Below are 62,149 nucleotides of genomic sequence, written 5' to 3' on the forward strand. Positions count from 1 at the left end.
AGGAATAAACAGCATCTACCTTATTGTGATCATATTGGCCATATGCAGACACTGCAGTGTGTTATCATCAACGGGAAAGCATTTAGAAGCAGGATGGTGAACAAAACACATTGCTTTATGAAAGAAACCAGAAGGCCTAGACGAGGCTGAGAGGAGCTGGCCTGTATAATGGAATTGGGTCGAAACTCCTCAATCCTTGTCAAGACAGACTGTTCCTTCACAGGTGGGAGCATAGCACCATCTCTCACCAGTGGGTAGTATCACTATTGCAGCCCAATACTATTCAGTTCCATGCTGCCACCTTGACTCAAAGCATTTTGTAAGGGCTAGAAAAGGTAGAGGATCTCATGAACACTTCTCCCAGCCTCAGGATTTTCCAGGGTAGTCTCTCTCCATGGGCAGTCCTGTCTTTGCCATACCGACATGATCAGCACAGCTTGCTTTGGCTTGGACAGGTTAGCTGCAGCAGCTCTTGATATGAATAATCCCGCCAGTGAAACTACAAGATGATTTATAAAGAACACTTGAGGGAAACTCTTGATTTTGTGGGGACATCTTGCAAAATCTGCAGTGACAAACAGAGACACATAACTGGTTTCCTAATAGAATTTCCTCTAGTTTCATATGCAAATAGGGTTTTCATATAAGTACAAAATGGGAGCTGTCTGGCCATAAATTTCTTTCATTTTACCATCAGTTTCTTGGCTACTTGGAACACAATGAATAAGAAATGTAAGAGCAAGACCTTAGAGTAAAAGTTGAAGTGTAAGAAATAGAAAAATTTTGTGCCAAGGATATAGACTTGGTATTTCTGGCAAATGTCCACATTTAAGTGGACTTTTCACATGATATGGATAAATGTTGTGAGTTGTTGACAAAATTCAATTTTTCTGTTTTGTCCACAACATGAAAAATCCCTTTTCTATTTCTGCAGTAAGTCCAAACACCAAGGCTTGCAAATGCTATTTAACTGCAATCAAACATAAGTTGAGTAAAGTTTACTGGTTTGTTTTTCTTTTTTGTGCAAAGAGCAACTCCTTTAAGTGCACATAACACAGTGAACACAACTTCTTGGCTGCTTCCATGTGGAAGACTCTTGCTATACATTTCTCTTTAATATTGACCAGTGTTGAAACAAGGAGATTATAAACCTTTATTCTCTAAACTGCTTCCTGCTCTTACAACAGGTAGAAGTTAGATGCATAAGGGATAAGAGAGCACTTTATATGACTATTTCAGTCTTAGATAATGTTTGCTGGATTGCCAGAAGAGGATCTTTCTGATGAGGTTACACATGAAGATTTTTCTGCTACAGAAAATCAACGCGTACTGGTTGCTCACAGCTTTTGGGCAGAAGTAAAAGCTTTTTGTTGAAGAAGTTTCTGTCAAAATGTCTCTATATTTATTTCTCTAAACAAAAAATAAGAAATTTCATCTCTTAACTCTGAAGCTAGAACAGGAAGGAAGCTCTTCCTTCAGCTGAAAGGAAGGGAGAGAGAACTTCCCCATATAAAATTAAAAGCGGGAGTGAATAAAGACAGTAGCTATCAGCAAAATTCGGCACGTATCTTTCATGTCTAAAACCACTTCCGTTCTTTAAGAAAACTGGAAGTGGATTTTGGACATAATCTGACAATTAAAGCAACTATTTTCTAATGCTTCTATGTCACAGGGCAGGAGTTTTTATTATAATTTCTTTGGCAGTTGTTCCATTCTCAATTACATGGGAGTGTGTACACTTCAGTGACAAAAGATCCTGTATCTGTTTGCATATGTGAGAACTGAAGCCTGACTTAGACACCACAATAGTTGTCATGTGTAGCAAGAACAGAGATTAGCTGTGATTTCTATAGAGTAAATCTGTTGTTAACACATGACCTGTAAGAAAAGTAGGGAGCCTCTGCAACTTACTTACGTGATAGCATCTCTCTTATTAATCCACTGTACCCTTTTAACATAAACATTTCAGGTAGATGGGGAATTGTGGTCTATTTTTTTTTGTCATTAATGTTACCATAAATTATGGGATGGATTTGATCTTATCAAGGTCTCAAGTCATGGAAATTAACACCTGCAAGAAACCATTGCAATAAATGACTAAACTACTAATAGGAAAGCATAGATGCCATGAGATGGCAACAAAGGGCTGTGGCAAAATTTATTAAATGATTTTATTGAAACAGTGAGATCTGAGTGCCCTATAGTTCCACAGTACTATGACAACTTTAGGGATCATTTGTTCATTTGAAGCTTCCACATTTCTAACATGAGAAAACATTTCAGTTATATTGTTAATATTTTGGAGATATGCTGGCTAAAATAAAGGGGTTTCTCTTATACCCTTGTACTCTGGGGGCTTATGCAGCTCTTACCTAAACCCTAGATACTTGGGACCTTGAGGATGCTTGTCCTAGTTGCTTCTCTGTATGGTTCCAGCAGGATATAGATACCAGTTTCAGTTGCAGTGTGTTGCCTCTGCTGGTGGCTAGAAGCAATGCCTAAACATTAGTCTCAGGCCTTTTTCCTTAGATAAAGGTTTTGTTTCATTTTTGTTTGATGTGGTGAAGATTCTTAGATGGAAATATCTTCCTAGGAGATCTCAGAGGGACAAATTTCTGCTGGGAAAAAGTTTTCATTAGTAAGTGCCTGGGTTTTTCAGTACTACCAATGATCACTTAGAGAAATTATGCATAGAAATATCTAAACTTTTACTCCCTCTTGGAGCCATTGACACTTAGCACAGTAAGAGCTGGAGAGGAATCTATCACAAAAAAAATTATATGCAAACGCTGTCAGTGGCTGCCTTAAGTGTACTTAGCTGCTTAGCACTGTTGGGTTAGGTGACTCGTTATGACTGAAGGAAATGGTGGATAATGGCAGAATGTGAGATCCCATCAATCATAGTTTGGATGAGGCTGAAAAATCTGCATTTACTTAATCTGAAAATACAAAATGTTTTTACCTCTCTTTCAGTTTTATATCCTTCTACCATAGGACTGACAAAAATCAAAAGTGCATCTTTGTTTCCCAATTCTCTTAATTGCATCAGATTGCATTTAATGTCCAAATTAATATCCCAATGAGACACAATTTGTCTGAGAAATACTTTATATAGGATGAACAAGGCACATAGTCTGACTACAGTTACTACTATATTCCATGGGAATGACAACACCAGTTCAGACTCTTCACTCACACTTCAGACCTAACCAAGCCATAACAAAGCAACTGTCCTCTTGCAGAACACAAAACAACAAAGTTTTCGGAAAAAGTCTCAGTTTCATGTGTCCTTATTTGTTCAGCCAGGCACAATACTCCTTCCCAGACTGAAGAAATAGATAGTAAGTGGCAATTATTGTATTTTCATTTTGGAAAGGTTCATCTGGTTTAATCTCTTATGTATGGATATATGTACCTGCCCCCAATATTCCAGACAAAGCTTAATGGAATAATGATACCACCTTAGCTATTAATAGAATGACTTCAGCTGATTAGTCAAGCTTAACCTACTTTTTTCTGACAAGGTCTTCAAGTTTACTTCTGTTTAAACAAGAACAGAAAGCTTTCACTGATGTTTATTAAGTATAAACCCTTATTTTTCTGTAATGGCAGTGAAAAGAAATAAATAGTTCAGAGGTGACAAATGAACATTTTAAAGTGTCCTTTGCAGAATAAGTGACCCCTGTCTGGTTGGTTTCCTCAGATGTAGTGAAAATATCCAATGTACTTAATAACAGGAAGCAATCCAGCATCAAATTTCTTGATTGCGAGTGAGCAAGATATACTATTTTATGCATTTATAATAATGGCCAGTCTTCGCGAACGAAGATCTGGGGAAAGGTCTTTTTACCTTTCCAGCCTGCGCAATGGATTTTTTAGGTGAGACACTTCCTGCGCTGAACTGAGCCCACCCTTTAATCCTAAGGTTCATCTGCCGGGGCCAAGCAAGCTTGGACAATGGCAGTGAGGTCCTCAGGACGTAGGTTTGTTTAGAGTGACCTTCTCATAGATGGATGGCCTCACAGGGCTTACGGGTTCCATCTGCCCGGGAGACCGAGGAATCGAACCTGGGTTGCAGCAGTGAGAGTCCTGCATCCTAACCACTAGGCCACCAGGGGTCTCTTTTATGCATTTATAGGTAAAAGATTGGGTATTATTCAGTCTTAAAGATGTAATAATGGAAGGATCTGCATTACTATCAGGAAGTTATGAGTTGCAATTCTGTATAGTAAACTTAATTAAATTGATCCTGAAGAAACCTAAACTCTAAATGTTAGTCCAGGTCAGAAGCACACAAGGCTTGTAAGAAAGCAACCCTCTTTTACTTACTAAATTAAATGTACTGGCCAGACACTTTGTTTTCTACCAGTTTTCCTAAGACTCTTTCTCAGCTATATCCTTCTCCCTCAGACAGTGACAGCTAAGGAGACAATTAAGCCCTTAATGGAGGAATGTCACTGAGGCACGAGAGGACAGGAGCCCTTTCATTTGGTAATGCATAACAGTGGCCGGCAGAACACAGTTCCCCTGGAGCTATGGCTCTTAAAAAACTGCAGATGAGTTCCTGTGCAGCTCCTACAGCTGTTCTTCATCTCTCTTGGTCTCATCACTCAATTAGTGAGATTTTGTGGTGAGTATCATGATGTGTTACATCGCTCCATGCTTTACCATATGTGTTTTAGCTTGCACCCATGCACATATCCTCAGTGCCAGTCCCCTGGTTGTGTGGGCTGTGTAGGTTGTGCAGGCATGTCAGGGTTGGGTGGATAGGGCAGATAGCTGGCTGATGCACATCAGTGCCTAACATCAATGTGGAAACAGAGCACATCCTGGACCCACAGACTGGAAGGGAAAATAGCTCTGATAACTTACATACTGCTCGAGCATCCTTGACTGCAACAAAAACATTACTTATCAATCTGAAAAGACTCCATAATGACCCAGTTCTCTTTCAGCCACAGCTCTGAACTGTCAGACTGATGCTTATCTGTCCTGACTTGTAATAACAACCAGCCTGGTGGGGTGGCATTGAGGAGCATGGGGGGACCAGCTTTCAGGTCTGGTGGTATGGGGAGGAGGGCAGAGGAGATGTCTGTGCAATCAACCACAGGAGACTCAGCTCCTGGGAGAAGCTTGCTGGAGGCAGTTTCTAACATCTGGTTTGAGAAACAGCTGTGATTTGCTGATCTACATAATTGAGATGCCTCCCTGGAATTAACTGTCTCCAGAGGAAACTCAGCATCTGAGCAAATAAGATAAGCAGGAAGGATGTGGTATTGAGATACATGGAAGTCGGGTCTCCCATTTCTTTGTCTGTGTGCTAAACATCTTTCTTGGGTACCTTGCTTCTTCACAGGGGATTTATAACAGGCAATGCCAGTGCTGCAGCCTCCTGGGATCACCGTGTGGAAGTCAGTAGCTCCTGACTAATCCTGTGTCTCTGGTTACGGTATTCGAGCTGACAGACATGCAACCATCTCTCTGTCAGTGCAGAGTTCTTGCCCAGGAAGCATTTGAAATCCTGTCCTGTTTCTGTCTTCGAAACCCAAAATCTCCCTTTGGACTCTATTCCAGTCCCACAGTGCCAAGATATTATATTTAGGCTAATTTTTTGTTACTTTGACCTCTTTGCACTACCCCTCACTGTTCTGTTCTCTCCTCAGTTGCCAGCCCCTGTGGTGACGATGCAGTATTTCTCTCCACACTCCTGTATCAAATGCTCAATTTCCCTTGGTAAGCCTGTTCAGCCTGTTTGTCCTGTCCTATAATCAATATCTATTTTCTATGAAACTCTGTGGCAAATATTTTTATATGTATTCCTAATAAATGGCTCTCCCATCCCAAATGTTGCTTTGACTAGAGAGGTGGAAAGGAGAGACAAAGGAGGCAGCAATCAGGAGAAAAGCAAGAAATGATAATGGAAATATTTTACATTCCACCAACTGCATGAAACTGCGCCTATCATTTCACAATTAAAAATGGGATTCAGCTGCTTTTCCCCAGAGTGTCGTGAAATGACAGGCATAGTTTTTGCAGTTTAGAGAAAGCTAAGACATTTCTAAAATATATAGCAAAGGGAGCTAAACTTTTTGCCAAGATAATTTCCTGAGGCAGTTAATTTCTTACTAAAAAGCAAACACATCCCTTCTAATTATCTTGAGTCCATGCCTCTCACATAGATGAAAACTGGTTTTTAACCGTATGTGCTGAAGTTATAACTTTTCAGAAAAATGCAATCATTTAAAATAATATAATTGAAAACAAATGCAAACAAAGCACAACTCACAAACAAGCAGAGGAGAAAAGTGCCAGGTTATTATCTCAGCCAGAAGTAAATTTTCCAGGTTAATCATCTCTCTCAAACACACCCAGTTTTGCTATCTGACCAGCTACCACATTTTACGCTCACATGGACATACTTAGTGTTTCATGTTTTCTACTGCTTGCTCCCTCAGTCACACACGATGTTTATGAATGTGGTTTCCTCTTCTTGCCAGTGCATGAGGCTGAGCCAGACCTTGGGCTCTCACTTGTGCTCTACATGGGGTCCCAACACTTCAAGAGATTTGAGGTGATGCACCTTCAACTTCTGCTAGGGCCGGGGCAGACAGCTGCAGGAGACAATCCTCAGAACTTGTTAACTCTGGGGTCAGACTTGTGCTTGAGTATGAATTGGATTGTCCACACTACCTTCAAGAATCTTCAAGCTCTGGCTGATGTCTGAAGCGAGGTAGTAGGCTGAGAACCAGAAAAGCCTAGGAACAAGGGAGGAACTGGCCTTTTCCTTCAGCCAGTGTAGAAGCCAGGGTTTTGAGGCACAATTAACAAATTAAAGTCCTAATTTTGGTGTGCCAGAATAAATGCAGCCAAAGACAATCTGTTTCCAGATTCACAAATTTGAGGTGGTTAGCAAATAAGAAAATGAGAGTCTTTGTTATCATGCCTGGCTAACAATCTACCTCCCTAATTTAATATACCCACTTTGAGAAAACAGAACCTAATTCTCACACACTTCAAAATTTCTGGTCTCGTGTGGGAATTTTTAATTGCCAGGTAGAAAAAAGTCATATGTCAAGCTATGCCTCATAAAGTCATGAGCTTTTATATTCCACAAATGGAAGGTGCAGAAGACAAATGACACAAAGCTATGATATGCAAATCTTCCTTATTGTGACTATGCATAAAGACAATAATAATGCCAAGCTGTTGAAGTATGTTATTGCAGCTTGTACAAAGGGAAATATTCCTTATTTCTCAACTAGCATTCCTAAATACCTTATTATTTAAATGGGGTTATTTTATTGGCAGACACATAACTTCTTTACAGACACCTCTCAAGACAATGCTGACTTACATTAATATGCAAAGATGAATCTATTTCTCACTAATTTTGTATTGCTACATAAAGAAGAACAGGAAAATCACAGCTTAGTATTTAACAAAAAGCCTAACATTTAAACTGGGATCACCTCTCTGCTGTGACAGACATAGGCATTTTAGACTCTGGCATTTAGGGGGAAAGTGCACAGTTAATTGCTACCAGCACTCTGACATGTCTTAGGTCTAAAGCTAAGAGCTTTCATACTGAAACTTGCAGGAGCTCTGGCTTAAAACTGCAGAAAAATATTACTGCTATGAACTAGATCCTTAGGGTTATACCAGCTGTGCTTCTGGCCCAAGTATGAGTCTTTTTTTAATTTAAAACCCAGCCAATACTTATGTAAATTATGTGGGCTGATCTCAGTTTTGTTTTGGGAAATGGACAAACTGTGGTGAAACAGCTTTTCTCCGGTGGCTGAAGCGTGCAGGGCCCTATAGCCTGTCCTAAGTTTTTCCCCTACAAGTAATGCTTTTAAGTGCTTTTAACTTCAGCAGACCTTCCATAGAGAAAGCCGCGAAGAATATCTCCTGCTGATATCTATAGCTAATTGAGCATTCACTCATTTAATTTCTGTGAGGTTGCTATTACTAGCCCTTTCTGAATAGCTCTGCTGGTGGTCATTTAGGTATATGTATTTGCTGCAAGCTGAGCTGCATTCTTTTTGGACTCCTGTTGACTCAGTAGAGTCTGTACATTTAGTTGAAGTCTTTTTCCTGCAGAGTGAAGTCAATATGAATATTGCCAGGGGCTCAGATGGGCTTTAATGGGCCCTAGCCCAGGACAAGAGTTTACAGTGTTGGGAGCCAGAAAAAAGTGAGTGAGATCATCTGGTCCAATCTCCAGTCAATCACAGGATATGCAAGTTTTATCCAGATATGCCAATATTGAAATAACTTTTTTCTTTTTTGCCTTAGGAATCAGAAAGCATGCGCCATGGAAAGGGGAAATAGAGGTCCCTTCCCCCTGGCTGCTGGGACCTGCTTAGGAGAGATTTCCCAGATGATTCTAGCTCCATTGCCAGGCATTGAGTCACAGCTGACTGTGCAGCATAGCACCTACTTCCTTCCCAAACCCTGAAGGAAGCCCAGAATTGTCAAACTGTGGCATGAAATTTAATCGATGTTGTTTCCCATCAAACTCATGAACAAAGGTGGTAAGCAAAGTCAGGCTGACACACTTTAGAGCCAGAAAAGACCGCAAATACCAGACAGCCTAATCCTCTCATGATGTGTGTGCATGTATAGTACAATATCAAAAAGAAATATAGTTGTACTAGGTTAAATCAAAAATAGATCCAGACCAGTAGTACTTCTAAAAGGAGCAGGTGCTTACAAGAAATACAAACAGCAGGACAATATAAAATCATCTGTCTCATAATCAATAGTTTAGGAATTTTTTGAACTGGAGGTTGGACCTGGATGAGTATACTGCAATAAACTGGTGGAACTGTGTAATAACTTTTTTTAATCCCTGGATCAATCCTCCTTTTTCTTTCAATGTATTTAATGTTGTTATAAGAACTGTGTGAGGGTAAATCCACTTCCTTCTCATAAGCTGTCTCAATATTTTCCTCACAGCTATGAGGAAATGTCTCATTCAAGGCTGGATTTTTCCAACTCTAACTTCCCGGTGCTAGATCTTATCATGCCTTTGTCAGCACGCTTGAAACTGAGGATGTAAAACAGATTTTTTCCCCTTCCCTTCCTCTCTTGTACTGTATCCATTTTTAAGTAACAGCCATGCAGATTTTTAAAATCCTGATCCACGGGACCATTTGATCACATGATTTACTTAAGTATGTAAGTAATCCCATTGACTTCCACGGGACTACTCTCAGGTTAAAAGTTAAATGCGTGGTTAAGTGCTTCGCTTGAATAGTATTTAAGTTCTTTCTAATATCTTATTTACTTTCTTTCCTTGCTCATGATACTTGATCCGTACAATGTGTTGGAAGCATAGCATTTCAAGTAAATTGTTCAGCATGGGATCACATAGGTTACAACATAGCAATTTCCATTGCAGCTTTTGTCTGGCACAGAAGAAATTCTGACTGATGGATACCAAGGGCTTTTTTGATGTCATTTTCTCTGAGGAACTAATGCTCTTCATTCCGGCTAATTCCCTCTGCTGCCTAGTTTATTTGTTCAGCAGTGCCCTAAACAAGAAAGGTTTCCTTCAAACAATAGGCTGCTTTGCACTCTCTGTGTGTGTGGTTTACTGAATCCAGACCTAGGGAAAATGTACTGGTTTTCAGCTGGTATGAATCAGAGCTGTCTGCAGAGACAAGGGAGCTTCGCTTATTTACATCAGCTAATGATCTGACCTGTTGTCTACTTTGTTGATATATAAATGCATGTATGTGTGCAGCTAAACATGTAAGACCTGGGCAGAGGAACAGGCTTTCCACCATCTGCTCTTGGGATATGAGATATAATGTTAGAGGCACAAGGGCAAAAGGTTGAAATGAAAGCTCATTTCTTCCTGAGGTCAGATATGGAAATACATAATGTGGCATTGTCTCTCAGTATCAATAGCAAATTACTTTTGAATAATGTTTGCAATTTAATTACATCTGTACCAGGGACTTTTGAAAGCTCTCTAGCACTTATGGTGTTTCAAATGAACCTGCATTATTCATGAATTTTTAGTATTAGTCACTGGGCCATTCCTGTGTCCTACATATACGTGACCAGGGATTCTGGCTCCTTTTGCAAATGACGCAAAGAGTTTCAGATCAGCCAAGCTAGGAAGTGAAGTACTGCCCAGCTCATGGTTCCAATTATTTTCTGAAGGCTTCTATATCTGGTCTGTTCACCAGATGCAGAGACAAACCCCTTCTGTAAGGTGCTCAGAATATACAGTGAGACTACTCCTTAGCATACAGTACTACCCCAATACTCCAGAGTTTTGTCAATGTTCCAGAATAAAACCTTTTTTCATTAAGTTTTCTATTACTAATTTGCATATACAGACTATATTGTACACAACAGAGATCCAATTCTTAAAGAAACTAAACAAAATTCAACTTGAATGAACAAATCATTACATTTTTCTGCCTAATTTCCAATTGGAGATGAGGTAAATATTTTTACATCTTCAAATTTTATAAAAAGCTCAATATAGAAGTAAAAAGATAGCCTTGATTTGCATAGGAGGCAACTTAGTTTTCCACAGCTCAGGAAAGGCAGGGCTCCACTGCCCTAAGAGCAAAGAGGTCATTGCTTCAACAATTTCTGGAATAACATTTTGATGCAATTGCTGAGTCAGACACGCAAAGCCATAAAACCCTCCTAATAATGAAAGACAGTGAAGCATCTCACTTTAGCATTTTTATGAGAAAAAAAATTACCTCCCAGCTAAATGCATAAATAAGAGCCTACCCCAAATATCCTTCCAGCAGGTGAATTTTCATGGACTTCTTGGTCTGGAGACAGCCTTCTGTCCATTGTGCTAAATATCCACAATGAGCCTATCTTCTAGGATTTTTTTTTTACATAATTTGTCTGCAGAAACAGAATGAAAAACATCAGCATAAGGAATCACTACAAACCACTGCCCAGAAAGTAGGATGTGTGATACTATGCTGGACACTAATTACTGTGTAGCTGACCCATAGCCTAAGTGAAAAACTAGCATGAATTGAACTTAATCCTAAGTAAATTATTGTGCTCCCTAGGGGTTTGCTGTCATCTTTTACAAGTTTAATATTTTGAATAAGTTTTCAAAAAACCGATGTTTTAGATGTGGTAGCTGCCATCTCAGCTGACTGCAGATTGGGCTAGAAAATGGTATGAAGGATTTTTTACAGCTTGAAATAATTTCTATATCAGTTGTGCTTTAAGTATGAATGATCAGACCCTGCCAACTTCCATGCATGATAGATGTTGCACAAATCCATATTTAGCAGGCTATCCAAGTATCCCATTTTGGTCTGTATCATACACATTACAGAATCACAGAATGGTTGGGGTTGGAAGGGGTCTTCAAAGATTATCTAGTTGAACCCCTCTGCCACAATAAGGTGTCCCTAGAGCCTTCTCCAGGATGAACAATCCAACTCTCTCAGCCTGTCCTCATAGGAGAGGTGTTCCACTCCTCTAATAATTTTTGTGGTCCTCCTCTGGATCTGCTCTAACAGGTCCGTGACTTTTTTTTGTACTTTTTGTACTGGAGTGCCCAAATCTGAATAAACATGAAAATCACAGAACTGTTGTGGATGGCAGGGACCTCTTCATATCATCTAGTCAATCCCCCCTGCTCAAAAAGTGTCAGCTAGACCAGGTTTCTCAGGACCACGTCCAGTCAGGTTTTGCATAGTTCCACATATGTAGACTCCACAACCTCTCTGGGCAACTAATGTCTGACCCTACTCACAGTAACAAAGCATTTTCCTGTGTTCAGATGGAATCTCATGTATTTCGTGCCCACTGCCTCTTGTCACTGGGAACAACTAAAAAGAGCCTTCTACCCTCATGTTCATTCCCTCCTATCATATATACATACACATTGATAAGATTTTACTGAGCCTTCTCTTCTCCAGGCTCATGAGTCCCATTTCTTTTGACCTCTCATATAAAAGCTGCTCCAGCCCCTTAGGTATCTTTATAGCCCTGTGCTAGACTTACTGCATCATGTCCATGTCTCTTTTACTGGGGAGCCCAAAACTGGACCCAGAACTTTAGGTGTGGCTTCACCAGTGCTGAGTCGCAAGGAACGATCACTTCACTTGACCCGATGTCATGCGTCTAAATGCAGCTCAGGATGCCAGTGGCAAACACAAACAAACGAAGTGTTGCTGAAAACTGCATATCACATCTATGAGGTTCATTTGTCCCAGCTTTAGAGGAGTACACTTAGGTTAGTCTGCCGTGTTCACTTTCTTGTCAGGGGAGAAAAACAGGGTCTTCCAAAGTGCCATTCATCTAACCCTGGGGTCAAGGTTTACAGTAGGACAGTTAAATTTCAGCTTAGTCTGCAGCTCTTCTTTGGCTACAAAGAAAATCTAGACCACCTGCTAGCTGGGGTACACATACTTACTGTGCACACTCAAATCTGGACTGATGAGCTCCACAATTCTTTTCTTAGTGCTTAGTATTTCACAGTACCTGAAAATGTATTAAGCAATTTGTAGTGTGGGCAAATCCCCTAGTCTTTCCCAGAATGGCTTCATATCAGAGCAGAAGGAAATAAGAGAAAGAAGAAAGGATTTCAAGGGTTATATAGTTGTCCGGTTCCACCACATGTGCATCTTCATGGGCTTTGTACATTATCGTTGTTTGCAATAATTAATTAGCTGTTGGTAGAGGATATGGATATGGATTCAGATTAATATATTTCCAATTGGAAACATTGTTCTTGTCAGAGCCTCCTCTGACATTTTGTACTTTACGGTGTTTCCTATCTCACCTTCATTTTCCTTTCTGTCTTTTTTGTCTCATTTGCTCTGAACTCAGTTTTTCTTTTTTTATTCTCCTCTCATTTTTCAGATCTCTGTAACTAATGTTGTTTTTTCACAGTGCTTTAAAAGCTTTGAGTATGAGGCAGATGCATGGGACAGGGTACCAGTTATATAAAAGGACAGCTGTAAAAACATGTGCAATGGCAATTAAGCAAGAACTCTAAGAAGCATGAAGTCATTAATTCTAATTGCAACATAGGTCTTCTTAGAAATTGTCCTTAATATTTGAAATGGAGAAAAAGTCAGATTCAGGCAGCATTTCAGCTTTATTTTCTCCACTTCTGTGCTTCTACAAGCAAGGGGACAGCATGTGTCTGATTATCAGCTATATTGAGGAAGCTTTATGTTCAGACCTACTTCTTTGGGCTTGCTGTCCCATGGGCACTGGAGCAGGCTCCACTTTAAACACAGCAGAAACAAGAGGTCAAGTTACCAGTGAGAGGATTATTCCCCAACAAAGCAATTTCCAGTTTCTTCATTGAATATTATAAAGGCCCTATCCTGAATGCCATCAATTCCTTTTCACAAAAGCAGCAGATTAAGGAAGTTAGCAGCATCTTCAAGAGTAGTTCAGAACCTCACAAAATGATAATTCAGACATCTCAATTTCATTAAACTCCAGAGTTGTTTCCAATAATCAGCCACTCTTTTAACTAGGTGATACAGAGCTGAATGACGAAGATATGCTTAAGAAAACCAGATGAACACACACAAGAAACCCTGTTCCTTTCAGTCGCAGGCTGAAAGCTGATATATTACATGTCTGCATGCAATAAAATTTTTTTGTTTTAATGTTCCTAGGGAAGCTTGAAACTAAATCCTTCCAAAACATCTGGTTCAAAACTTCAGCATTTTAATATTAAATGCTTCCTGAAATATGTTTGTGTAACTGTACCACGCAGGTTTGCTTCATAGCTTTATAATAAATTGTTTCTAACTCATTTTGTTATCCTTGCATTGACTTTGATATCTCCTGCTCATAACATAACATAATGTAACATCAGTAATAGTGCTACTCCAATAGTTAGCTGATATCCTAAGCACGAATTCTGAAGACAATTGCATAATTTTAGGTTTCAGCTTTGTATTGTCTTTAATTCAACTCTAAGGTTTTAATTCTCTGTTCCCTAAAACCAATTAAATTTCTTTATGTTACAATTTTGTTTCCCCACATATAGTGCTCAGTATCACAATAGGTCCCTTCTGCTATGCCTCTGGATAAGGTGTGAAAAAAATTTGCATGGCCCTGTGAACAACAGTTGTCACATTACTGCTGGGACCAGTATTTAGAACTTCATGTCAAAGCCCTGGAGAGCTTGGAAAAAAAAATGTCGGCAGTGAAGTGAAAGATTTTTTTCCACATCCAATATTTATGCTTAGTGTCCATGGATAGACAAGCAAAAAGAAATCAGAAAAGGCTCATACATTTTAAAGCCTGTTAAGCCTTGTGAAGATGGTCTCACTGACTCCAAATGCTGTAGCTTAATAGTTCCTAAAGCCACATTAAATCCTAGTGTGATGCTCTAAGTTACACAGGCTGATTTCTGCCTTCTGCTGCCTTCATGTCTGTGCTGAGCACAGTGCAGAGTCCTGACTGGGCACTGTCTGACCCTCCTCCAGACAGAGTAATTGTGTCAGCCTGACTGAGCTTCAGGGCTCATGAACTTTGGGATCCTGTCATGCTAACGCAGCTGTGCTACTCTGGGGGCCTGAGCTGGTATTTTTGCAAGATGTGTAAGTTAGACTAACTGTAACTATTCAACTTAATGCAGCCTCAGCTCCTTCATCTGAGGCCTTCCAGCATAACTGAGAGCATCTCTCCCTCCAGGCTAAGGAGGGAGCCTTGGTTCCTAACTTCATCTAGTCAGGTAGAGCTCAAAGGCAGACTGCGTTTGAAATACAGTAGAAAGCAGAAACCACTCAGGGGCTCCTGAAGTACTGGAAAGGATTAAAACCAACCCCAACCAAAACAAGAAACCTTTACAAACAAAAGTTCAATTCTATAGCCTTAAACCCCATACTAAGTGCTAGCAAAGCTTTGTGCATGCTTTAGATTAGCCATGTAATTACACCATAACCCCCCACTAGGATTTAATTTCAATTGAAAGCAGTGGAACTAATAGTGCACTTCCAAATAAAGCTAATTATGATTTTGTAGAACTGGGGACTATTTAATACAACTATCAAGAGATTTAATGTCAATATGTAGCACTTTACATGACTCATAGAGTCCATAAATATGTACAGGTATTTTCAGCCTGATCACTACATGACTGGCCTAGCTCAGAAAGAAATGTGTAGGAAATGTGTAGCATAGTAGGAAACAACTCTTCCAAACAGCAAATAATTGTGTAAATATATAACTGGAACAAAATCCTACAGCCAATGTATAACACAGGAAATTCCATTTCAGCATATTTCTTGATGCTTAATCCTGCCAGGTGGAATGGATCAACAAAGAGGGAGAAGTCACAGTACATGGTGAAAAAATGTTACACATTCATGGAGGTCATCCAACAGGACCTAAGGAAAATCCACAAAGCAGCTACAACTCTCATCGCTCAAGTTCAGCTAGGTTCAAGCTCAATGTCTATATATCTTGTTACAGTTATTTACTTTTCAATTTATCAGTATCTTGCAAAAAGCTTTTTTTAATTGAAATGCTTTTCCAAGCTATTTCCCCATTTTTTTCAATATATACATATTAATTTTAATTAAAATACAGTAATAGTGAAATAACAGTTGGGGTGGGACATAAGACACTTTCTATAATTTGCTCACAAGACCTTCTTCAGACCGTCTCCAGCATGATTCAATATTAGAAGAGTACCTTATTAATTTCAACAGCATCAGTGGGCACTGAATAATCTGCCTGTATTACAGTGTGAAAATTGAACATCAGCCCCATGTCATGACGTGGCATACTATAGCTGATGGAAGCACCCAAATTCAGAGGAAAATAAAATATTAGGAGGAAGTTGTTCAACATGGAAGCTGAGATGTAAAATGGAGATCTCCACAATAGGTCACTGCAAATCGGATTTCAAATGTTAAAAGAAAAGAGAGTGGATAATTGATATGAAACATGAAGGTATTATCTGTGAGATTTTTGTTTAATTAAATTCAAAATGGAAATGAGAGAGGAAAAGATTTTCAGAGTAAGCATAACTAACAATTGCCTTTCAGGAACAGTGTTTGGTTCTTAAGTGCACTTCAAAGATTAAGTTAAGCTCAAGATTAACTTTAACAGACATATTGGCTCAATCAGTTTTGTCCTCAGGTTCCTTTGACCTCCTCTTTCTGTCATTAGACATTTATGAAATAAACATGACAGCAAAGAACTAGGATTTTATGGTTTTGGAAAAAGAAATAGATATATACAGTAATGCCTATTTTCATGTGGTTACATAATGGTTATAGTAAGTGTGAGGAGTAACATCCACGACGATGCAAGACACTTTGCAATGTTCAAAATCAAGTGAATTGAGAAAAGGAGCCCAACACACACCAGGACTCCATGTCTCAGCATTAGCTTAAGGAGTGGCTTTGCAAGGTGCAAGCATGTGCTTGAACAGAGACCCCCACAGAGACCTTGAGAAGGTGGACAACTCTGAAAATAAGCAGTGGGATCTGTGCCAGAGGCATCCTCCAGCCTCTCCCCGCTGGGGCAGGAGTGCTGCTCTCTCAGCCTGCAGGGCTGAAGCTGCCTGCTTTCTCACAGTTTCCTGTGAACTATGAGTGATGTGTTGAAACTGCCCTTTTTGCTCTGGATTGAGTAAAGTTTTCTCTATATAGGGTCAGGTTGAGAAAGTCCAGCAGTAACTTTTGCTAGTAAATGAATAAAATGAAAATAATGAATAAATTAATAAAAAGATAAATGTCAAAAATGAGTGGACAAACCCTTGCACTGAAAGATTAAAATCTTTGTTAGGATTCATTAAACGTGTAAGCTAATAACACACATTTCACAAATGTTTGTAATAGATGGTCTTCCTTCGTGCAAACGTGCTTTCTGTTTTCACTGTCCCCTGAGCCAGGCATGAGGCTCAGAGAGAGAGAGAAACTGCCCCTTCCACTTCACCCCAAGACCTAGCAATGCTTAACAGTCTGGTCAAGAGATTGTAAAGTCTGCAAGGGTGTCTGCATGGTATTTCCATAAAACAGAACTTGAAAGGTTTTGGGTAGTGATGAGTCTTGGTCAAGGAGTTAGCAGCATTTCAATGAGACAGCAGTTCATATAGATTACAACAAAACACATATTCCCTTCCATTCATCATTTTCAGAAAATAAGAATGGATCTATCTTAATTTTTAATGCAAATTGAGAACTTGCAGTTCCCATTAGAGCTAACAGGTTCCTCACTCTTCCTGATAGCATGTTTAAAAATAAACCCCTCAACTCCCTTGTCTAAGCAGCATTAATCATGCTTGATCTTAACCACCAATCATCAATTGCCTTTCATGAATCATGAGGTAAACAAAAAAGAATGCTTTCAAACTGCTGTTACAGACATCCACTTTCCCCATCTCCTCTTTGACTACAAGGGAGTAATATTGATGAATATCACAATGTGAGATATGACTTGCTAACAATATTTGCCCATATTTTATATCAAGAATCTACTAGTATTTAAATATCTCATTTCAAAGTATACAAAACTCTGTACAGGTCAGATGTATTCTGTACAGATCTCAGACATATTTTGCAGACATGAATACCTTAGGAAAATAACATTAACAGGCCAAACCCCCAAAACATTGGCAAGTATAATGATGTACAAAATGCCAAAAATTTCTTATCTCATTTCAGAATCTACTCATATGCCAGACTGCATCTGGATTCCTGATTTTTTTTTTCAACTCCTGTACCTTCAGAAGATATACAAAAAAGGCTCTTACATAATTCAGTGGTTTTTATAGCAAACTAAAACCATGCGGAAGAGATTAAACGTTGGAAGCTATTTTTAACCAAACTAATGGTATCAATTTCACTAATATCATAAGCTGCAAGTGTCTCCTAAGGTAAAATGTAAGACGATGGAAGAGCTAGTAAGACAAAAGGCCACTGACTACAGAAAAATAGCAGTTCCAAATTACATTAAATTAGGCAATTCTGCCCAACACTCCCCCTGGTGGTTTTGCCCACAGAGATGAGCATGAAGTCCCACACACGCAAAATCCTCCAGCCTAACGACAAAACGTCCCGTTAATAGGATTAAGTACCTCTCATCAGATAAGTAGAACATGGCAAAATCCCTGACACTCCCAGAAATTAGATCAGAGCACAGCCCAACCCCTTCCTGACGCAGGGAGCAATTTTGCAGAAGAGGTGTTTCAGTATTAATGGTAAATATACTGGGTTTTTTACTTTTCTTTGGTAATGGGGTTTTGTATTTCTTTGCAAAGTTACTTGGTCTTTCGCTATAAATGTAAAGGTACAATATGCAAGTAACTATAGAAGTAAATCCAGGCTAGAAACAAATCCAGGCTTTTAATTTACATATGCACTTGTGGCTGATAATTGCATCTCCAGTAAGGCTACATTGGCTAACAAGAAGGCACTTAAATACTGTGTTCATTTAATCAGATGAGAACTATGAGGTGTAGTTGCATGATTTCTAAAAAATAAACCTTTCTCCTCTGCTTTTAGGAGGGAAATAAAGCAAATGACATTTCTTTCCCTTATTTTGTTAGAATTTCTTTCAGCTGCTGATCTGTTTGTTTACAAAACTGATCTAATTGCCAATTTCTTGGCACACCTATTATTACATCTCAAATAATATGTCTTGTTTTGAAGGACAATGAAAGGAATCGCATATTTGGACACAAGGAAGGAAATAACATTCCAGAAATTTCCCTTTTTAAAATTGACAATACTGTTTAGCATGGATGCATTTATGCTATAAACTAAGGACACAGTGTGAAATCAGTAACTAGTGTTTTCCACAAGTTAGAAAAGGGACAGACTGAGCTGCATAAGCTTTTGGTTTTATATATATATGTCCTGATTCTGTTAACCACCGTGCAAACCCACTGGAATTCATCTAATTAATCTAAATAGATAATTATAAATGAGGTCAAGCTTCTTACTCGTGTTTTCACTAAGAGTAGCATTTAGATGTATGCTATAAATCTTAGAAACCATAGTTAAAGACAAAAATAATGGGAACTTGTATAACACTTAGCAAACATTGCATGTAGGCATTTGAACATCATGACAATATTTACATTTAACTGCACTGACCTGCTTTTTTAATAGAAAGAACATGAAGTCCTCTTGGATATTTATAATATATATGCTATGGCTGAATGGTCATCAGTGTGCACCAACAAAGCAGGAGGAAATGAATCTCCGGGAAAACCTGAAGCGTACGTATGCTTTTCTTTCTGGGGTGTGCTGGAGGGCCCTGGGCCCTGGTCCTCAGTTGGCTAGTGCATTTTGACTTCCACACTCACTGGCATCAAGATGTTCTACTTTGATGCATGGAGCTTAGAAACCATAAAAAACCTGACTGCGTGCACCCCTCCCCACACAATGGGAGATAAGAACAAGCAGGATGAGAAAGTAAAGGGATTAACAGATAAGCAGCTCCTTGCAAAAAAAAAAAAAAGTATTTACAGGATATTTATAGTTTATTTGGTCTCTCATAGATCATTAGAATATAAACTGAACTAAAAATTCAACAGATTTTGAACTATTTTTTTTGTTTAAATGATCCTTGAAAATGTTCACAATTATACACTTTGCTGAAAGGTGGCTTTTACAAATAATTTAAATAAAATTACTTATTTTGGAAAATAGCAGTTATTCTGCATATACACATCCCTAAGCATCACTTTATTTTGTTGATAGAAGCCCCAAGAGGATCAGCCATTAAATATTTTTTTGTTTCAGTCTATATTAGTCATATTTCTGTAACAAACAAACAAAAAAAGTTAGGTGTGAGGAAAAAAGATACAAAGGAAGAAATTACTGACATGTGCTTTTGGCATTCTCAGGGTGATGGGATTTTTACTTATTTTATGTAGCTCCAGTGATATTCAGGGTATTTCCACAAAGGGAACAAATACAGATAAAGGATAGGCAATCATGGACAGCTTCAAGGTGCAACATGTGGGCCAGCCCAGGCTTTCACCAAAAATGATCATTGCTTCACCGGAAGTCTAGAAAACAGGTTGAAGGCACCTGTAATCTACATTTTCAAGATGTAAAGGGAAGCTATCACAGGCTGCTATCAGATCAGAGATAAATATATAGATTATGTCATTAGAAAACTGATGGGTAATCCTTGGAGATACCCAAAACCCAGGATGAGGTTTTGGAGCAACTAGAGCAAACTGCTCTAGTTGATGCTGCTTTAAGCAGGGGGGCTGGACTCAATGACCTCCAAAGTTGCCTGCCAGCCTCAACTGTTCTGGGATTCAGTAATCAGCAGTGGCACAGTCAAATATATAGTTTGAGTTACATACTTGCAAAGGCTCTGGGCCATATTCTTATCTGATGGAAAATGTCTTGGCTCAGTGTTATTCAGCATTCACCATGTCAAGATTTGGCTCTGCCACTGTAGGGAAACATAGAGCTGTTTCATTCTCCTTCATCAGCAGTGCATGACAATTTGCAATAGTGTTAAAATCTGATTAAGTCACTGTATAATTTGGCTTTTTTTAGAATTATCTGAAGTTGGAGAGAAGTATGTAGATGAAGAGGTAAAGAAAGCTTTGATTGGTATTAAGCAGATGAAAATTATGATGGAAAGAAATGAAGATAAGCACATAGATCTGATGAAAACCTTGAAGAAGAGCAGTGAAGAAAAACAGGTAATATAAGTGCATCTGGGGCTTTTTTTTGTTGTGTTTTTGTTATCTTGCAGCTATTTTTAATCAAAGATGAGGCAGGTTGTACAAGGATTTAGCCTCCCTCCTGGAAGTAGTACAGCATGCCATTGTGCTCAGGCCAATAAGCAACAGACACGGGATCCCTTGTTCTCTCCCTTTTCTGGAGAGAATGTAAATCACATTGTATGTACACTTTAAGCAGCATACATCTCTTACGTGATCATAGGATTGATAGAAAACCTGCTTCTGCCCCTTTGTCTTACTATCAGAAGAAAATCGCACTCACTGCTCATTTCTAAAAATGCACCACTTCACTGAATTCACACCAAGGCAACTGCAGGCAACTGTGTGACAGTGTTTTGTGTGGAAGGTCAGCAGCTCCGCCTGTCTTGTCTCTGAATACCTGAGGTCACAAGATGTTTCCCAGCTTGCTTGGCAAACTTCAGACCTTGAGGAAAAAATCAAAGCCACAAATGATAACATGCTCTAGAGAAAGTACAGTGAATCAGGGAAATTTCCAATGTCGTAGTGCAATGCCTAGGCTCAGAGCCATGTGCTCAGATGATCTGAATAAACAGAGATTACTGTATAGAAAAAAAAATACAAAGATCCTAGCTTTTGGTTTCAATGAAGTTGAAGGAAAATTCCCTCTTGGCCTGACACCTGATAGTTAGTTTAAACTATTCATATTAGCAAGCCAAAAAGTACCTGACAGCTTTCTAGCATCTTTAGGAACACCACTGCACTCTCACAATCAACACTCTTGTTAGCTCTTATTTGATGATTTCATTTATACAGAGCTTACGTTGACAGTGAGAGTTCATAAAACACTGAATAAATGTATTAGAAAGACCAGAAAATAACTAAACATAGATTACGAAGATCGCAGTTGCTGTCTCCAACAAGAACATTCTGATAGAAGTTTTCTTTTCTATGAGCCTCTTCCCTACTGAAATGCTGCCAAAATGAATAAGCCCAACCAATTAAAAGGTTTCTCTCATACTTAGGAACAACTTGGAACACTGTTTGGAAACCTAAACTATTAAAATATGTTGCAATTGCAGAGAGAAATTAATGATGTGCAATCTACTTCAATAGGAAGAACTTTTCTGTCTTTCCATTGCCAAGTCTATTCCAAAAATGCTGTTTCTGATCTGCTCAGCTTTGTTCTCCACCTGATGAAGAAGGATCCAGTAAATAGAAGCAGCATTGTAAAATGCATCTTGTTTCCCTTCATTATGGAAGGAGTGCCTCACACAAGAGCAGGAAGAAAATCCCTTGCTACAGTGTTTTGATTAGTATACCCCCAAACAGCAGAAATGCTATACTTTCATATATTTCTGCATTAGAGAAAGACTTTATGTATGGCAAGGACCTAGCCTCACGGAATATTAATCCCTTAAAGAATAGAGAAAGGCACTATTAGTGGAACAGATGAATACCGTTCAGATGACATGAAAAAAATCATACAAGTTGAGCACACGACCATGTGGGAGGTTGAATTCTTCTTGCACAGAAAGTTGTGTGGCTTTTTTCATTACATTAAAGATCCTGGTAGACTGTAGAGATCCATTTGTTTCTGTAGGCTGTGCCCCCTGAGAGAACAACATCAGAAAAATCCTATAAGAAAAAGGTTTTCAATTTTCAGTTCCCTCCATAAGTGATTGCAGCTGAGAAAACAACTTACCCTAATGGTTAGGCATTAGCAAAGAAAAGGACCCCAAAATAGTCAAAATGAGTGATCAACACTGGGATAAGTACTTAGAACACTAATCTGAAAATTACCCTCAACTGAATCTTTCTCTTACTTAGCAAGCCTTGCGACTTATGGATGAAGTAAAGGCAAGATTGGAAGAAGAAGAAAGACAATGTCAAGTAGCCTTGAAAAATTTATGGGATGAATGTGAATCTTGTTTAGAAAGTACCTGCATGAGATACTATACAACTTGCAAGCGTGGTGTGTCAACCTTTAAAAGAAAGGTAGGAAGAAACTTTGTATCCAGAGAATACTTTTGAATTCACCTAAGAGTTTTAGATATAGCACATTTTATTTTCTCAATACCTAAATCTGTAGTTATATCAGGTTACTAAAATTAATTTGATTTGGAGGGTATGGAAATGTGAAGTTATATGACAGAGATTATATGTGATTGGACGTTGAGCCAAAATGAGTTCAGTTGCACCCTGGCGAGATTCCATGGACACTGATTATTCCCCTGACTCCAACCGACTCATCACAGATATACAATGTTTCCTCTCACAGTAGGACTTACATTAGGATAGTCAATAACTATTTGTAAAAACTACCAAGTAGATTCTTTATGGTCCATCTGAAAATCATCCAAGATAAAAGTGTAGATATAGTTAGCAAAATTCCATTGGAAAAAAAAATCGCCTACTTATACAATATCATTCTTTCCTATACTTATTTTAAATCAACTCTTGAAGTAACAAAAAAGCTTTAAAATGTTTAACTGTTTTTTTTTAATAAAGGAACCTGTCACTAAGGGAGATTCCCCTAATTCTACCAGAAATAAAATATGCTTTCCTGGCTGGTAAATTATTATTATTACAGATTTAATAAAATTGTAATCACTTTTTTCTTTTTGTTTGGGCACACACTTTAAGTGTAGCTTAACAAACAATACTGCAATTACTGCTACTGAAATGTTAGCCAGATTACCTGGCTTTCACACCCCATGTGTTGAAATATAATAACTTAAAAATTAAACATACTGTGTTTCAGACAAGCTTTGGAGCAGAAGTGTATACATTTGTGTATATTCTTAAACTAATTCAGGTTAAAATGCAGGAGATACTAAATTTAAGACTATTGGTGATACTTTTAGCTTTTTAGATACTACTCATGGATACCTCAAATGTATCTCTTGGACTTTCAAGAAGTCGTGGATGCTGAAATTATTGCAGCAAAAGTTATATACCACCCTGTCACTGTCTTTGACCCTCTTGGTAACTTCCTCAGTGAGCTATATGCCTTATTTGAAGCATTCAAAGTAAGAAAATGTGATATGACCTAAATAATTAAAACAAAAAAAGGACAAAGAGGATAGCTGTGGGTGAGGACACACAGGCAGAGGGGGCAACACTGGCTTAGGCTGTTCCTGCAGTGCCGTTTCACAGTTCACCTTCACTCTGAGCTGCACTAGCGGTCAGATCGAGATGATGATATGATTTTTTTTTTTAAATGTATATGTATATCTGTCTATATCTATGTGTATGCGTTTAGCAGGGTGCTTCTCAATGCTTAACTGTTTCCTAATGCCGTGGAACGTGACTCCAAAAAACACTCCATTGGCTCAGGGAAAAGTAGAGGGGGGAACCAGTGGCTGAGAGCAGAGCGGGGTGGCTTAAAGCAGAGCGGGGAACCAGTGGCTGAGACCAGTGGCTGAGGAACTGGGAACCCTGTATAGCAGAGTTGACACTCGGACTCTTCCATCACCAAATCATGGACTGAGAGTCACTGCTCTCTTGATTTTGCTGGGTTTCAGTTTGCAGAAGGGCGTGAGGACTTGCCCATTGGCGAGAGTGGGTAGGCTTTTTACAAATCATGGCAAGAACAATCACCTTCTGTTCCCTACACTGCACATAAGTACACAGAAATGCATCTCACATCTTTCCAAATTGTTTGTTGGAAGAAATGCGAATGCTGATACTTTGAGCCTGCACAGATTAAAGGGCAACTGGTAACCTTTTTACTCCAGATCTGATTTGGAGTAAAATTAATGCTAATGATTTAGATTGAATGTACTTCCACTCTTTAGGGTCTAGTGTCTTAAATTACTTCAGAGAATATGCTTTGTTTGTAGTTATTAAGAGGTAATTGTTTCTATGGGTGTTCGAAAAAGAAAAATTAGAGCTTGAGAGATGACAAACTGGTAACTTGTCAGGCAGCTGATCTGTCTCCTTCTCATACACAGGTTGAAGATTTTTTGAGGAAAATACCTCCACTCATTTTCACTTTTCATGAGGATCAAGGAAAAGACATCCAGTTTAATGAAAAGTCTGAGAAAGAAGATACCCAGCTAGTAAAAATGGAAGATTTATTTAGCCAACTATTATCAGATGTGGGCTCGATATTTGACAGAAGTTTCATTTTTTTCAAGCACATGCAAAAAGAATTTGACCAGTCTTTTCAGACATATTTCATGTCTGATCTGGACTTGAATGAGTCCCCCAGTATGCCAGCTTTACCTGAGGACACCACCAGAAATGACAGCTCACAGAAAGGCTGGGCTATGCCTGGCTTTTTACAGATAGTTTTTGATTTCAGTAGGACCGTGTTTGAAGGTGTCAGTGAGGTGATTACCGATGTATTTGATGAATACAGAGACTATAGAAGAGATTTGCCAGAACAAACCAAAGGCAAGTGTTAGAAAATGAAAACCAACTGCACTGTCAATGACATCAAACATTTTGAGATTGCTAAACTATGGTTAATGATTCAGTTTCCATTATGTTAGTGTGAGATACTGTAAGGAAGCCCTGGAGGTTTTCTTGGTTAAAGAGACATGGGGCAAAGATAATTTTTATCAGTTAAATGAACAAGTCACCCAGAAATCTCAGAGAAATATTGCAGGGAGACTTGTGGATCCTACACAGCCTGATTTTCACGGCACTTCTCAAACCATTTGCGGGAGTTCCTCAGGAGCCCCTGCATTCAGGACAGATGCAGGTTTTCATAAGGCTGACTGACACATTCAATCTCAGCATTTGTCAGGATATGATTTGTATCATCTCTTATTGACAGGTCAACAATTCTAAAAAATTAGATTAATACCATGAGATGACAAGACATATCCCTGCCCTTGCCAAATGATGTTAAGTTCAGCTTGACAGCTGCAAGTTCCAGTCTATTGCAGCAATGTAATGTGCCAATCAAATACCAGTCAAATAAAGACCAGCCATCAGGTTTTTCAGTGACCAGAAAATTCTGGGCATACCACTGGTGATAACTCTCAGTGAAGGGAAAGAAACATGGCCAAGTTTTAGAATACAAATAAGCTTTATATTTTACTTGTGAAAAAGTAAAACAAGCATCATTTAAATACATGCTGGTGCCTGTCTATAAGGAGATCGCAGTGAGCACATGCCATAACCCTGAGTGGCAGGTGACATAACCATTATATGATCATCAGGAAACATGAAGCTAAGTGATTATTCAACAGAGTTTCAAAAATTTTTTTCTGTATCAGGAGCCATGTCACCTCAGAAATAAGTTTTGGTACTGTGCTCTCATCTAGCTGTATGTGATTATGAAACATCTTGACTTCTAAGGGTCAAAAAGATCTTACCAGAACACAGATGTTGTAGAAACAAATAATGTGTAATAATATTAGCAATTTTTGCTTATTAGTGGGGAATACACTACAATGTCTTTATTAGGGAATATACTACAGTGGCACGAATTCCTTGAAAAAACTCAGACTAGGTAATGAATGTGTATTTTTCAAGACTCTAAGCTTAATGGCAGTCTAAAAATACTATGACTTCATTGCAGATCCTGACAAAAGTGGCATGTTCTCAAAAATTGTGCCAGGGCACCAGAGACCTCAGTGCAGGGAGCTTCGGGAGAACTCCTCTGGATGCCCACAGTTTCATGAGAGATGTCAGAAATGTCAAGACAATCTTTTGCACGGTAAAGAGCTATTTTTCTTGTTTTTCTTCTGTAATGCATTGATTACTGGTTTGTAGATTTTGAGGCTGTCATTTTCTACTGCACTGTCTTCATATTTTTGGAATTAATATTCAATCACTGAGTTTTTACTGTAACTACGGGTACAATCACCATTCCTCAGTCCAGATGATTTCAATTAGCTTTCCCCACTGTCTCCACAGAGTGTCACTATAACTCAGTTGTTAACATACCGCTGGTGGTCCAAAGACAAGTTCCACAGCCTATAACAAAACACCGATATTTTGTTAGAGCTGACCATCCTGCAAAGACACAAGATGTCAGGCAGCAATCGATCCTGCCTGGGTGGAGCACTGCTGAGCAGAAAGTGAGGAGAAGCTCAAACTCCTGACACTTGCTTCTCCTGCTGACAATCAGGTGTAACATCAGATAACACTCAGCTCCTCACAAGGAAAGCAAGAGCCTGTAGTTATTCTTTGTTGAACGATGTCAGCAAACAGGGCTGACAAAAAGGGGATTTCATGTTAGTATGTAAGGAGATGGCAGAGCCCTGGTATGTGCCCTTCATGGGCACCTGAAAAAAATTCAGACTGCATCATCTAGAACTCCCACTGCAGCATAACACATCTGTATTTCTATAATTATTTAGGTCTTAAAAGCCAGAGAACATGCTTAAACTCAAATGTCTTCAGAATATCTCCAGTGTGGCAAATATTAATGATACACTGACGCATTTTGAAAATAATATCAGACCATTAAAAATATCTTTTTTTATCTACACCCGTGTATTACAGATACCAGTTTGTATCTGTGATTACTGTATTATCAGCCTGAAGGTGTCCCTTGACAATATTATTGCACAGAAAACAAATGGAATTTTTCTGGAGTAATTTTTGTATAGGTTTAATAAAATGTTCTTGTTTAATATCCATATTCTAGTAAAAAAAACCCCAGGAATCTTCAGTTCTGAATTCATTGAAGATGATGTCTAGTTATTGTTAGATAAATATTAGGTCTTAACATTCAACAGTAATACTAACATACATTACAGGCTTTCTTGTAATAACCTGTGACATAAAATCATAGAATAGTTTGGCTGGGTAGGGACCTTTACAGGTCATCTAGTCTGAGCATCCTGCAATGAGCAGGAACATACTTATCTGGATCACGTTGCTCAGGGCCCCATCCAATCTGTCCTTGAATGTTTCCAGGGATGGGACATCTATCACCTCTCTTGGCAATTTGTTTCCATGTTTTACCACCCTCATTGTAAAAAACGCCTTCCTTATATCTAGTCTAAATACACCCTCTTTCAGTTCAAAGTCATTACCCCTTGTCCTCAGGCCCTGATAAGAAGTTTGTCCTTATTCAGGTACTGAAGGCCACAAATTTTCTTCAAAGGCCACAGTAAGTCTCCCTGGAATTTTCTCTTCTCTAAGCTGAATAACCTCAAGTCTCTCAGTCTCTCCTCTTAAGAGAGGTGCTCCAGCCCTATGATCATCTTTGTGTCCCTCCTCTGGACTTGCTCCAACAGGTCCATATCTTTCTGTGCTGAGGACTCCAGACTTGCATGCAGTACTCCAGGGGTCTCATGAGAGTGGAGTGATCTGCTGACCATGATTCTTTTGATGCAGCCCAGGATACAGTTGGGTTTCTGGGAAGAAGCGTGCATTGCTGGCTCATATCCAGCCTCTCATCCACCAGCACCCCCAAGTCCTTCTTGGCAGGGCTGCTCTCAATCCCCTCATCCCCCAGTCTGCGTTGATACTGGGGGTTGCATCAACCCAGTTGCGGCACCGTACACTTGGTCATGTTGAACCCCATGAGGTTCCCATGGGCCCACTTCTCCAGCTCCTCCAGGTCCTTCGGGATGGTGTCCCATCCTTCAGGCATGTCAACAGCACCATTCAGCTTGGTGTCATCCGTAAACTTGCTGTGGGTGCACTCAATCCCATTGTCGATGTCATTTATGAAGACACTAAACAGTACTGGTCCCAACACAGACCCCCAAGGGGCATAACTAGTCACTGATCTCTATCTGGACACTGTGCTGTTGACCACTCCCCTCTGGATCTGATTAACTAGACAATTCTTCATCCACCAAACAGTCCACCCATCAAATACATCTTTCTCCAATTTAGGGAGAAGAATATTGTGGGGGACCACATAAAAGGCTTTACAGAAGTCCAGATAAATGACATCTCTAACCCTTTCCTTGTCCACTGATGTAGTCACTCCATCATAGAAGGCCACCAGGTTGGTCATGCAGGACTTGCACTTGGTGAAGTTGTGCTGGCTGTCCCAAATCACCTCCCTGTTCTCCATGTGCCTTAGTAGAGCTTCTAGGAGAATCTCTCCTATGATCTTTCCAGGCACAGAGGTGAGGCTGACAGGGCGGCAGTCCCCAAGGTACTCCTTACTACCCTTTTTTAAAATAGTGCAATATTTCCCTTTTGCAAGTCACTAGAGACTTCACCTGTCTGCCATGACTTCTCATATATCATGGAGAGTGGTTTGGCTACTACATTGGTCCATTCCCTCAGGACTCATCAAGTCCCACAGACTTACATGCATATATTGAGGTACCTCCTATGGTCTCAAAATTGATCTTCTCTTCCAGAGGGAGGAACTTTGCTCCCCCAATCCCTGCTTTGCAGTTTATATACCTGGGATAGATTGATAATGGAATATGAGCAATTAAAAACCCCCATAATGTATAAGGAGATTATGATGTTGCTGTATGCAAAATCTACCAAATCTATTTAGCATAAGAGAAAATCTATAGCCATGAAATACAATATAAACCTTAAACTACTTGGTAAGTCATTGTAATATAATAAATAGGATAATAAATCCTTTTAGTCATTGTGAGCCTAAACTAAATCTACCAAAAGAGGTAAGGAAAAATTATTCTTTTTTTTTCAGCATTATTTAAAGACCAACCCAAACCATGCCCCCTTGTTGGACTTTTTTACAGTTTTCATTACTTCAGATAGAAGAGACAAAGTACAAAACATAATACTGTATTTTCTAACAGATTGCCCAAACGTTCCTGAGCTGCACATAAAGTTTGATGAAGCCTTTAAGCTGGTTAATCTCTCAGGGGAGCAGTATGAGCAGATTCTCCAGGTGGTTCGGCATCACACAGAAGACACTTCCTACTTGTTGACCAAAATGAAAGAAAGATTTGGGTGGGTGTCTGAGTTATCCAACATGACCATCGGACCAGAAAGCATTTTCAATATAGTTAAGGTAAGGGTTGTCTTCTGAAGGGAGTTATTGCTGCCTTTGACCTGCACTTTGCTCATATTTATGTTCTTGGGGGTTTTGGATGTTTGTACATGTGTAATGTCTAGTTGTACAACACAACATTCCTATTTATTTTGAATTTGTGTATGCTCGATAATCTTTTGATGAGCTGAAACTCCTGAGGTTAGAAACTATTTTCTTCTAAATCCTTTCAGCCTGATGCATGGCTGACAGGCTAAGCTGAATCACTGTCTGATAAGAGTAAATTGACACTAGTAGCTTTGACTGGCCTCAGATTACCTTCACAGATAAATTGCACTGCACCAGTCAGTAACACATCTTTATTGGATCAATGAATATCTAGCTATCTGTCTGTGTTTGTACCTATATATTCCAAAGTTCAAAGAAGGCAAATGTTAGACAGATTCTTGCAGTGGAAGCTGCATATGTTTGACAGCATCTGTCAATATTCCAATAAATACATCATGATTAATTGTATCTCACACAGCAGAATACATCCTAGGTAAATTCAATCAATTTTCCTGGGCAAGGGACAAATTCTCCTTTCCTACACAGAAATACAATGTACTACTATTACTGCAAAAACTATACAAAATGATGGTGCAAACTACAAAAAATAAAGCACAAAGTAGGTACAAGGGGACAGGCACACTTTCCCAACTCAGTCTGAACTATCTGTTTGAGGAAAATAAAGCTACAGAACTAAGCCTAGTTTAGAAAAACACAAAGGAATAAATAACTTCAACCACACAAAAGTTGTACTGAAATTAGTGGGACAACTTACAAGTTTTCATTAGGAGAAATTCTTTATAGATGGAGTTCATGGTATAAATATTAACATGCAGTGCTTTAACACAGTCTTGCATTGCCATGTCAGCTCTTTCCACCACCTACAATAAGCTTTGGCATTAATTCAGACACCCACTGTCTTTTCAGAAGAAAGCAATTTAAAGAAAGTAGAGAGGTCTAAATTATTCCTCTATTTAATTTTCCCTTATTAAAGACAGTGGGCACAGTAGGTATAAACAAAACTGAAAGTACTCAGTAGTTTGTAGAGTCTAAAGTACTGATTTCTTCTAGGTGGTACCTGGGGATCCCTCCAGTAAAAATGAAACTGTGGTAGATGTGAATATTCTGACTTCTCCTACTTTCACCATTAAAGTTCCTCCCAATTTAGACCCAGAGAGTGCTGAATTCATTGAATATGTAGCTGGGAAAGCACTGCAACTGTATAAGCAGAATTTTTAAGTGGTAAGTTCCTTCTTTCTCCTTTCATGGAAAACACAATTCTTCCTAACAGGTGTTTACATTGCAATAAACTTTACTTGGAACAGAATTCAGTCATGGTATATACAAGACTGCCTCCTCAGAAACGACATATTGATTAAGACAAACAGAAGCGTTATGGAAAACAGAAACAAACACTCAATGTTCTAGCCTGCAAACACAGACACAATGATATTAAATGATTTGACTTATTTAACTGTGAAACCCTAGATCTTTAAGTAACATCTGGGATGAGGTAACATGATGATAAATATTTCTTTAGAAAAGAATTGCCTCACAATCACAGTCCACTGTCTTGGCATCAAAACCCACGTCTTTGTGTTTATTCATCATGAACGAACTGGAATTGCCACTATTCATTATGTTTTTTATTTTCAGTGGTGTTTAAGAGCATGCTTGTATTATTTTTCATGATAAAGGACTGCAAAGTGAGAATTACCCCCAGGACTTGAAAGATCTGTCTTATCATAACATTTCTCCATTAGCATCACTGCTCAGATTAACAGAGTAAACAGAATCTGCAGTTCAACTTGCAGGAACATGCACAGAAAGATCCTTCTCACAGGCTTCTAACCATTTTTGTAGAAGTCTCCCTTCATGTTTAAGGGATTTCCAGATGAGGAAGGAAGAACCAGGCAGGCAGGCAGGCAGGGATTAAAAAATGGTACATAATCTCTAACCCGACAGGGAATCTCCAGGAAAGATGGGGTGGGTTTAGGTGGCATCATGCTGCTGTGCGGCTTGTAAGCCACCCTTCCCTGGGTTTTCCTTCCCAGGGGGCCCTGGGATGCACAGGTTTAGTGACCTCTTACAAGTGGCTTTACCAGGGGACAGAGCTGCAAGATGCATGAGACCTTTAGGCAAATCACTACGTTGTCCCCCCAGTCCTCTGAATAGGACTAGATTTGGACACAGCTCCCTTTTAGATCATTGGGTGTCTGATATCCTCAACTCAGCAATTGAAGCATGACCTGAACACACAGGGAAGTCTGAGGAGGCGTGTAAAAAGCATTCAACATTAACAAAGTAGATGAAGAAAATTTCAGTATTCAAAAGAATAACTGTGGTTATTCTTTTGAGGTTAGACATACAATTTTTAAACAGATGAAAGAAATCATTCCCACCAGAGAGGCTGAGGTGGGCTGCAGAATTTAGGCATAATATAATAAGCCTCAGCATGAACTTTGTTTAGGTAAATATTGGTGAAATGATGAGTATATTATATTTAAAATACAAACATGTCTAATATTTACAAACATATCAAATAAAATGTTCAAACAGTTTCTGTAAAAACTTTCTTCGAAATTCCCTGTAATTGATATGCACTTATTGACAATATACACTCTTTCGGATCATGGAATACTAATCTTCAAGGCCTAATAATGAGAATAATTATTTCCTTAGTCTGATTATGATTTTTAGCCTGAATTTTAGTCTGATTTTTCTGAGCAACATATCTTGTGTAGCCATTTCATACCTGAGAAAAGTAAGTGGCATTGATTTCCAAATCACACTACCATTTTACGTTGAGTTTGCACAAGATTACACATTTACATGAAAATGTGATGATAAAAAAAAGAGGTAAAAGTCTATAAGAAAGTGGAAAGATCTATAAGAACGAAAAAAGAGGAAAAAATCCATTTCTCTTTCGTTTTTATGTTATTTATGTTTCTATAGTAGGGCACTGATACATTCCACATATACTAATTTTTCTAACATATTTTTCTCAGTCCAAAACCAAAATGTATAATTTCTTTTTTTTTTTTGTTGTTTTCCTCCTAGGAAAGAAGATGTGTGAAATCTTTCTTCCTTGACCACTATGGCTGAAATACCCCTACGCTCAACATACAGCTAATTGTTAAATTACTATGGTTAAAATAGTTGCATATAAATAAAATTTTGCTTAGTAAATACTGTGACATATGAGCTATCAACCAAAGACTGTAGAAATCTTTTAAATTAAAACCAAAACAAATCCATCTTAATATTCATTTATTTAAATAAAATGTTATTTATGTTGTAAATTAGGTAATCTTTGATAACGAGCTATGGCTCTGGTTATCCAAATATTTAAGAAAATAATCAGCCGTAAGCATACAAGTAATTTCTATTTGCATGCTTAAATTCAAGCGCATTCTTAATCATTTTCAGGATTGGTCCCTACAGATGTTGCACATTCAGCTAAGTTTGAATCAACCAGATTTCCATATGAATGTAGCATATTATTTTGTGATGAAAATGTTCCATTTCTTCTTTCAGTTGCTTTTGATGTTTATTGTGTACATTAAATGACTTTTCTGAATATGCAGTACTGAGTAAGTTTTCTGCCTTTGGCATTTCTTACTTGTAGTTTGCCTCTGGAGTTTATTTTTTAATTAACTAACAGCCTTTATCAGTAAAGAAGTTCATTTTTTCCAGAATTATACACATTAGCTTTCAATGGTATTTGTAAATTATAATAAAGGTTAAGAACTGATATATCACTCAGGTAGAAGCAGAGCTCTAGGTGATTTAGTTTCATTTGCTGTGCTCAGTATTTCTAAGCATTGTTTGCACACAGATATATGCACCTTTTTCAACTGTATCCCTGCCAAATAAATCGTATTAATTTCAAAGTGTACAAAACCATCTATATTAGATATGAATATAGAAAAATATCCACACCCTAGTTATACTTTATGTTTTCCTGTACTTCTGTACATACAAGTAAGTATACAAATTTATACAAGAAAAAGGCCATTTAATTGTTTTAAATTGTGGGAAAGATGATTTTCTGCCTGCTGCAAGGAAAAGTAGCATTTTCTAATCCACAGTCCTCTGTTCTCCCTAACTTCCATCTTATATACCTGTATTACAGGCTCCTAATCGTGAGAGATTAGCAGTCATAACTCCTGTAATCACACCAGTGGTCAGAAAGCCAGGCTTTATCTGAGAGATAAGCGACTCTTACAAAATGCTTGACTTCTAAGAGATACTAAAAAAGAAATATTCAGAGAAGAGTCAGTTTGTTCTGACTAGCAGAGATTATACCTAGGAAATTTTCAGGGGACACCACATTGGGAACAGCTGCAATCAGACACAAGTCAGGATGCAAAATGACACTGAGACACAGGAGAAGCTGAGATCAACAAGATGAGACTCAATAAAAGTGAGTGCTGAGTATTACCCTCAGTGAGAAAGCAAATGTGTCAGTACAATACGCAGCAGAATGACAAGGTATGGCATGAAAGGATCTTGGTTTCAAAGAATTGCAGAATCAATAAGGTGGGAAAAGACCTCTGAGATCATCGAGTCCAACCCATGACCAAACACCACCATGTCAACTAGACCATGGTCATGTACAGTCTTTCCTTAAATACCTCCAGAGATGGTGACCACCATCTCTCTGGAAAGTCCTTTCCAAAGTCTAATCAGCCTTTCTGTGAAGAAATTCTTCCTGATGTCCAACCTAACCTCCCGTGGCACAGCTTAAAACCATGCCCTCTTGCTCTACTTGCCTGGGAGAAGAGGCTGACCCCCACCTTGATACAACCTCCTTTCAGGTAGCTGTAGAATGATAAGGTCACTCCTGAGCCTCCTCCAGGCTAAACACCGCCTCTCTCAGCCAGTCCTTGTAGGACTTGTGCTTGAGACCCTTCACCAGCTTCATTACCCTTATCTGCACTCACTCCAGCACCTCCATGTCCTTTAGAAGCTCAGGTCAAGGTAACACTGCTGAAATGTGGAGGATGAGCTGTGCCTGGGGCATAGCACTGCAGGGGCACCACACCAAGGACACAGGAGGCTGGCACCAGGTTGCACCCAGGGCTTTGGTGGTTCGGGATATCCCCCCAGCTGGGGGGGATCCAGTGCCAGATGTGTGTGGCCTGCCAGGCCCAGCTGAAGGCTTTGGTCTTGTTTAGCTCTGAAACTCGATGCCTGAGGCTGCAGAGAGAGGGAGGCAGATGAAAAATGCCATCAGCACTTTCCAGCACGCAATGAGCCCAGAGAGCAGCTACTTTGCCACCGGGGCAGGTCAAAGTAAAGTCATAGAATCACAGAATCAATTAGGTTGGAAAAGACCTCTGAGATCATCGAGTGCAACCCATGACCAAACACCACCGTGTCAACTAGACCATGGCACTAAGTGCCGCGTCCAGTCTTCCCTTGCTGCACCACCTCCCTGGGCAGCCCATTCTGATTTCTCCTCACCCGTTCTGTGAAGAAATTCTACCTCATGTCCAATCTAAACAAGTTGGTATAGTTTGGAGCGCTGACCCGGGCAAGGTGCTCGGGACAGACCCTCCCTCAGGGGGAACGGAGACCGCGCCCGTGGGGTCTGCGGCGCTGAGGAACCCCGGGCGCGCGGAAGGAAGGAGAAATGGAGGAGAGAGAGCAGGATGCAGCGGGGCCGCTCCGCCCCTCGGCGCCGCTTGGCGGGAAAGCCAGGCTTTGGCGGGCTCGGAGGAGCAGCGGCGGGCGGGAGCAGGACCAGGACCGCTGTGCAACCGGAGCCCAGCCCGTCCCGCAGAGAGCCTCTCGCCTGACATGCCCGCCGAGGGGGAGCCGCTGAGCCCGCCGGGGCTCGGCGAGTCGCAGTACCTGCAACAGGTACGGCACATCCTACAGCACGGCCACCGGAGGGAGGATCGCACCGGCACTGGCACCCTCTCTGTGTTCGGCATGCAGGCGCGGTACAGCCTGAGAGGTGGGCACCGCCGGCACCCGCGGCCCCTGCCCCGGCTCCCTGCCCCGGCTCCCTGCCCCTGCTCCCTCTCCCTGCCCTTTGCTCCCCGTCTCCGGCCTCCTGCCCCTTCTCCCTGGCCCCGGCCCCCTGCCCCTGCTCCCTGGCCCCGGCCCCCTGCCCCTGCTTCCTGGCCCCTCTCCTTATCCCCTGCTCCCAGGCCCTGGCCCCCTGGCCCCGGCCCGCCGGGATGGGTGTTGGGAGGTGTCACACGCCATCTTGTACCCCGGGACTGACCCGCTCCCGCCCGCCGAGAGATCGGAGTACGAGAATTACACATCCTCTCCCAACTCCTTGCTGCATATCCAAACCTCTGAATATCAAATGGTGGCGTTGAGAAAAGCCTAAGTCTCTTCACCCTTCGCGAATGCCTGGTCTCCTCTGACACTTTAAAACTCTCTTCCAGATCAGTTTCCACTGCTGACAACGAAGAGGGTGTTCTGGAGGGGAGTGCTGGAGGAGCTGCTATGGTTCATCAAGGTTCGGTGTTTGGATGTCTCTATGCCTGCTGTGCCTGAGAGTAGGATAAATGGAACGAACTAGTGTGGATTAAGGGATTTGGGGTAACTACAGATGCTTCTCTTCCTATGAGAGAAGTGCAACCACCTAATATTTTGACCACACATGGAAGGCCATTATCTTCAAGACATTCAGCCTTTTAGTGCAGACTGTTGCTAACAGTGCACTCAGAAGAGTTTTTCTTCTATTTCTTTTTGAGGGATATAGTCTGAAATAGTGAGGGCTTTTGCTGATTTGACTATACTCCAGAGTTATAAAGCCTAATACAGTGTCTTTTCTTAGTGTTTGAATAAGAAATAATAATATGAAATAGACAGTAGGCAATTTAGTGATCTGCTTTTTAATATTGAAATAGCTTTTATTGATTTGAACAGAAACAAGCAGTGCAGAACCACAAGTGAAGTGAGATTGATGTAAACACTAGGCTTTTTAGTAGCAAAAAAATGAGATCTAATAGAGCTGATAGCTGTAGGTAGAATAATAAAATTGAACTATAGATAATACATTACAATGTAAGTGTTCCTTTATATGTTGTGACATTGTGCAGGTATGGGAAAGTCTATCTAACCATTTGCTACATAGCAGGACTCAAATACACATTCAGTTTTTAAAAGCTTTGGGTGTTTTTTTTCAAATGTAAAAGACTAGACACTCCCCAAACCGGCATAACTTCTGTGTTGAATTTTTGAATGTGCCAATTTGGACTTGTTGCAGGATTCAGCAACATTTCTCTGGGTCATTTTCCCATTTTTGTCATTTTAACAAAAGGATTTTTAATACCTTAAGCTCATTATAGGTGGTTTGGCAAAGACAGTGCCTTTGTTAGTCTGTTTTCATCCATCTGTAAAGTAACATCTTGTTCTCTGCAAATGTGCTTATGAAATGACATACCACAGTTGACCTTGAGGCTGTACTGTTTGTGCATTCACAAAGTTAGGAGAATCCTGTGTTAAACAACAGTAGTGTGGCTGTTCCTCAAACTTCATCCCAGTATGTTGCTCTCAAGTTTTATTCTGTCCATGTGCAAGAACCTCATCCAGTACATTAATTAGACTGTTCATCCTTTGTAAGTAGAGAAATACTGTAGACTAGAAAAGCTTAATGCAGCTGTTTCAGGTAATGTCCTCAGTGTTGAAATTAGGAGGCAGAATTCCTACTGTCTGTGTTTTGTAGGGTTCTACAAATGCCAAAGAGCTCTCTGCAAAAGGTGTGAAGATTTGGGATGCTAATGGGTCACGTGAGTTCCTGGATAAGCAGGGTTTCAGCACCAGAGAGGAGGGGGATTTGGGACCGGTATATGGTTTCCAGTGGAGGCACTTTGGAGCAGAATACAAAGATATGCACACAGGTAATCACATACAGATACAGTCTTGTTCGCTTAGTGAGACAACTGTGATACAGCACTTCAAAACTCTGAGTTTTGTTAAGGGACCAAGTGTGAACTGATAGCCAGAATAAATAGTGTTTGAGAGAGTTAATTTAACTTTTTTTTTTTCTTACCTAATCTAATTATCCTGAAAGATGTAGCTTTGTATATTGTAGTTTGACATTTGTAGAACTGATGGATCATAAGGAATACACTGTTATTCTTTTATCTAGACCAGATATGGTCACTGATAGCTGGAAGGATGTGTGCCTGTTGCAGTCCAGAAGCCCAAGCTAGCTCCATTTGATAGCAGTGGAACGCAGGCTGCCATCTCTGTGTATCAATGTGGGGTCCCAATTTCTCTGATACTGTTGTTCTGGAAAGAACTGGCAGTGCACTACATTCATTGGAGACAGGGGAAGAGAAAGATTTTTCTATTCTGCATCTGGAACAAAGTAGGATGTATCCATAGCTGATGATGCTGTGGACAGAACAGCTGTAACAAGTTATGATGTGATGCAGTACCTGTTGGTATTATTTTCTGTGGAACGGGTTCATTAAACTTACTCTGAAGTGTGTTGCTGGCTCTTTTCTAAGTCACTGAAGGAGAAGATGTAGAAAACATTTTGAGGACCTATCTGGTGTGATTTTAAACTCGGACTAACATGGTTAGTTATCTTGGTGGGTTTTTTGTCAATACGGCCTCAAAATTAGTTACAGATATTAGACTTGGTATTGGCATGTTGACTACTAGTTTTATGCTAACACAAATGGTGCAAATTGTGAACTGACACATCTGAAAACTTAGTGAAAAATTTCAGGATTCCTGAACTTAGTAGGAGTCAAAACATAGACTGGAAAAAATGAACAAGATAAATTCCCATGGGTTTCATTACTAATAGATTTCCTTAAGTTGCGTTACTAATGGATAGGTAATTAGCTTCAGGAACTAACATAACCATTTGACAAGGCTTCTGGCATGGTATTCCTGGCAGAAGAATTCCCTGAGCTACTAATTGTGTCATGGAAGGATCACAGAATATTCTGAGTTGGAAGGGACCCACAAGGATCATCAAGTCCAACTCTTATGTGAATGGCCCATATGGGGATCAGGTATTACTACCTTGCTTGCCAGCTTGGGTCTCCCTGTAGCCTAATTTGATGTTGCTGCAATAAGTTATTAGAAAAAAGTAGTTACCAGTCATGCTGATTCACTGGCATGAGTCAGAACAATGATTAACAACTAATGACTCTTTAATTCTGAAATCCATTCTGATGGTCAGTTAGTATCAGTAAATTTCTTATATAATTGGAATTGAGCCTAAAATTCAGCCTGCAAGTTATCATTGGGTGAAATGTATTATCCTGTGCTATACATGATTAAAGTTCCCTTGTGGCTTTAAATGCTGTGGAAATTTAGTTTTCATACATGATCTTATGAGTGCTAGATGGTTGTGTTTATTCATCTGTCAATAACTTTGTACTTTTGAGTATGTAAAGAGTGCTGGTTTTCCTCAATACTGGTCTGGGCATAATTTTTTTTAATAAGAAGGAGCACTGTAACATGCAAGTTTAACATCTAGAAAGGCATTTTAATCCAGAAGTGCAATAAACGATTTAGTTTAAATACTGTGAATGACAAGGTGGTAATATCTTGTCCATTCCAGTACAGCTCTTTTCCTGTTTAGGTAACAAGTCATCATGAAAGATAAAATATCATTCTTTGTTCAACTATTTTTTTGTATTGCAACTTTTGTTTCTTGGGATTTAGTGATTATGCAGACTTCTTAGTTGGTCTTAAAAAATGTCAAGTTGTTAAGAATGGAATAAAGTGTTCTAAATAAGAATGTTCCTATTTCAGTGGGTGCTAAAGGTAGTCAAAGCACACAAAAGAGATGGGGGGGACATGTCAAAATACCATCATGAAAATTTCACAAGCTTTAGAGCACCCTGAGAAACACCAAGAATAGCCTATACTTAGAGTGTGCCAACTAATTAATATCACTTTCAAAGTTGCAATAAAGTTTTCAGAGGTTGTAATTTCAATATTACTTCTCAATGGCATGTGGGGTGGGTGTTAAAAAAATATCATGACTCGAATCTGTCTGGTTTAGATCTTATTTGGTATCTTTCTCCAGATTACTCCAACCAAGGAATTGATCAGTTGCAAAAAGTGATTGAAACGATCAAAACCAATCCAGATGACAGAAGAATCATTATGTGTGCTTGGAATCCAAAAGGTATTGAATAGCAGAGTTTAAATGAATGCAGTTGCACATTACCTTGCTTTATGCTAAATTATGTTCTATTCCTGTGTCCACAGTCAATACTATTTGGTGTCCTTATTTACTCTTTATAAAAACTATCAAGAATACAGTAAAAATGACCAGAGGTTATAAGTTTGATTTTCTTTCTACCTAAGTCTTATGCTCAGACCTCAAAAATATTGAACCATTTCTTTAGAGTGTTTCTTTCCATGTTAAACTTAACAAACCCCTTAAAACTAGAGAACAAAAATATTATTTGTGTTGTAATCACCTCTTTGAACATAGGTTGTCTAGATATCCATTCGCTCTGTAGGGCTACTTCTAAACAAGAGCTAGTGCAAGAGAATGTTTAACTTCACCAGTGGTGATCTGTGCTCCAAAAAATCCACTGGTGTATGAAAGGGCTGCAACATGCTGTTACTGTTATTTATAAGGTTAAGCATTCTCAGATATCAGAAGATATCTGGTTAAAGTTTTTCCTGCCAAGCTGCAATTATGCTATCTGCACTTTTTAAGTGTGGACAAACACTCAAAAGATCTTTTGTTTTCTGATTTTTTTTTAATTGATCATTGCTTTTATATCTCAAGAAGCAGCAAAGGCACATTGCAATGGGAAAGGGGGTAAGATGAAGCAGTTGGAAGTCGCTTTAGGGTACATGCTTAATTTTACTCCTAATGTCTTCCTTTGGGGAAATCAGCTGTCTCACTGAGGTGAGTAGCAGTGAACTGCTGTGCAGCATTATGGCATAAATCTGTTATGTGGAATATCTGTTTATGACTTTCTGGTCATGCAGCCCAGGAGACAGCTTGTCATGACCCAGACTTAATTGCTTGGGCAGCAGGTGTTTATAAACAAGAGAAACAAGCAACAGAATGACAATGCTTTTGGCTCTCTACTGTATCCCGTTACATGCTTGTTTAGGTTTTGCATCTTCTACATTCATAACACACTAATGCTGCTACTGTTTTTTTCTGTACTGCAATTCCTAGATATTTCTCTGATGGCTTTGCCTCCATGCCATGCTCTTTGCCAGTTTTATGTTCTAAATGGTGAATTGTCTTGCCAACTCTATCAGAGGTCTGGAGATATGGGACTAGGAGTGCCTTTCAATATTGCCAGCTACTCACTGCTCACATACATGATTGCCCATGTCACAGGGCTAAAGGTAGGTTATTTTATCATTTTACTTAATCTTGTCTGAGAAATGAAGGACTGAAAGACAGGACATGAAAATGTCCAAGAAAAACTGGAATGAACGTACTTAGAAATCTTGCTGAAATATGTGTAAAAAAGAGCTCTGCGAATTTGATGTGAATTGCCTCTGGTTTGTGTGGGCAGTTAGGATCAGAAACGTAAGAATTCTTAAATTAAGGTTAAACAGACAGAAGATCCTCCAGGTCATGACCATGTCAAAACTGGCATGTTCACTAGTCTTCCTCTCAGAAATCTGAACAGAGCACTTGTCCTTATGGGATAGTAACATACAAGTGGTTAAATTTTGTAGGGTGTGTTTATTGGAAGCGAACAGTAGCTCGGAAGTTGCTGTTAAGGTTTTAATTTGGATATTCTGCCCACCTAACTTCCAGCTGTAATTTCAGCTAGGTATTTCTTTGATTTCCTACTGTAGATGATTATATAGAGTGGTAGTATGTGCTCAAATAGCTCCTGCCCTGACTTCAGAGATATATTTTTTAATTTGACAGAGAAATTAAAAATGCTCAGCAATCAGGTACATGTGAAAACCCCTTTTCTTTAGGGCATGTAAAAATTATACTAGTAAGGCCAGAAAACCACATGTATTCTTCATTCTTTTCAGCCTGGAGAGTTCATACACACTTTAGGAGATGCTCACGTATATCTGAATCATGTGGAATCTCTTAAAGTTCAAGTAAGTACTTACTCTGTAATCTTGTGTTGTTTTATCTTCCACAATTCTTGTTCAATGCAGAATTATCTTGGTATTATAAATTTCAAATATTAACTTGTGTGGCTTTTCTTCTCATTTCAACCCTAATAATTGTAATATCCTAATAAATGTAATATTCAACTAAGGTTGCAAACAGAAATACAATACAAACATGATGGAAATGCACATTAGTGTACTACTTTGGAACCAAATTAGAGATTCAGAATCTGTACTCCTACTTATGGCTAAATCATGCCAAAACCTTATAAAATCATTCTGCCTAATCCAGATAAACAGAAAATAAAATGTCTTTGTAGTATAGCAGAAAATGATAACTTACCGGTTCACAGAGTTAATCAATATAGCCTTTTTCAGCCAAATAGTAATATTTTCTTCAGTAAGTCATTTGTTGCAGTAGGAGAAAATCAGAATTCGATTTGATTTGACTTAGCTTGGATTGACTGTCCTCACTATTCATATGGTTCAAAACCATTCAGAGAACTAGTTATTGGTTTGGACCCAAATCGTCCTGTGTGAAACTGCAGCACATTTGATGGACATCTGGGTCAGAGTTTCCAATATAGTTTGCTCTGGAAGGAATATGATCTGTAACCACCAGAATTGCTTCGCCCACTGGAAGTGCTTGCAGTGCATTTGGATGATCAAGGAATTAACTTGAAAATTATGCTACTGTCCCTATGAAAATACTAAAGTAGATTCCACCTAACAATATTAAAATTTTCTTCCCTTTTTTTTCTTAGTATAAGTCTTCTTGGTGGGGAGGGAAAGTCTACATAGTATAATCTGAATTGACATTGAGAACACAAAATCTCTCAAGTATTAAGCTTTTTACAGTAAGCTTGCTTTTATTTCAGCTTCAGAGGGAGCCAAGACCTTTTCCTAAACTCAGAATTCTTCGTAAGGTTGAAGACATCAGTGACTTTAAGGCAGAAGACTTTCAGATTGAAGATTATAATCCTCATCCACCTATTAAAATGGAAATGGCTGTTTAATGCTATAAACCAGCATTAAATACTTATGTGGAAATGTACCTAAGCTACTTAGTTTCTCTAAAGTGATGGGGCTTTTATATACTTCAAAAGATATCTACTTTATTATTAAAAAGAAATAGATACTAGCAGACCAGAACTGCCTTCAGTACTAACCTGTAATTGTACAGAACAGATGATTATGTCTGATGTACTGTGCAGACATTAACCCAGTTGTTAGTGAGCTAGTTTTCTACATGTTTCATTGGCCACTTCTATTACCATTCAATTACTATGAGCCTTTGCTTATGTGCTTGATATAAAAGAGGATTCCTTCAGGGTTGGAGAATTTGTTAAATATATTCTAAAGAGTATATGTCTAATAAAGGTTTTTTTAAAAAAAATTCTGGAAGGTATGATGCATATTTAAGTTTGCTGTGATTGTTTATGTTTAGTAGTAAAAAAGAGTCGAAAAGCAAAGGATCTTGGAGAGTAAGATCTAGCAAGGAAAAACACTCAAACTTCCCATGGTCTTTATAGATGAACCATCAGGAAGACAAAAGATCTTAATGAAACCTTGCCTGAAATGCAGTCTCTGCATAACATCTCTGTAGCAGCAATTTTTTTTATTCCTCAACACTACATGAATGATTAAATGATTCAAACAGAGCTGTAGTTAAACAGAAGTAACCAGATATCATCAGTAATCAGCTGTCTGTCGTCATTTAAAACCAGATCCCACAAACATGTGGACTGATTTTGCAGCCTGGAGCAGTAAAAGCTAGAGATCATAGTATTTGTAGGAACGGAGTTTATTAATTTAATCTTAGCAGAATTCAGTTTTTATCTCTCCTTATCCTTGCAACTTTTGCATTAACTTCCGTTCTTATAAAATTCCTCTTCAGGATTTTAATTGTGAATAGATCTATGGTTATAATTCAGACATAGCATATTCAATATATATTTGAACACATGGAGAAATGCATAGTAATTTTTTGATTAAATTTTAAAGTCAGTAAACTTGTAAATATTGGAAAAGTGTATTATTTCTGATAATTCTAAGAATTCAATAATTGGTGTGCTTTAATTACATTCATTCAGTTATGTCACATGCTCCTCCTAATAAATTCCATCTCAGCTCTACTAGTCTTATATTTTAAAGTCACCTAGTTCAGATAGTCCAGGTGTCTTCTACATTAATGATACATCCTAGCTAGGGGTTGTCAGCCACTTCTTACCATGTGCATACTTTTGTCAGTTAAAGGTTCTTGAGTGTTTTTACAGTCCTCTAAAGTACAAAAAACCAGTTTAAGTTGCAAATTCACTTAACGGTTCTGCCTACACTTAGCAAGTTAAGTTTCTTTTGCTGGAAACCACTTTATGTAACACTGCAGATAAGGTGGAATCTGCAGGATGTTTTAGCAAGTGTAGCCAGAGAGGATGTGAAATAAAATGTTGGCCTCAGGGCTTGACTAGTGGGAATTAGCAGTCTCAGTGAGGTTATCCAGGACAGGAATACCTAGCCAAGAGAAGATTTGAGAATGGGAATCATTTATTTCCTTTCATAAATTACAGAGGAGTTAGGTGTATGGACACACATAGCATGCCCTAACAGACCAATATATATCGCTCTGGAAGAGCTACTACTTTTTTACTGCCAATAGCAGTTGTTGAAGTGAAGCTTGTACCTTGAAGACCAAGAAGGTTTACGGTGCTCAAAAGATGAGACAGATGAGACAGCACACTTTAATGTGAATAAAAGTGATAATACATTTTAAAATTCATGGGTATGAGACTTCTATGAGATTTCATGCAAAAAAAATGAATATTCAAAGAATTTGAATATATAGGCTTAAACAGGAGGTACTCAAGGAATTTTGATTTGCAGAATGTGAACACTCTTCACTGCTGCAAAGATGACTAGTATGACTGCAGGCCATATTCAGAGCAGTATTTTAGACAAAACATGGGACATTGCTGGATCCTTTTGGGAAGCTGTGAAAGGGACCATAGGCCTACTGAGAGAAGGGATTGTTCTTGGACTTATTTCCTGACGAATAAGCTGTCTCAGAAGCTCACAGTTCCTCACTCTCCCCTGCTGATGACTTAGAGCTCTACAGGTGGAATTAGAAGTCAGTTTCTTACCAGCTCTGCATATCTGTAGTATTTCTGAGTCTTTGCTATTTGCCCTGTTGACTGCTACACTAATTCTGCCTCACCATTTGGACTTGAAGAGTTTCCTCTCTTCTGTAATTCCTCCTCCAGATGCATCTTTGTATCATTTCTCAAATTTCCAAGGGCAATTCAATAACTTGGAGGTAGCAATGAAATTTCTTACCACTTTGGTCAAATACCAACTTCTACTTTCTACTTCCTTAGACAAGCTTTCTTTACCTATATTATTTCTGACATGTTTTGATATGTTGCAAAATTGGCTTACTGCGATACCACAAAGAATATTAGTTATCTGATTATGACAGATGAAAGGTCAGAAGAACAGCTTCTGAATTTTGAGACAAACATCTGTCTGATCAGCCATCAAAATCAATAGTCTGTTAACGAGACTGGTTTGGTGAGTTTGCCACCATAGTGACTGGTGTCTGAATATGGAATGCAGCCCAAGTTTCAAGTGCCTTTATCAAAACCACAAATGGTTCACTTTCACCTGCTTGAAGTCTAACCTGCACCTCTGCTTTCCCTTTGTAGACCACAGGAAGGTGGGCTTGTGGAGTAACAACACAAATTTAGGCTGTGACCATCATGTAGCAACATATTTTTTAAGAAAAAAAAGAACAATCTCTGTAACCAGTTGCTACTGCCTTTTTTTTGTATAACTAACCTGTTTTCAAGCCTTTTAGATACTTACATATGTCCATACTAGAGATGACAGTGCCACACCAAGACATCCAAAGCCCTTTGGTCAGCCCCACAGCATGACATGAAACAAAGAATATTACAGCAGTGCATGCAAGCTTATGCTCAGAAATCACAGGCATGACAGCTGAAGAAACTAATCAGACTGGCTTGAAGGGTGGGGAGAGGAAGATTTTCTCATTGCTGCTGCATTTTGAAGAGCCTTACTCTGGAACTGTTTGACCATCAGCAGCACAGACAAGTTTTCATTCATGCTTCCCAGACTGCAGCTGTCAGTTTGGAGATAACTCAAGGCCTTGGCTTCTAGAAGCTGTTTAAATATCACTCTGTTGTGGCAGTGTAAGGGAAAAAATGAAAAGTTAAGACCTGAAGTCTCTAAAAATAACATATTCCAAGAGGTGCTGGCAACTCATATAAAAACATTTGTACAGTGTCCCTCCTGTGTGTGTCTCTATAAATCCAAATTATTTTAATTACTCCATTTAAATGACAGATCACATAAGAATTTGGTTGAAGTGAACTTCAGGGATGTTGCCAATACTAAAAATCAGCTTATACTTGTAATGTTAGGAGCACTACACCTGACACAATGAGGTGAGGTACAGTGAAAAAAAAAATCAATGTGTGCCAAAGGGCATAGTCGTCCTGGAATGAGTTTGGAAATTACTACCCCTTAACTGGATGTTGAATCCCGTAAGTGAAAGTGAAGTGAAAGCGCTGAGTCAAAATGGCTGTTCCATTCTAGGCCAAGGACATGGGTTTAATGTGCACAAAGGCACGCTGAGTTTGTAGTGAAACGATTATGTAATGCTCACACAAGGTGACCTGGCAGCTCCACCAGATAATTGCCTCACAGATTGCCTCAAAATCTTTTTAATGTTTAGGCTCCTTTAGGAGCCAACTCACACCCCTTTGGTCACCTAACTGTGTCCACAGACAGGAACTTGGGGTACTCTGGGGATAGGATTCAGCATGCTCAGGACTGCACAGCTTTGGGATGTTCTTGCCTTGGTGAATGAGCAGCTATTCCCACTTTGAGACTGCTAAAGTGAATATATCAGTGATTCTGCTGTAGGAAATCATTCCTCCTGGAGACTACTCCAGCCAGATGAGAGATGGACTTGTAGAGGAGATACACTTGGATGAGAGTCAGGATTCAATTTCTAGCTGTGCTAGAGATTTCCTATCTGGAACTTGGCTAAGCTGTTCAGTCAGTTAAGGCCTCATATTAATTTCCCATGTTTCTAGTACAGATAATTGTATTCCATTTATTCATGGGGGAGTTCTGTATATAAATAGATTAAATGCTTATGTGGTTCTTGGATGTTATGGTGAAAAGAAGAGAAAGGTTATACAAACCATCAAGTAAAGCTAGCATTCAGGACCAGCCTTTAATTTGTAAAGCAAGGCTATACAAAAGGGTAATTCAAACCCATCCTAATAGACATTCATTATAAAACACTCCCCTCTGCAAATTAGGTGTCCTATCTACTGGTAGACAACAGCTGAGAGCAAGAAGTACAATTAAATATGTTGATAGCAGGGCTTGGCATGAGAAACCAGCAGCAGAGAAATTACACTAATGTCATCACTGTTGTTTCCAGTTACTGCAGAGAACCGAGAATTTGTTAATTCACATTGTTTGGCTCTGTAGATTTGGTGTCATTACTTGGAAAAAGGATGGATGCAAATAAAAAACAATTTACTTTAGGCTGGAGATTGGTATTCTAAAAGGTACCAGGCTGTCTACTGACACCTTGCTATTTATCATATATCCAGGGGTTGATTCTGGTCTTTGGACTCATTAAAAATATTTCATGCGAAATGCATTTAATTATAGCTGATGGCAGTGACTTAAGTACTAATACCAGCAATGAGTTTCCTTGGGGCAAAGAACAGGTTTCAACCTTTTAAAATAGCTGCGTATGTACCAGACAAATTCCTCCTTAGGACAGGCAGGGCACTGAGTGCACTGACAGACCTTGCCATGACCAGTCTCACTGGGGGCTCACTCTCCCTCTCCACAGGCCTTAGTTTCTGTCAGGGTTGAATAGCAGGTTGTATTGGGTCTGGCTGAGCTGGAGTTCATTTCCCCACAGTAGCCCTCACAGTGCTGTGCTTTGCATTGGTATCTAGAAGGGAGTTGATAACACACCGGTGTTTTGGCTACTGCTGAGCAGGGCAGGCACAGCATCAGCACTGTAACATTGCTTCCTCAATCGAGGGCAAGATCCTGAGAGGGGACACAAGTAGGCCAGCTGACCCAAACTGAGCAAAGGGATATTCCATACCATATGATGTCAGCTCAGATATAAAAGCTAAGGAAAGGAGCAGGAAGGTGGGCATTCATTGTCTCCAATGGCTGCCTGCTGAGGAACCATCACGCATACCGAAGCCCTCCTTCTCGGGAGTGGCCGACCATGGCTGCTCATGGGAAGTAGAGAATAAACCGTGTTATCTTTCGCTTTGCTTTTGTGCGCAAGCTTTTGCCTGGCTTCTGTTTCAATAAACTGCCTTATCTGTACCCATGAGTTTTTTTCCATCTTACTCTCTCACCTGTCTGGCTGGGAAGGGGAGTAATAGAGTGGCTGGGTGGGTACCTGGCATCCAGCCAAGGTCAACCCACCACACAGGTGTACCTGATTCCAGCTCTGCTACAGCTGTGGATGTGTCTGCCATGGACCAACACCCCAGCCTGGCTGGACACACACTGGGCCACATCTGACCATAGTTCCCCTCACTGCCTGGCCTCTACCCATACCCATCCTTATCCCCAAGGAGATGCCCAGTGCTTGGGGCTGGGGATACCCCACTGCCCCCCGTCGCCCCTGCTCCTGAATGGAGGGATGAGCCTGGCTGGGAGACCTCTGCCCTGCTGTCCCCATGGGGGTCCCTGGCACTTCCTGGTCCCTGGAAGCAGCTGACCTCTGTGGCATCCTGCCTGCCAGGTATCTCGGGCTGCCTCAAGCCCTAAGCCAGCACTGCAGAGCTAGGCCCATGGCTGCACAAGACTTTGCTCTACAAACATGGCCTGTCTCTGGGCTCTGACCCTCCACTGTGATTTAATCCCAGCCAGACAGGAAGCACCACCACAGACAATCACTCGCTCCCCCGCCAGCAGGACCGGGGAGAGAACTGGAAGAGTAAAAGCCAGAAGACTCATGGTTGAGGTAAAGACAGTTTAATAGGGAACGCAAAAGCTACATACTCAAGGAAAACAAAACAAGAAATTGATTCACTGCTTCCCATGGGCAAGCAGGTGTTCAGCCATCTCCAGAAGAGCAGGGCCCCATCACACTTAACAGTTACTTGGGAAGATAAACACCATCACTCCAAATGTCCCCCTCTTCCTCCTTCTTCTGCCCACTCTATATACTGAGCATGATGTCATATGGTGTGGAATATCCCTTTGGTCAGTTTGGATCACCTGTCCTGGCTATGTCTCCTCTCAACCTCCCATGCAACCCAAACCTTCTCACCACAGTGGCAGTACAAGAAGCAGAAAAGGTCTTGGCTCTGTGTAAGCCCTGCTCAGCAATAACAAAAACATCTCTATATTATCGACACTGTGTTCAGCACAAATCCAAAACACAGCTCCATACTAGCCACTGGGAAGAAAATTAACTCTACCTTAGCCAAAACCAGCACACCCTCCTACAGCACTGGCCACTGCCTAAACATCTCACGGGGGGACTTTGGGACTTCTCAGAGGCCATCTGAGAATCCCTCCTTTGACCCCCACCCATAAGCCTGTCAGGCCTCTGGGGGTACTCAGGGTCTGCCTCAGCCCCCCACCTGGCTCCAACAATCCCTGCCATGCCCCTTTCCTATTTCTGTCTCCCTGCCCTGGCTCTGTGTCCCCTGAAATGCCCCCTACATTCCACAGCAATTAAATCACTCTTCAGCAAGTCTCATCAGAGCTCAGTTGTCTGTCGGGTGGGAGAACACATCCCTCTGGGGAGTAGCTCCTGCCAGGGCACTGAGGGCAGGATTGGCCCTGCTGGCCCTGTCCGGCCTCACTGGCAGCCTTCCCCCATCACACCTTCCCTCAAACCCATCTCAGCTCAGGACATGGCCCCCAGTCCCTGCCTGAGCTACCCCCAGGTGTGAGCATCTTCTATCGTATCATACCTGTGCCAAGACATGGACCTCACTGATCTGGACCCTGAAGCACAGACTGACTGTCCAGCTTGCCCTGTGTCTGACTTCATCCCCATGGACAGACTGGCAGTCACTGGGCTGTGTCTGGCCCTGGTCCCTTTCCTCAGAATGGTCTCCTCACGATGGCCTCTTCTAGTAACCTTCTCAGTTGACTGTGGCTGTTGCTTTCAGACCTGCCCTGCCAGCTGTGCTGTTGGCTCGTGGCTCCCCAGCCCTCCCTGCACCCCTGACAGTGCCCCTGGTGCCATTGAGAGGTGACTTGCAGCTTGCTAAGAGCATTGTTCTCTGGGATTTTGATATTTACAGTTGAGTTGGGATAGCACAAATAGAGCTGATACAAGAAGAGGAGCCGGGAACCTCTCCACTCTAAAACGTAGTCCTTCACATAGCCACTACAAGGTCATGTCTACATATGCACTACTGTGCTAAGCAAAACTCTTGTTGGAGCACCAAGCCCACAGAGCAAAATGAAAATGGGAGCTGGATAATTATCCTTGGGCTACAGGGATAATTACTTCAGCAACCCTGCAGTTCTCCACAGACCACACTGTTCAGCCTACACCAGTCTGCACAGATGTTATCTAAGCTATCTCATGGAGCTTCAGTGTTCTTCACAGAGCAAGCAGCATGGACTTAGTCTCTGTACCTTGCTTTTCTGCCTTTCATATGGGCAATCACAATTACAGATGCATTCTTTTGAATTTCTCACTGATGTAAGAATATGAAATTTCAGCAATTACTTTCATAATAATAATTTAAAAGATCAAATATTTCCAGGTTGTTCACAGAAACTGCGTGTGAGAAGAATGAACCAGGTAGATAAGGTGGAGTGAGGTAATCTTGGTAGGGAATAACTGAAGTAGAGATAAAGTGATTTTCAGCTCATTTGAGGAATGTAAAGGAGTTCTGGCACCTGCTCCAAAGGTCATGCAGTAGATGCATTAAACAAATAGTAATTAGGAAAAAGCCCAAAGCACTTATACATACGCTTACATGTTTTGTCGTTGCTGCACCAGTTCCTAGAAGTGCTAAGGCCTGCAAGGAAATAAACATTCAAGACTTGCTTCTGTTTTGTTTTTTTTTAATTCCCAGTGGAGCTACTCAGTAGCACAAAAGATGGAATAACAGTTGATGCAGCATACTGTTTTCCACTTATTTTATAGAAAATTTAACATATGTGATAAAACTTTTTATTGATTTTTTTTTTTCTGCTTTCTCTGCTCTAAAAGCAATGTAAAGAATTATATAATGGTGTTTGGAGCAATAAAGAAATTCACATACTGTACATCTGGGGTTATAACAGCGTTGCTAAGTATAGTGTGTTTGGAGCACAAATTCTGAACCAAACTTCCAATTTCACTGGAAACCACACATTTAAAAAAAGTCAATTTCCATTTAATACTAAATGTCAGCTGCCTTCCTCATGTAGGCATTACAATACTTTTAAGTATTGTTTTAAGAAAGAAACTATTTTTTTAAACTTAAGGGAATACAGGTGCAGAATGTGTATCAAGATTATGTAGCGAATACATTTAATTCTATTCTGAATCACTAGTTCAATCTGAACTCTGAATATGTAAAGGAACAGTATCAACATTACACTACAGTACTGACTGGAGTCACTGCAGTATTATTGAAATAAAATATTAAATTTCCAAGCTTTGAAATGGTTGCATATCCCATCTGGAAATGCATATCCTCATCTGGAAAAGTTGGCTTCTTAGTCCATGAGGGTTTACACTCAGCTGGTTTAGTGACCCACTCTATTGCTTCCTTTACTTCCCATTTTTGCTTTGCATTCAACATCTGGGGATAAGGAAATTAAGAATCAAATATAGTGAAGGATTCTACTGACTTTTTTTCTGTCAAACTGCAAAATTTATATGAAGTGGTAGAAACTCAGGAAATAGAAAGCAAATGAAAAGTTGGAATTGCCATTCTGTCTGCATTGTGCTTTTGGCCACACTTGTGCAGAGTTGCAACGACTATATCAATATCCAGGCTTGGTTTGAACCAAGCAGATCAGGACCTGTAGGAAGTACAGTGTAACAGTCTAATAAAGCTATCATGATCCCAGATATGGGGGTAAAAACTGGAGTGATGTATTGAACACGTGAGTGCTATTTAAGGGTCTTGGGGGCTTACATGCTAATGAGGAGGCAGAGTTATTCCAAACAGGGGTTTCCACAATCTATTAGCATTTCCTGTAACAGGGGTGACATAAGGGGAAAAATGATTTTATATTTCTCAGATGCAGTATTTACATTTGGGGGGAAAAGGGTTGATATTTCCAGTAAGCAGGGTTACTGGGGAAGGGTGATCGGCTTTACCCAAAAGAAGGATTTACACAGGGAGGGAGAAAACAATGAGATATTTGATAGCATCATCCAAAGTCTCTCTACATTCTGCTGGGGTTGATCAGGACAATGGATCTTGTCTGTTCTTTTAGATGGTGTTTTTTTTCCCCAACCTCTGTGGCCCAAGGTTTCCTGTTTAATCCTAGCAGTTCCTTTTCTGTTGGTATCCAAATTTCGGACTGCAACAGTACAGCGTAGTATTCTGTGGGAATGAGTATATCTTGACAGCATATACTTTAGTAAAGCATCCTAAAACATGGTCATGGCTGCCTGAAATTTTCAGCAGAAAAGCTTCTTGACAAAAAAATGCAGTACTTTAAATAAGATGAGTTTCTGAAGCAGCACTTCTCTCCCACACAAGGGAGAAGTTTTCTTCCTGTAAAAAAATAAAACATATAAAAATTACACAATAGTTCCTCTGCAGGCTCTTATGGTCCTTACCATTCTGTATTCACAGAGTTCTTGGTTCTGCATTCCATGGCATTTCACACCCCATGAAAGCTTCGTGCTGCACTGCAGAGGGTCAGTGCAGCAGCTGTGGCAGGTCAGTGAACACATGGGGCAAAGAATTCAGCCATAGTAGTCAACAAAGTAACAGTTCCAAATAAAAACATGTGACTTCCATCTAATTATTCCTTTTCATCCAAATATTTTAGTTCGAATAATATTTTTCCAACTTATTTTTGACCAAATATTGCTGAAAAATACTAATAGGCTCTGGAAGCCTCCTTGGATATAAAAGGCAATTTAAATCTTCTACAAGACAATCGTGGTAGTAGGATTCCCCTGCACACTCAAGTTTTTGGCACAGAAATACATGATATAATTCTTACTAATACATCTACTTTGGTCATATCCAATACTGCTCTTTGTTGAATTATATCAACATTTGTTGCCATAATTATTCAGGTTTTGAAGAAGGAAGAAAAAATATTTGTCAATAAAAGCTTATGATGAGAGATATTTCATCTAATGGTTTTAAATAGAAAATAACATAGTATAGTAGCAAAAAGTGATATCCGCAGTTATTTCATTTGGGTCAGTCATTTCTCATATAAGTCTGCATCTGTAAATATCATCCTGTAGATATGCACCCACCTTTACTTTGAACCCATATGCATACTTGGAACAAGATGTGGATCACTTCTGAATGATTAATGTGGCAGTAAACTGGAATCCATAAACTAGAATTTGCAATTTTAGCATCACTGCCTTACAGAAAGAACTTCCTTATTACTTCTCCTCCCTTGTGAATAAGCTTCATCCTACTCTGAAAATAAAACAGCAGTGGTTTTTCATAAATCAATGGAAACACGTTTATCCTCATTTGTGACCAGCCCTCAGCTTTGCCACACTATTACTGTTTTCCTGCAATGCAGCATTATGCAGTAGGAGAAAGGAGGAGTGTCTGGTAGAGATACAGAAGCAAAGTCATCAGTGCCCATATCATAGACCTGAAAGAGTTAGACTAGGCCTAGTTCAACTGTTTAAAGCACAAAACACAGAAGAATAACAACACTAAATATATTGTGCAGCCTCAAGGCCTATGTGTGTAACTGCAAGCAAAGTTACATCCATTAATTATATACCTCCAAATAACTCTACTACACTGCATCTCAGATAATATTAATTTACAAGTAATTAGAATAAGCTTTTTATTTCTTCCTCAGAAGTAGCTAGGAAAAAAAAAAATCAGAAAATGAGATCAGATGTATCCATAACATCCAGCTGAACCAAACTGCTCAACCCAGCCAACTATAACATATGACAAATTTTTCTTATCCAGGTACGAGCATCCCCTGAACTGGCAACACTATTGGTAGGTAAACCAAGGTGTATATTTTCCAAAAGAAACATCCCAGCTATATTAACTTAATCTGACACCAATAAACTGTCACAGAAAGTCAAGCACAAACACTCTCTGGAAATAAGGATGCTGTTTACAAGGGAAGCCGAGGGTCCTCTACTGCTGGCAGTTTCAGAGTATCCCTCAAAGTGTAGGCAATCAGAAGTTCTAGAATAAACCAGCGTTTCTTAAATTTTGAGGTTCATGTTGACTCTGAAGGAGATATCCTCATTTCTCATCCATGAAGTTACTGCAGGTTAAGGGCACTGTGTTTCTCGACATAGCCATCTCACATTGGCCTTTTTAGCCATCAGTGTGCTTGTAGCAAGCGTGGATAGAATCCTTCTCAAATCTTTGTTTGTGAAGCCTAGCCATGATATCCAAGCACAAATTTTATGTGTTTCTTTAACTCTCTTAATGATCAGACTTTTGGTTAATTCATATCACTCTCCTGAGAATCCTTATGTGCATAAGCTCCTTGCTTAAGCCAACACAGCTGCACCCATGTAAACTCACTGTTACACACAATATACCAATAAAGAGACTTCCTTTTCACCTTACTTCCTTGGGTATATCCTCAATCATAAACCAGACTGTAACACTCTGCCTTACTGGGAAAACTACTGGAATGGTACTGAGCCCACTTTTTACCTCCCCAAATGGATCTGCTATGTTACATTTTCAGTCAGCCCTGCTAAACTTCTAAGTGTTTAGGACAAGCAGTGAGAATTCATCATCATCTGTTAGCATTCCCCACTCCACATATCATTTAAAATCTTACCATTACAGGATTGAACATTCAAACCTATTTTAACTGCTGGTCTGAATAGCCCAGGCGGGAACAGGACCTTGTGTAAGACAGATATCCATACTTCACTATTTGCTGTTCTGAAGCAGATGAGTACGGTTACAAGTCAGGCTGTGTTTTAGTCAACAGAGTATTATTTTGTTAAATAGAGCACCAAAGAATGTTCTTTGGGAAAACGGAAGGATTGGAAGTGTTTTGACTTCTTTTTTTTCCGTCGAAAGCCATCAATTTAGTCAAATAGATCAACTTTGCCAAATAAGCCCTTCCCTCTTCTCGCTAGCTATTTAATTGCAAGAAAACTGCAAACCAGATAAATCCTTGGAAGAAGCAGAGAATAGCATGAACTCCTTTCTAACCCAGTGTTGAGAGTTACATGGCAAAAAATCACCAATGTGGGAAAACTGAATGTTTGACGTTGCACTCCTGGGACACATGAGAAGATGCTAGCAAATTGGCTTCATCTCACACAGTCTCCTTCCCTGGGAGATGCAAAGTAATGGTTTTCATCAGATACAGATGTATTTAAGCTCACACCTTTCTTTTTTCCCACGCAGGCCATTTTGAACTATTTCTGTAAGGAAACAAGAATAAATATCAAATCATACTGAACTGTATCAAATTACTTCTCCCCACACTCCATATTTCATCTCTACAGTTGTCCCTTCAGCCTGTCTTAGTCTCAAAGACTGGTGATGTATTCCTTAGTGAGTTACTCCCATCAAAACTGATGAGACAGCTCCAGGATTGGGAAAATGGAGGGTACCAAATTCCAGCTTTAAAGGAAAGATGACTTATAAACTTCCTCTTCTGTTAGCAAAACAGTAATATATCTGAAATCCATGCAGAATTGCAATTGCTTGGCATTCTGCTTCAAGGATGACAAACAAAATAAAAAACCCCATAGCATAATAAAACAGCATGATGAGAAAAAGTTTAAGTAATGCTAGTCAGTTGAGGAATGGCTGTCAATCTTTTCCCTGTTTCTCTGAAGCAAGCAGAGAGTTGAGACAGCAGATATTCTAAATCTTCACAGCCTCCTCCCTCATCAGCTTGTGTTGCACTGCCAAACATGTGTTTGCCTAATTTCATGGCCATGATTAGTTGATAATAAACACTTTTCAGCTTTCTTTTAAACTCTATCCAAGCAGGAGTAAAAGATTAAACAGGAAAGCCAAGTCACACTTTTCAGCTGTCAAGTTAGAACAGAGAAGCACCCCTGTTCTCATGCCTCCTGCTCTCAGGAAAGGAAAAGCTAAGTTATTTTAGAACAGGCTCTTTCAGATCTTAATCCTGAACAGAATTCCCCCCAAATGACTGATCACTTCAGCAAACAGATCAACACAAGAAGCCCAAGCATTTGCTAGCAGCCAATAGTAACACAGACAATTCAATTACTGAGTTTTTAGTAAGGAGTTATTTTTGTAAAAAAACCCCCAAACAATTAAAAAAACTAAAACAAATTTGCAGTTATCCAGACTTAAGGAAAAGCAGCTTCTTGGCCAAATCATAAACAAAGACCTACAGATTAAAGCACAGTCTTTAAGTACACAGCTTCCTATAGCTGTAGACATCAGTTCCCACTGCCAGCTATGGTGCTAGAGACAGACAAGACAAGCTGTACAGCTATGCCAGAAGAGGGACTAGTTTGTGTATCTGCATGAGGGCAGACACATGAAAAGGGTATGTTGGGAGGGAAGGACATCTCTGACCAGAAAGCAACACTCACCGCCAGGGAAACAGTTTCTGTCTGAAATGTCTGGACTTGGACTCCACCATATCAAGAGTTTTAAATCACAGAGCAAAAGGCCAGTTTCTGCCTGTCACCACTTAAAAGGTTACTTGGCTTCAGGTGTGGAGAGATAATAATCTTGGGTTTGTAGGATTCTGTAATACACAAGGACATAAAAGCTTTGTCCTCTAAATTTCTCTTCTTTATTTACAGACTACCACAAATACCACAAAAATTGCCACTAGGAAACATACCTATGATTAATAAAATGAATATGAATGAATATACATCAAGCTATTACAAATTACTATCAGCGATCAATGTATCAAGCAATAGTATGGTATCAATCAATAATAGCATCAGTCAGTACTGTAGTACAACCAATGACAGCAGCAGCCAAGTATCTACATACTATTTCAGATTGCTACAGCTTATCATGAATGAACCAAACTTATCAATGATATAGCAGCAGATACATTTGTGAGTACTTATATGAATATTAATGCTATTGATATTGAAGTGAATTAGGCAGATTTCAGAAGGAGCCAAAGGATCCCAAAAAGAGGGGAACAACTTGATGCCAGAGCGGAATGAACCTACCCCAAAAGAGGTGAGGACGGGCCAAGCCTATAAGACAGCTGACAGAGTCTCATTTCCAAAATGATCCACATCACAGAATCCTTTTATAGCCAGGTGTCCGTGGGGAGAGTTCAAGAGCTTATAGAAAGTTTGCGTGGGATTCAACCAAGAAGTTCTCAGGCAGAGGCTCATTTTTGGATAAACATTAAGTCCTTTTTATATCACAGACTCATAAGAGGGAGTAGGACATGGAGCAGCCAATAGATCCTGTTTACACTTAATTACATTTAATGAAACATTAATCTACATTTAATAAATTTACATTTTTCACCTGTACCAGCCAATTGGGGATGGTGTTTTCTGTTCCTTCAGAGCAATTTTATTTTTTCAGACTGTTTTCCACCTTTAGATGACAAACTGACATTACAGTCTCCTTGTTTGGTGCTTATCGGTGGTATCTGTGGACGTTTCTGGTTTCTAGGTACCTCAGCTGTACTTCAAAGAGGCCAGCTGCACTTCTCAAGGATGTTTTTCAATGGTTCACAGGGCTAGTCCCCAGGCTCACATTTCCAGGCTGGCAGCCCTTTCTCTGTCAGTTTGTTTGAGTAGACAATATCTTTTGTTCAGTAATTTTCCCTCCTAGCCAGGCTGTCTTTATGGCTCCTCACATCACTGCCTAAATAGGCTATTTTTAATGAACAGTAACATGCTAAGTATACAAGGTTTGGCTCCCAGATCAACAGCATATTCAGTAGGGAAGTGGCTAAAAGGCTAAAATCTGAGATTAAAATATCCACATAAGAAAGATGAAATCAAGAAAAGGGTTATGAAGAAACATCTGATAAGCAGGACTAGGCAAAAATATTTTCTTTCAGAAATGCCAGAGTTCCACAAAATTACTCTGAAATGTTCTGACCAATTCCACCACTAAGCACTGTGCGGTGGCTACAATTTTCCATCCTGCAGTAATTAAGCATGTGCAGAGTCTCCAAGAACTTGGTGATGCCTGTACTTTATTTGATATTTTAAAGCTAAACATAAGTATTAATTACTGCAAAATCAAGACCACATGTGCAAATGAAGGTAATCAGGAGCAGGGAATCTGAGCTAATGAACATTCTTGAGATCCCACTTAACCCACAGAGCGTTCAGGACAGCAGCTATAGTCAAGTGCACAGTGCTGTTTCATGACCCAGTCTGTTGAGCAAAAAAATGTAGATTCCCCCAGTGTCATCCTCAGTGTTTGATACTCAGCAATGTCTCAGTTTCTGCTAAATGATATTTTGTTTGCTACAGTTTAAAAAACAGCACCGTTGATAACACAGCAAGGGGAAAAGTCACTGATACTGGAAAAAAAAGGAGCAATTCATATTGGTTAAAAATTACAAAAGAAGAAGATGCTGAAATGTATGACTTGCATCAAATACCCACCCAGGGCTCTCAGAAAATGAACAACTTACATTGGTTACTATCCTTTTCACAACAGTGCCCCCAGTGTGTCTTACCCAGCAGAATTGCCTGGCGCAGGTAAGCTCTCCGTAGAAGCCTCCAAAGTTGTTGACAATTTCTCCCGTGTCTCTATTGACCACATGAATAAAAAGCCTTGACAGCACATATGACTGCCATATAGCCAAATTTACTGCCTCATTACATGTAAATGCCTATAACAGAAGGACTGCAGGCCCTTTCCTCAGCTGCTACTTCAAGAAGTAACCATTTCCAACAGCCTGTGAATTTGAATTTGCATGGAACCATTCATTTTGCACCCAGATCTGGGTGGCCACTGTCAGTTTAGTTGTGTGGCCGTGTTTCATCTTAATTTTACCTGTTTCCAGATGCTGATTCCTTCCTCAAAAAACTTAATAATTGCAAAGGGCTTTCAAGACGAAAGTTGCTTTGTATCACCTCCCACTCCACAGAGGAAGAAAACAGCCACCCTAGACTGACAGTCTAAAACACTGTTAAAGAAACAGAGGCCATCAAATCCCACTGTCCTCTGAGGAAAACAGCATTTCTCTAAATAAGAGAGCCTTTATATACCATCCCTTTCAAGCAACTGCTGCATCTCCCTGAGTTGTTTTGGTACTTGCAGTCACGTTCAAATTCTCACTTCCTCATAAGGCATTTTGTTTCTGGCAGTGAGATAAAGGCAGTTGTGCTCCAGCTGTTTCAAGTCTCCAAGACTCAGTGCTGAAGATGAATTCTGTTTTTTTCCAGTTCCACTCAATGTCAACATATATTCCCAGCAAAGGTTTTTGTTAGGATAAAACACATGCAAATCCTTTTTAGCAAATTCAAGAGTATCAGAAAAAGGACAGACACAGCATAAGACTTGTGTTAACCATCGTCTTCAGTAGCATGGAATAAAGAGAGTCTTGACAGTTATGAGATGGTGATTCCAATTCAGATTCCATGGTGATTCCATGCTCAGAGTATTTGTTTGAGATACGAGAAACCAGTGTCTGAAACTCAGAACTCTTTTGCATGACTCTAGCTAAGACATTTCACTTGTCTGTGTCTCAGTTCCTCTACTGTTCCCACCCGCACTGTAGGAGGAACATCCCATGTCACTTTCCTTAGGTGTGATGAATCATGTACTACAGTAGATGAGGTCATTTATGTATCTAGGCAGGTTGTACTAAGCATATTTCACTCATAACGACAGAAAGGGTGTTCAGCATCTTGTAACTAATTACCAGGTGATGCACAGGCTCCAATCTTAGGCTGACTAAAGATAATGATTTATTCTTAAAGAAGTTTAAAATAACTGAGTATGTGCTTGCTAGATTGCTAAGTGATTAAAAAAAGTAGATGTTTCTGTGAGAAACAATTGTGAAGGTAGATTGAAGGAGGAAAAGGCATGATATCATCAAGTCACAGGTTTTGTGGGTGTTCTAAGCTGAGTGCTTAGAGGGTTTTGACATATTCACAATGTCAGTGAAACACCAGACTTGAATAGCGAAGAAGGAATTGCTCCTTCTATGGTCTAGGGCACTGACTGAAACGGCATCAGCAGCCCTTCTAAAGCACTGCTGCAAAACAACGGCATGTGGAAGTTACGCCTGGTACAAGAAGGGAGCAACAAGAACAGAGGGGGACCCCTTGCATGTGCTTACTTGGCGGTACTTGTAGAACAGCATCCCAGGACACAGCGCTTACCTTGGCGGGTCTGTGGCAGTGTAATGTAGTAGGCTTTACCCATAGAGGCTTTACCCTCTTAGCCTGCTTGATTGCAGTGCATGTCTCACAATCGTGGATAACCTGGGAGATAATGTCCATGGTTATATCCATCCCTCCCTCATCTGTAGATGGCATCTCTGCTCTGATGACTGAGGCATCGTGGGCTCACTGAGGTAGGAACAACTCTCCCTCATGCTGCCAGTCTAGATCTACCTGTGACAGCTTGACTTGGGCAGCTCAGTCTGCCTGTTCATTGTTACGATATTCCTTGTTAGCTCAACTCTTAGGCACGTGTGCGTCTACGTGGCGGACTCTCACGATCAGCTTCTTTACCCAGGTGGCGATGTCTTACCACATTTTGGAAGCCCAGATGGGTTTTCCTTTGTGTTTCCACTTGGCCTTCTTCCACTTGTTTAGCCATCCCCACAGAGCATTGGCTACCATCCACAAGCCAGTGTAAAGATAGAACCTTGGCCTCCTGCCCCCCCATGGTGTCTGAGACAGGGCAGCTCAGTGACCTGGTAAGGCAGATCCTGCTGACAGTCACTGCCATCCTCAGAGGCCAAGGTCAAGCACTTACCCACATGTGGGCTATCTGAAAGGTGGCTACCTGCATCCCAGGGACACTTGGGCAAGCCTCAGGCTAGAGCTCCATTCTCCATGCTGTCTGCACATAATGATTGGTACCCAGGCTTTGTGGCAGCCAAACTGCTGTGCAGGGCCCACAGGTTTTACCCAAGTTTTTATCTTTCTTTTTTTTTAATAGCTCAGATGTCCATTGTGGGGAATAATGGGAAATTACTGCAGCTTTTCTTAGGAAAACAATTCTCCAGGCTCAAGACCAGGAGTTGAGGTTGGTAGATGATGCTAAAAGCTGTCCATCTGAAAGGAAATTTTCAGCAGACCAAATGCTAAATTCTGTCTGCTGCTTGTTCACAGTCTTCAACTTGACTTGGGATTAGTCAAAACACCTCTTCTCTCCTTGCCTTAATTTGCCATCCAGAGATAATGAAACTGATCTCATTTGTGAAGTGTTTGAGAGTGTGTGAGAAATGCTATATATTAGGCAATAAGGATTTTTGGGTAAGATGGCAAATGCTTTGGAAACCCCCAGGAGAAATGTCGCCTATCCGTAGATTTCGTCCTATTGCCTGATGTAACATTGTCTGTTTTGCAACAAACAACAAATGAAGGCTGTGCTATTGTGTCAATAGATCAAGAGCATTTCCACAAGGTAGGCTGGCCTGTCATAGTGGATGTGTATCCCATTATCTTCCTGAATGCCCTTTGTTATCCCCAAGTTGCAGAGAGGGTCATTCCTTCTAACCTTAACAATCAGTTGAATTCAGGGGGGCATATCTACTGTTAAGTATAGGCACACTTGTTCTTCAAAACACTTACCAGCAGTCTGAAAAGACTGGGGCCATTCTAATGACATTGGTGCTGTTAGATTATATTTAGCCTATTAGTAATCTGTTTATTGTAACCTTAAAGTCACTGAAGCAAGTGACTGAACATCAGTTTCATATGGAAAAAAATCTCCCCTTGCACATGGCAGTTTTTGATAAAGATGTCAAGAAAATGAAAGGGATAGATTTTGATGCGGCCACTTTAACAAGTAACACTAAACTAAAATGTAAATACGGAAATTATTTCTCTTGTACTTCCAGTCTTTTAGCACAAAGGGCTTAATATACATTTACAGCAGCCATAAGCAACTTTGAAAGACAGAGCCATTCCAGAAGTGAAGAGGGTAATGTAGAATGAAATCAAAACTCCAGTAAAAGTCATACAGATTTGATCTTGCTCTAATAAAGCTGCTTAATTTACCAGGCACTGTCAATTAAAAAAACCAACAAACCTAAAGATGGTACATAGGGCCACTAAATGCTTCTAATCTTGAATTCTGTGAATTCTCATATATGTTCATGCTGTTACTGCACAGCCACATGATGGAGAA

The 62,149-nt window shown here is 39.8% G+C and overlaps 2 protein-coding genes across 2 annotated transcripts; both read left to right on the forward strand.

Annotated features, from left to right (window-relative positions):
• The first annotated feature begins 18,084 nt into the window (after nt 1-18,084).
• Nucleotides 18,085-33,187, forward strand: CLUL1 (clusterin like 1). Its single transcript, XM_027676139.1, has 9 exons — nt 18,085-18,184; nt 19,098-19,207; nt 20,508-20,656; nt 22,487-22,654; nt 24,613-25,057; nt 26,193-26,330; nt 29,365-29,579; nt 30,678-30,848; nt 32,667-33,187. Exons 2-8 carry the CDS (start codon nt 19,105-19,107, stop codon nt 30,843-30,845), a joined length of 1,386 nt encoding a protein of 461 aa, XP_027531940.1. The 5' UTR covers nt 18,085-18,184; nt 19,098-19,104; the 3' UTR covers nt 30,846-30,848; nt 32,667-33,187.
• Nucleotides 33,188-34,915: 1,728 nt separating this feature from the next.
• On the forward strand, nt 34,916-43,050 carry TYMS (thymidylate synthetase). Its single transcript, XM_027675676.1, has 7 exons — nt 34,916-35,571; nt 36,014-36,087; nt 37,300-37,474; nt 39,631-39,732; nt 40,750-40,925; nt 41,577-41,648; nt 42,542-43,050. Exons 1-7 carry the CDS (start codon nt 35,001-35,003, stop codon nt 42,677-42,679), a joined length of 1,308 nt encoding a protein of 435 aa, XP_027531477.1. The 5' UTR covers nt 34,916-35,000; the 3' UTR covers nt 42,680-43,050.
• The last annotated feature ends 19,099 nt before the right edge of the window (nt 43,051-62,149 follow it).

Source organism: Neopelma chrysocephalum, unplaced genomic scaffold (assembly GCF_003984885.1).
Source record: "Neopelma chrysocephalum unplaced genomic scaffold, ASM398488v2 Primary Assembly neopelma1_22, whole genome shotgun sequence".
Lineage (NCBI taxonomy): Eukaryota > Metazoa > Chordata > Aves > Passeriformes > Pipridae > Neopelma > Neopelma chrysocephalum.

Excerpts from the sequence above, each read along its gene's own strand:
- CLUL1 (XM_027676139.1), top strand. The coding sequence starts at position 19,105 with ATGAAGTCCTCTTGGATATTTATAATATATATGCTATGGCTGAATGGT. Across the intron at positions 22,655-24,612 it reads TGTCAACCTTTAAAAGAAAG|GTTGAAGATTTTTTGAGGAA; the intron begins GTAGGAAGAAAC and ends TCTCATACACAG. Across the intron at positions 25,058-26,192 it reads TTTGCCAGAACAAACCAAAG|ATCCTGACAAAAGTGGCATG; the intron begins GCAAGTGTTAGA and ends ACTTCATTGCAG.
- TYMS (XM_027675676.1), top strand. The coding sequence starts at position 35,001 with ATGGCACTAAGTGCCGCGTCCAGTCTTCCCTTGCTGCACCACCTCCCT. Across the intron at positions 36,088-37,299 it reads AGCTGCTATGGTTCATCAAG|GGTTCTACAAATGCCAAAGA; the intron begins GTTCGGTGTTTG and ends TGTGTTTTGTAG. Across the intron at positions 41,649-42,541 it reads TGGAATCTCTTAAAGTTCAA|CTTCAGAGGGAGCCAAGACC; the intron begins GTAAGTACTTAC and ends CTTTTATTTCAG.